Genomic DNA, 72,089 nt, shown 5'->3' on the forward strand with positions numbered 1-72,089 from the left:
AAATGAAAACTGTTCCGCAACGTTCACAAAGCTAAACAGAAGAGTCGCATTCGCAGGAAAGCTACAACTTTGCAAATCACTGGATTAGTTCATTTTGATCAGCCTCTCTATATATTGTTTTATATACACAAAAGCCATGAATATCTTGTAAATTATATCCTTATAAACGGTGACTAGTGATGTCGTCAGTTATAAACGGTGAGTAGTGATGTCATTTTTGTCACGACTCACTAAAACTTGTGTATTATGATAAATAAAGTACCTCTTGTTGGAAAATATGAGGATATTAGAAGTCACTTTGGAGTTCCAAAAAACACTCGGCCTTCAGCCTTGTGCTTTTATATGGTCATGAAACTCTTTGGTAATTTATAATATCCTTATATTTTATAATAGGGGGTACTTTATTCACTATATAAATGGCTGGTGCACTGAACATTATGATAAAAGTAATCTAAATCTGGGCTATGAATTCCCCACCGTATTGTTTGTAGGGTAGGCAATCCTCCAGGCCAGGGGTAGACAACCTGAGGCTCCGGAGCCTCATGCGGCTCTTCATCCTACTTGCTGCGGCTCAGGTCGGCTATACAGCCCTTGCACCTGCTGGCGGCTGCTTGATTGTGTGACCGGGGTAAGCTAACGGTTAGCTAACTGCAGTCGCACACTCAGGAAGCCGCCACCAGGTGCGAGGGCTGTATAGACATCCTAGGAGTGACAGGCAAGACCGAGCCGCAGAAAGATGATTCATCATGGTCCTTACCACGGTCACAAACTCAAGACAAGAGAAGGAAGATCAGCATTGAACTTCAGAAACAGAATTTAAATTAAATAGATGAGAACACTAGCATTTAATAGGGCTATTTAGTGTTTAATTTATTTCAAAGTAGGCCTACACATACACACTGCACTTCTGTTTGTTGTATTCTGTTGTTTTAACAGTTACAATTGAAAAAAGGTTAAAACTTTTAAAAGTCTGTTTTTAAAAATCTGTTTTATGTTTTGCGGCTCTAGACTATTTTTCTTTAGTGGAAGAGGGGGCAAAATGGCTCTTTTGATAGTAAAGGTTGCTGACCCCTGCTCCAGGCAGTTGTAGTACAAAGGTATTTATTGAAGTGCAAGTATGGTTTCCTGCCTTACATGTTTCGCCTTCTCACAACACTTAATCATAGGCTGAATTCACCACTATGTGAAAATACTTACAGATTTGCTGTTTATCAAGCTGGGATAAATATGGATTAGAAAACTAGAAAAATGTACCTAAATGAAATACAGAGCTTTAATTAAATTAAATGTAATTAAAACACCTTATATTAAAAAATATCACTTGATTGCAATCTTACAGATATTAAAAAAAACCCAGTTCTTATTACTTTAAGGGCACAAGTAATATAAAGTTCCTTTAAAGGCCCAAGTAATATAAGGTCCCTTTAAATTTTTAAAGAGACCTTATATTACTTGTGCTCTTAAAAGAATAAGAACTGTTTTTTTAAATATTTGTGATATCTGTAAGATGGCAATAAAGTGATATTTTTTAATATAAGGTGTTTTAGTTTTGTTTAATTTCATTAGAATGCTGTTTTTCATTATAGATATACGGTTCATTGAATATCCCCACACTTTCTTTGTATTGTCTCCAAGTTTTTTAGGCTAGGACCAGGGGTAGCTATCTTGTTTCATTCTAAGCTATATTGTGTCATTTTAAGCTATATTGTTTGATTCAAAGCCAAAATGTGACATAGTGGAGAATGGTAACTGGCATTCTTGCTGAGCAAACATATAACAGGCATAATATCGATATCTTACTTGTCTACTGCTCCTCTTGAAGATTACACACAGGCTATCCCCAGGAACAAGGAAGTATTAATTCACTGTATTACATTTATGCATGGACTGGCACTAATGGGATCATGGATAAAGAATTGTAATACCACATGTTTACCAGTATTTGATTCTTACACAAATGGCATGAAGAAAACAGAGCAGGACCAAAAAGATTTGGAACCCAAGGGAAATGTGGCAATATATGCAAGCCCCACACTCACACCATTATTCACTGTCTGGTAGGATCAGTGCCAGACACAGAGCAACACAGATGAGAAGAGGAGAGACAAGGAGCTATTATTGTTCTTTGAATATTGACAATAAGAATGCTATACACCACAATAAACATCATCTGCATTTGTGCCCCCCCCCTCTTCTTTTCCCAAAATGGTTGCATCCTAGGCAGCTGCCTCACCCTAGTTCTGGTTCAGGGGGAAAAAACGAATTACATGTCTAAAGTCAAAGGCTGTAGTGTATTAAGTAATGTGAAGCAGCATAAAAATGAATGCTACTTCCAAGATGCTGGTACAAACACTTTCTAGAATTAAATATTAGTATGTTTAAACAATTTCTAAAAAATAATACATGATGCAGAAAAAAAAAAGAAATCAACAGTACAACAGCCTAGATATGCAGCACTAAAGAGGGGTGTACCACTTCTTGGGGATCATTTCAGGCAACCGCTACTCCAATGTTTTTCTTCAGGTACGGTATGTGGTTTCTGCTACATCGTTTCAAGAGTCAGAATATGTGGTAATCTCTGTAATGAAAGGTATTTTAAAATGCTCAACGACTGACTTCCTCTTACGTTTGGTTTAACTATAGTTCGTGTTAACTGAACGACATTCCTTTGATGTATGCTATCATGAGGAAATTAGGCAAGAATTCTAGCCACAACTCTTGTGAGATTCTTTAGCTCTCACACGATAGCAAAAATAATTTCTGCAGAATATTGTAAAATAGATCTAGATATATATTAGACAGAGCCATATAGACTATTATATCCATTATTAAGCATTGTAATCGGAGACTGTTTGGGACCCTTTTTTTCAGATGGCTGAGAGAAAATTCAGTAGACTATAGGGGGAAAATCCACCAAAGGGCGAAGTGACTAACGTTAGCAAAACTTCGCCAGTGTGACGTCATTCCGTTCCTTCGCAGATTTACTAACGGACGCAGGCGTAACTTCGCTAGTGAAGGAGATAGACTCTAGCGCTACTTCGCACTCTTACGCCAGGCGAAGTTTCTAGGTGGCGAATGAGTGTTACTTCGCAAATTCACTAAGATGTGCATTTTACCTTTTTCGCCAGACTTGCCTTCGCCACCTCAGACCAGGTGAAGTGCAATTGAATGTATAGGACTTCTTTAATTTTTAGTTGAAAAATTTTCCCAAAAAACTCTGGCATCTTTTACTTTTTTCAGGGTGATAGGCTGCAAAAGTCCCTACATTTTTTTTTGGGTACCCGGGCTCCCCCATACATTTTCCACATGTGTAGGGCATTATAACAACTCTATTTCATTTTATTAAAGTTCCCTGGGCTTGTGTAATGTAATGTATTTGATGCAACATATAAGTGCATTGTACTTTCACTTCCTGCAGTATGCAAATTAGCCAACGCTAGCGCAACTTCGCCAACGTTCGGCACCCTGGACGAAACTTCGGATTTAAGTGAATTAGCGTTGTCCTGGCAAATCTACGCCTGGTGAAGTGTTGCGATGTGGGCGAAGCGGACGCTAGCGCAAATTCGGAGCAAAAATTAATCTGCCCCAATGATACCAAAACACTGAGCCATGAAAGTATCTCTCTACTCATATGACACAGAGCTATTATAAACTGCAAGTACTTGGTTCAAATCCATGCATAATAATACCCTATGAATCCCAGGTGTAATTTACCATTAAAGAAACAATAAAACAAAAAAAAATGAATGGTGTTTTAAAATATCATGTAGTGTTGCCCTGCACTGGTAAAACTGATCTCTTTGCTTCAGAAACACTACTATAGTTCATATAAACTAGCTGGTGGGTAGCAATGGTATAAAAAGGCTATATGGTATAACTTAAATAGTGGATAACAGATAACACCATTATGTTCTACAGAGCTTATCTGCTGTGTAACCTGAGCCCTTTCTCCTTTGAATGGCTGCCCCCGTTGCTACACAGCAGATTATTTATATCAACAATAGTTGTGTTTCTGAAGCAACACAGCAGTTTTACAAGCAGGGCAACACTGCATTATTATACCTCCAAACATTTTGGAAACAAAAAAAGAGGGACAAAAAAGTTGGCACGCATAGCATGGCAATTTTTTTTTGACCATGGGCATTTTTGTGGCCACACCCCCTAATTACCATGTTCATTTTCCAAAATTTGGCAGGTTATGAAAGTTTGGACATATTTCTGTGTTTTTTTTCCAGTTATTACAGTTTTGCTAATGAAGGTGAATTGCCCTTTAAGCAGGGAGTTTAACTTTTCCCAAGGGACCTGTTATCTTATATTGTTACAATTACTTATTTGCTTTTATTGAAATTGTTGCAAACTCTGCCAAAAGTCAATTAAGTTAGAAACTTTGTTTCTTTTTCTGGCTGTTCAGTGCAGAGAAAAATCAGACTTTCAAGTACAAATGAGGGACTGTGGGTTGAGCTGTCAAAAGAGGAACTTGTCCCTCTAAAAACGGGACAGTTGGGAGGTTTTTTGAGGGTTACTGTTCCTTTAAGAGGTAGCATGCAAACCTCTGTATCTTTTTGACCCATGTGACAAGAGTCCACAAATGCAAATCATACTCTGTTTAAAATCTATCTTCAGCTGCCATTACAATGAGAAAGATTCCCTTAAGAAGCACTAAATGGTTCCACTCTAATTATTAACTAAGTTCTAACACATTTCTCGGATTACAAAGAAGGGATGATCCACAAGATGGTGAATATGTGATTCAGCAACACAGCTATTCATTAAACTAAGCACATGCTGAAACTTCCATACAGATAATATACCTGTTTGTAAGAATACATTCTTATTCAACCTCTGTGAAACCTACTGAATTTTGTGTTTAATTATTTTGAATATCACTTCTTCTGTGTACACAAATAGCTATGCCACTGAAGTGGTCGATGTGACATATTCAGCTAAAACATCTACACAGGTGAAAAAGTAGATAATTAATCCTTGAGGAATGAGGTTTCACAATCAGCACAGATTCTTTTATGTCAAGTTGGTAGCAACTGGTTACGTACTGGGCCAATGAGAAAAGCCTCTGATGGGGCCGAAACGTTAGTCGTAATTTGTTCTATCAATATATTTTTGTCAGATTTTTAAGCCCTGCGAGTGCTGATCGTTTTTGGAATTCATGGAGATAAATCGTGGATTGTGCACCCGGGCACACGAACACTGTATTCGAGAGTGATATATAGGTATCTGGCCAATCTGGGCAGCTAAGTGGCATAAATGTAATGTGTTGATAAATGTAAAAAAAAATATCAGAGCCACTTATTCCCTCTAATGGCAAATCAATTATGGAAAAATACCTTGGAGTCCTTGTAGATAATAAACTTGGCTGTAACCCCAGTGAGCAGCTTCAAGGGAAAATAAGGTATTGAGCTGTATTAAAAGGGGCATAGATTCAGGGAGGAGGGGGTTATTCTTCCACTGTATAGAGCACTTGTAAGGCCCCATCTAGAATATGCCGTACAGTTTTGGTCCCCATCACTCAAACAGGACATTATTGTATTAGAGAGGGTACGGAGAAGGGCAACTAAGCTGGTAAAAGGTATGGAAAATCTTATTAAGAAAGACTTGGCAAATTGGGGATGTTCACGCTGGAGAAGAGACGCTTAAAGGATGATATGATAACTATGTATAAATATAAAATGAGATCATATCAAAATCTCCCTAATTAGGGATGGACGAATTTTTTCGCAGTGGAAATGACGGCCATAGACTTGTATGGCATTGTGTGTCAAAAAAAAATGATGCATAGATTTTAATGGGCGTTGGCGGCAAATTTTTGGCGAAGCGAAACTGGTCAAATTCACCCAAGCCTATCCCTAATGCTTTGTTTACCAGTAGGTCTTTCCAGCTGACACAAGGTCACCCAGGTTAAAACTAACAGGCAGGTTAAAATAGAGTTCAAATGTTGAACGTGTGTCTTTTTTTAACCAAACTTACTATGTATGTGACCTGTTATCCAGAATGCTCTGGGCCTGGAGCTTTCCGGATAAGAAGTCTTTCCATAATTTAGATCTTCATACCCTAAGTCTGTTACAAAATCATGTCAACATTAAATAAACCCAATATTCTGATTTTGCTTCCAATAAGGATTAATTATATATTCGTTTGGATCAAGTACAAGCTACTGTTTTTTATCACAGAGGAAATGGAAAAAAAATGAAATTTGGATTATTTGGATAAAATGGAATCTATGGGAGATGGCCTTTCCATAATTCAGAGTTTTCTGGATAAAGAGTTTGCAGATAATGGATCCCATACCTGTACATGCATTAATATTATTTAGATTTTATATTGTTAAACATTTTCTTTTTCATAGATCTAGTTTTCATAACCTTACAAATGTAAATATATAAATATAAATAAGAGAGGGCCCGAATAGAAAGATGAGTAATAAAAATTAGCAATAACGAAAAAATGTGTAGCCTTACAGAGCATTTGTTTGTAAGAAGGGGTCAGCGACGCCCATTTGAAAGCTGCAAAGAGTCAGAAGAAAAAGGCAAATAATTATAAACCTATAAAAAATAACTAATGAAAACCAATTGAAAAGTTGCTTAGAATTGGGCATTCTATAACATACTAAAAGTTACCTTAAAGGTGAACCACACCTTTAAATCTACTAGAAAATCATGTAAACATGAAATAAACCCAATAGGCCCATTTTACTTAGTTGGGATCAAGTACAAGGTACTGTTTTATTATAACACAGAAAATTGGTTTTTAAATTTGGATTATTTTTATAAAATGGGGGTCTATGGGAGATGGCCTTTCGGTAATTCAGAGCTTTCTGTATTAAAGGGTTTCCAGATAACAGGTCCCATACCTGTATTAATTAATATATGTAATTACTGGGATCCCTATGGCTTAATTGCAATTTTTCATTTTAGGATCCCTCCAACTCTGGGATGCGGTGGTTTTAATGTTTATGCATCAATATAATACCTATGATATGGTTTTATTTTTATATGCAAATAGTTGATATTTATATCAGGTTCTACCTGCAGACACAATAGAGTTCACTGTGATTAGGGGGTTCAGGAGGTTCATATTAAAATGCAAATGATTATTTTACAGAGCTGGAGTGACAGTTGCATAGTAATAATTGTCCATCAAGTTCAACCTGTTATGTTAGAGTGAAACCTGACTAACTAGTAGCTGATCCAAAGGAATGCAATAAATCCTGACTCCAGGTTGGCAATGAGACCAATCCATGGATCAATTTAGTAGTAAGAGCAGGGGCGCTCCGCCAATGAGGCGAGCTGAGCCGCTCGCCTCAGGCGGCAGCGCCAGACAGGATTCCAGGGGCGGCAAAAAGAGCCGAATTTCCGGTTTTTAAACCGGAAATTCGGCTGCGATATTGCGAGAGAGCGCAATTGCGCTCTCCGCAATCGTGTTCCTGCCTCCTCTCGCCGACAGGTAAGTCGGTGCGGGGGCGGCAATGCAGGAGCCGCCTCAGGCGGCTCCTTCCCCAGAAACGGCGCTGAGTAAGAGCTAATTCTGTCCCTGAGAAAGGAACTTCCCCCCCCTCTGAGACAAATTGGAGAAGCTTCAGATGAGTTTTACCCTTTATCTGGAATAGGTAGCAGTAATGAAGATGTCACTTAGCCAAAAGGTTGATGAGCATTTTTTTACCTACATCAGTATGTTACTATTGATGAAAAAAAAAACATGTGTAGGCAGATTTCACCAGCAGCATTGTGTGCTCCCCCCCCTTAAATTGTTGGTGCCGTCCCAAGACTTCCATTGTCCTTGGGTTCAGAACTACAATGTAACATTCTGGGAGCAGTTTTTTACAAGCTAGTCTTTGTGTGCTGTTACCATAAAAATACTACCGGTATATAAATTCATTTTTGTCCAGTATTGGGACTCTTAGTTCAGAATCCATGCAGCCTGTGTCAAAAAACATTATCCTCTGGTTCAGTAAAAAATAGTGTATGTAGTGCTTCCCTAGATGACATCCTACTTGTAATAACATTAGATTATGAAGGTTGGGAAACACGTACAGAGGCATAATAAACTGCTGTTAAAGGAATTGTTCAGTGTAAAAATAAAAACTGGGTAAATAGATAGGCTGTGCACAATAAAAAATGTTTCTAATATAGTTAGTTAGCCAAAAATGCAATGTATAAAGGCTGGAGTGATTTGATATATAACAAGTCAGTCAGACCACTACTTCCTGCTTTTCAGCTCTCTTGGTTTACACTGACTGGTTACCCTGGCTACCAGGCAGTAACCAATCAGAGACTTGAGGGGGGGCCACATGGGTCATTTCTGTTGGTTTTGAATCTGAGCTGAATGCTGAGGATCAATTACAAACTCACTGAACAGAAATGTACCATGTGGCCCCCCTTCAAGTCGCTGACTAATTCAGAGTTATAGAGCTGAAAAGCAGGAAGTTGGATTCTGGCTGTTTTATTAGACATCTGTTCACTCCAGCCTTTATATATTACATTATAACTATATTAGAAACATTTTTTATTTTGCACAGCCTATCTATTTACCCAGTTTTTATTTTCACACTGAACTATTCCTTTAAAAGGAGAACTGAAGCGTAACTAAAGAAGATGCCTAAAAATGTTGTACTTTAGCAGGGAAAATCTGTGCCTCTAAAGATGCCCCAGCAGCTCCCCGTCTTCTTTTCTGCTGATTCACTGCACATGCTCTGTGCTGCTGTCACTTACTGAGCTTAGGGACCCACTCACAATATACAGTACATACAGAATATAAATGTCACAATATAAGGCTGATTAGTAATTAATACAGATAATTACTACATGGCAGCACAGAAACCAGTGCAACTAGCATCAGAATTAAAAAATCAGTCTGAAGCATCATCTTATATTAAAGGACAACCTCTTTTTCTGCTGGATAATTTGTGACAACCCCTAAGCTTAGCTTCTCAACAGCTGCTCAGAGCCCACTGAGCATGTGAGTGTCACAGACACTTTCCAAGATGGTGACCCCCTGTGACAAGTTTGAAGTCCTGGATCATTGCTGCTATTGACAAGCTGGTGCAATTAGCCAAGCATATAAAATATGGCATTTTTAGACATTCATTTTTAAGGGTTTTATTGTGAGTCCACACAACATGTTTGGGCATCAAGGGCCCGTTCAAGTATGTACAAATCAGTATAAGTATTTAAAGAGCCACCCAGGAAGTCCCACCCAACAATTAAGTGTGAAGGCCATTAACCCTTACTAGTATAAGGTGTATCCATAGTGTATCCATTAGCGATGCATAAAAGTCTCTTTTGTTACAGTTCATACTCAGTACCAATATGTATAATCCTTATGCTAATCCTGTGGGAAGATCCAAATCGGTGTGTGTAAATAATGTGTCAATCTATCGAATGAACATTTTACACATCTTAAGATCACGAAAAAATAAATAAATATATATATATATGCAAATATAAGAATATATAATTAAAATATATAAATATACATAAATATATATATATATATATATATATATATATAAATTATAGATATAAATACACACAATACAAACAGGAACTGCTCTATTTCTGAGGCTACCTTTAGGACACGTTAGTAATTGTACAGTCCTGTTTGTGTCTCTAACATTTCGGAGGTTATTCATTAAAGTCCGAATGCAAAAAAATGAATTTTTAGTGGAAAAAAAAACAAATTTTTTGAGATTTATTATACCCAGAGGATGGAAAAAGTCTGAATCCAAAAATCCTCCATCTCAGACCTGCCGAAGTTGTAGAATGGTCAGTGGGAGAGGTCCTTTTTCTATTTGGAAGTTTCTGTGGTCGTCACTGAAATTAGCCTGAAAATCCGACTATATTAGCTTGGTTTTAAAGAGTTTTTCCCCGATCTGATTAAATAATAAATAAGGTCAAATCGTGGATTCTAGTTTGCTCGGACTTTTTAAAATAAAATTATCAGAAAAATTTGGATTTTAATAAATAACCCCCTTAGTTATTATTATCCGGGCCCAACAGCCAGTGGTCGGGGGGCCGCACCCCCTCAGGGCCCGTCAGATAACGCACTGCCAATTTCTGGCCGCAGTGGCCGATTTCGGGACAGATAATCTGGTACGGAGGGGGTGGGGGACCTGGCTGCACATCCCGGACCAGGGCCACCCCCCCTCCAGTTACTGCCAACAGCGGTTTTAGTGCAATTACATTGCACAAAGGATTTCAATTAAAGGGGAAGTAGTATTTTCCTCTTTTCCGTTCCTGTATCTCTCACACAGCAGCCTTAACTTACCCCATGTATAATACAAGACAAGTGATAAACATGGAAAGGAAAGCACTGCTATAAGTACACTGGGCACAGCAACATCCATATAAAGTAAGGAGGCCACTGGGAATACTCCAATGTAAGTACAAGTCCAGGGCAGCAGTTAAATAATCTCATTAACTCATTGCAGGTAAAAGCTGCACAACACGTATAACACATAATGAACAATGCGTGCCAAAAGCTCTACAAATGATGACAGTTCCACAGAGGAGAACTACGTTGGCTTGTGGTTTGTGATTTCTCCACACAGAGGAGCAGCAGCTGGTCAGTTACATTATCGCCTCTGAGAAGAATGCGCGGTGAGAGGCATGAGAGAGCGGCAGGAGACAGTACCTGGGAAGGTGTTGTCACAACATGCGTCACGTGACCGGCCGCCGGAGCGAGGGGTGTGTCGCTTGTTTTTGGCAGGTGAAGTTCTGCCTCTGAGGAAAAGGTGCCCCCACCTTCCTGTGTGCCAATACATGTCTGAAGGAGACCATGCAGTCTTGCTTCACTTGGAAGCCGATGCGGGAGGAAGCAGCCAGGCATGTACACCCCATAGACTCGCCCGGGGATTCCAGCGCTTACACAACTACTGGGGGAAGAGGCTCAGGGGTTCCAGCACCAGGCTGAGCTGCGAAGTGTATGTCATGGACGGAGTGGAGAACCCGGGTTTTACCTATACCGGAGAGGTCGGGCTGAAAGACTTCGATAGCACAAGCGAGAAGGAGCCAGAACCCTCTGTATCCCCAGTCCAAGCTGTGGGGGAAGAGTTTAAGGAAGGACCATGCGGCTGGGGCAGCTTCGCCCCGAGCTGGACGCAGTGTTGTAACAACCCCAAGGGCTACTTAGTGATGTACAGCCTCCTGGCCGTCATGCAAGGTAAGCGCATTCCACACATAGCGCTGCGGGGGAGACGCGTCAGCATCACCTGCATTTATAGCCCTGACAGGCGGAGGGGTATCATCCCAGGCATTTCACTCTGTACAGTGTAGTGGGCTAAGCTGCCCCGGGACAAGGACTACTTCTGCTATATACCCTTCACGTTTCAAAGCAATTATAAACTTTCATTTAAACTTTCCTGTGGTTTTTCAAGTTATTTGTAAATGTGAATGATATTGAAATCAATATATTGATTGTTTATTTTTTCTGCGCTTCAGTTTCTGACCTCTCAAACAGTGTAGCAGGAGACAGCGGATTAACAGACCAGAGCACACAAAGGGACTGACCAATACCGCTTTCAGTTGCAAATTACTTCGCAAAAGATTCGGCCGAATACCGAAGCGAATCCAAACCCTAATTTGCAGATGCAAATTAAAGGTGGGAATGGGAAAACATTTTTTACTTCCTTGTTTTGTGACAAAAAGTCACGCAATTTCCTCCCCACCCCTAATTTGCATATGCAAATTCGGATTCAGTTCGGCCGGGCAGAAGGAGTCGGCCGAATCTGAATCCTGCTGAAAAAGGCAGAATCCTGGCCGAATCCCGAACCGAATCCTGGATTCGGTGCATCCCTAGTAGTAGTAATAACCCCAAAATCTCCCTTACAACCAGATTCACAGGATAGTATAGGCTGCACTGTACCAATTCATTTTGCAGGCGGATAATTCAGTATTGTCACTTGGATTACATTAACTAGATTCATTATACGTGTTAGGTAAAATCACCTTTTAGAAGTTCATTTGAGTATAACTTGATTAATGACAGTATTATCAGGAGGAGGCTACCAATAGAACATGGAGAACTTAGCATTATATTTGAATATATCATTTTTGTGAATGTATATAACAAATATGAAGGATGCACCCTATCCACTATTTTCGGCTTCTGCCGGACCTAGGGTTGCCACCTTTTTTGGAAAAAAATACTGGCTTTCCTATATATTTATTTTTTTTCCCTATGATCAACCATCATTTTTACCGGCCAGGTGGCAACCCTAGCCGGATCCGGAGTCCTTCGTAAAAGATTTGGTTGAATACCAAACAGAATCAAAACCCTAATTTACATATGCAAATCAGGGAAAAAGAGAATTGCATACTATGCATGGTTAAAAACTTTTTACTTCCTTGTGTGTGTGTGTTGAAAATTCACATGATTTTAAGGATTTGGTTCGCCCAGGCTCATGGAATCAGCCCAATCTGAATCGTGCTGAAAAAGGCTAAATCCTTTCCAAATACTAGGGATGCACCAAGCCCAGTATTTTGGATTCGGCCGAACCCCTTCGTGAAAAGATTCAGCCGAATACCGAACCAAACCCGAATCCTAATTTGCATATGCATATTAGGAGTAGGAAGGGGAAAATATTTTTTCCCTCTCTGTCTGTAATTTGCATATGCAAATTAGGATTCAGTTCGGCTGGCCAGAAGGATTCGGCCGAATCCGAATCCTGCTGAAAAAGGCCTCAAATATATAGCTAACCCTCCCTGAATGTTTATTTTATCCAGCTATGATTATTATATAGTATAATTAGACGGTTTATTTACATCTGCAAGTGCAGTTGCAGCCCAAGCACTTTTCTTCAGTGATGGGCGAATCAGACCCATTTTGCTAGTTTTGGTTACCCATCACTAGTTATTTTCAATGTTCAGTGGGCAAGTGACCTGTGTGTCCTATTCTTTTTGCGCAACAAACTGCGGCAATTGATACAGAATGCATCAATTGAGGGGAATGGAGGAAACATGCTGGGACTGCAACTGCACTTGCAGATGTAAATAAACCCAAAAATTCACCAAAATGCATTGAAGTCTACAAATTTTTTTAATGCACGAGGCGACGCGTCAATTTTTTTCACTCATTGAAGTCTACTTGACTCATTGGAGACTATGGGTGTCATTGTCGCAGCTAAACTTGGCAAAACTCATCACTAGAAATGACACCAGAAGACTTCAAGAGCTATTGCGGCCTATTTGCAATGGAAACCACACTCAGTTGTGTTCATTTTGGTGAATTTGACACAATTGCGGTAGGCTTAGAACAAGCATCCTAATGACACCAGAATTGTGGGGAAAATAGTGCATTGTGGATTCTGCTTGAAACTGCACTTTGCTCACTGCAATTTACAAACGTAAATAAGCTCTCTTTTGTGGCTAAGGAATGCTAGTGTTTTCAAATTTTATGGTGTTTTGTCATTAAAGGAAAACTATACCCCCCAAACAATGTAGGTCTCTATTAAAAGATACTGAGTAAAACAGCTCATGTGTAAAACCCTGCTTCATGTAAATGAACCATTATCATAATAATATACTTTTTTAGTAGTATGTGCCATTGGGTAATCATAAATAGAAAATTGCCATTTTAAAAAATAAGGGCCGCCCCCTGAGATCGTAAGATTCACTGTGCACACATACAAACCACATGTAAGGTCACATGAGCCAATTAACAGACAGAGTTCTGCCTTTTGCTTCCTCACTTCTTCCTGTTACAGTTAGAGTTGCAGTATTTCTGGTCAGGTGATCTCTGAGGCAGCACAGATAGAGTCACGAAATGGTGGTTCAAGGCAAGAGATGTAAAAGGGCAATATTTATGTAAATATATATTCCAGTTTGGTAAGATTCTTTAATATGTCATTCAATTTGATATAAACTATCTGTTGCTTAAGTATTCATTTTGGGGGTATAGTTTTCCTTTAAAGTGGTTTAACTAGGAGTTCCTGGGCCCTATACAATCATTTCCTGGGCCCTACAAAATCATTTTAGGGCTCATAAAATGACATTTATCATGAATATATACTGAAAGTGCTTATGAGTCAGTGTGACCCATATGGCCCCCAAAACTCCAAGGTCCACTGGTAGTTGCTTCTTTTATAGCAGGGGTGCCCAGACTTTGTTACCCTGGGATCTACTTTCGACATCTGGCCCCATCAGGAGATCTACCTTGATAAAAATAGTGGGCCATCTACCATATGGCACAAGAACAAGTATCCCATGCCCATATAATGGTTATAACACTACATAGTGGCTTTTATAGGTATCCCAGTGCTTTTAGTCTGATAGAGTACTTTATTCTTCCCATGAAAAATCATTAGCACAGACTGCTTTGCCGTACTTACACACCAGCTGAACTTTTCTTGTAAGGCAAATAATCAAAATAATTTTCCCCATGGACTAGCTATATTAATTAAATAAGTTGTCAATTTCAGAATTAGTTATCGGATATAGGTAACTGTAAACTTCTTCTTAGCAGTCACAACCAAACAAAGGAACCTTGGAAAGACATAAGCACCTGGGGTACAAGGGACCTGGGGTATTCCATATAAGGGATCTTTCACCATACCTCCTGTGCTAAATGTACTTTAAACATTAAATAAACCCAATAGGATTGTTTTGCCATCAATATGGATTCTTGCAGCATAGTTAGGGTAACGCATAAGGTCATTTTTATTGTTAAAGAGAGAAAAAGCATATCGTTAAAAAATTATTTGCTTAAAAGGGAGCTTTCTGGATAATGGATTTCTGGATAAGGGGTCCTATACCTGTAGTATTGTGCTATGTTTTGAATATGAAATTTGGTTACTCACCTAACTTTTTAGAATAGATTAAAATATCATTAATCCTGTTTCACCATCACTCAATTGTTTATTTGCCAAACTGAAGTATTTCTATGGCACAAAATGGTTAATATCTGGGATTCATTGCACCTCTCCCCATTCAGAGGCCTTTAATTAAACCCTCAAACAAATGTACTATTAGCAGTGAGTATGTACAACTGGTCAAAGGCCAAAAAAGAACAGGGTAAAGCCCTCAGAACCAGGGGCAAACACAAACTCACATTATCAACGATATCTTGTAACTCATAAAATTCTTCATAAAAATAGAAACATGTATTCAATACATCATATTAAAATACATGCATATAGACCCCATGGTACTCCACCTTACGTGTTTTATACACTTTGCATATAGACCCCATGGTACTCCACCTTACGTGTTTTATACACTTTGGTGCTTATTTATAGGCAGCTAGGCAGCATGATGACAAAAGAGTATTTAATAGACAAAAAGCCCCTCCCATCATTACACAGGACCAATCAAAGCACTTTACATCAACTATCAAATACATATATTTGTATACCATGTATAAACGATAACATGAAATCTCAAATCAGCAAATGAATACGTTAAATTTCAGTTAATTAAAGTCATGTAGTAAAAGGATTTTAAACTCCAAAACAGCAGTAAATAGCAGCAGTCTGCAATTAAATATAAAAGCTGAAACAGTTGGTTCACCTTTACGTTAACTTTTAGTATGTTATAGAATGGCTAATTCTAAGCAACTTTTCAATTGACTTTTAATTTTTTTTATTTTTGTATCGTTTCTGAATTATTTGCCATTCTTCTTCTGACTCTTTCCAGCTTTCAAATGGAGGTCAATGACCCCATCTAAAAACAAATGCTTTGTAAGGCTACATACCATTGTATTGTTATTGCTACTTTTTATTACTCATATTTCTAGTCAGGCCTCTCCTATTTATATTCCAGTCTCTGAATCAGTGCATGGTTGCTAGGATAATTTGGACATTAGCAACCAGATTGCTGAAATTGTCAACTGGAGAGCTCCTGAATAAAAAGCTAAATAACTCAAAACCCACAAACAATAAAAAATGAAAAACAATTGCAAATTGTTTTTCAGAATATCAGTGTCTACATGACAATAAGGGGCCGATTCACTAAGGGTCGAATATCGAGGGTTAATTAACCCTCGATATTCGACTAGGAATTGAAATCCTTCGACTTCGAATATCGAAGTGGAAGGATTTAGTGCAGATAGTTCGATCCAACGATCGAAGGAATATCCTTTGATCAAAAAAAGTTAGCCAAGCCTATGGGGACCTTCCCCATAGGCTAACATTAACTTCGGTAGCTTTTAGATGCCGAACTAGGGGGTCGAAGTTTTTTTTAAAGAGACAGTACTTCGACTATCGAATGGTCGAATAGTCGTACGATGTTTACTTCGAATCCTTCGATTCGAAGTCGTAGTCGAAGGTCTAAGTAGCCCATTCGATGGTCGAAGTAGCCCAAAAAAAACTTCGAAGTCAGGCCTCTCCTATTTATATTCCAGTCTCTGAATCAGTGCATGGTTGCTAGGATAATTTGGACATTAGCAACCAGATTGCTGAAATTGTCAACTGGAATGTTTCAGAATATCAGTGTCTACATGACAATAAGGGGCCGATTCACTAAGGGTCGAATATCGAGGGTTAATTAACTCTCGATATTCGACTAGGAATTGAAAATTTAGCGCAGATAGTTAGATCGAAGGATTATTCCTTCGATCAAACGATTAAATCCTTCGAATCGAACGATTCGAAGGATTTAAATCCAACGATCGAAGGAATATCCTTTGATCAAAAAAAGTTAGCCAAGCCTATGAGGACCTTCCCCATAGGCTAACATTGACTTCGGTAGCTTTTAGATGCCGAACTAGGGGGTCGAAGTTTTTTTTAAAGAGACAGTACTTCGACTATCGAATGGTCGAATAGTCGTACGATGTTTCCTTCGATTCGAAGTCGTAGTCGAAGGTCTAAGTAGCCCATTCGATGGTCGAAGTAGCCCAAAAAAAACTTCGAAATTCGAAGTTTTTTTACTTCGAATCCTTCACTCGAAGTTAGTGAATTGGCCCCTAAAAGTTAATTCAAAGGTGAACAACCCCTTTAATGCCACATAGGCAGTTTTAAAGGTATTCATAAAGCCATATGAACTGGGGGCCCAGAATCTATTAAACTTGTAAGAACCCAATTTCAGATTTGTATAGAATGTTACAGATGTTATCAGATTCATAATTTAAGCCCAATGGTAGACGTCTGTATATGGAAAAACTAAAAGACATCCCTTTTGGTTAAAAGGCTGAGTAGATTGTTGCCTTTCCTTTCTAGCCTCACCTTCTCCGTGCCCTTTATTCAGCTATGCCCTAGAAACTGGACCTTTTCACACATGCTCACGCACCACAGATCCTTTTGACATCACTCTCCTCGCAACCAGGACCCAACCAATTTCTGCCTCCGGATTTTTATGGAAATATATCTGTCTGCATGGGAGAGGGTAATTTTTAATTGAAAAAAAATACATATTTACCATATAGGCATTCAAGGCCCTCGAGTGCCTATATGGCAAATACAGCCCTGCCTGTACTGAAAAAAATGTAGTGTCATTGCCCTGTACAAAATATCTAGTTACATTGCTTTTCCCTATACAATGTGGATTTTTTTATTTGACTCCAGTGTTCTCTAATTCTTTCCTTCAGGGATCTATTTGTGCAACTCACATATTGTTTTAGACACTTCAAGCATGTCAGCAGGTAGATTAGCATAGTAGTATTACAACTGAGATATTCTTGATAAAGCCCAGGCGAAACGCGCTTTGGCAGAACTTCTAGCATTTGGAAATTGGATCTGAATTTAATCCAATTTGTGGATACCGACTAACCTTAGCCTTACCTTACAACATTTAATTCTCTGATTCTCGTTTTACTACATGGCACTGAGGGATTTGTGGTTTTATAGGGAAGATTAGCTCTCCCTCTGAGATAGAAAGATAGCTTTGAGACCACAGTCCCCAGCGTCCGACTTTCTCCCCGTGTGGGGTCCCAGGGCCTAGAGAAATTAATCAGGCAGTAGTTTATTGGGACATCTACACCTCGGTTTTGGTCTCTTTTTTATGAATATAATGAATTCATTTTCTAACACCTAACAGCACTAGCTTTTTTTAACCGATTTGATTAATTTATTAAATCACTGGCAATCTGAGATTGTAATAAGTATTCGCAATTGCACTTAATTGAATTAATTTTAAAGGTGTATTAAGGTTTAGATCACTTTATTTTTAATTAATGAATTAAAACTTAACTTATGTAATTAATTGGCACATAGCACTTTCAAGTATTAAGAATACGCAATTAATTCAGCACAAGCACTTTAGTTAATTAACTCCTTATGTAATGTATTATATTATCAATTAATTACCAATGAATTACATCTATAATCACATATCAACTTTTTAATGATTGCATATAGCACCTTGTCAGTGGGTAGAGACTAATAATTGGTCATGTGGTGGAGAGAGGGGGTTTTACTTATATAGTGATATTCTTTAATATGTCATATGTCATAGTTAAATTCTTTAGATACTCTGATGTATTGACATGTAGTGGGTTGTTTAGCAAAGGTTGAATTTTAGAGTTTTTTATACCTCTAATTAACCTACAACTCGAATGGTTTCTAACTTAATAAAAAAACTGGAATGGAAAAATCTCGAATCCAAAAAAACATCATGAAGGCTATTAACTTCTTTAAATGGTTCAAGGGACTTCTGCCATTGACTCCTACATGACCTTGACAGGTTTTAGATGGTATATTTTCAGATTCAAGCTATTTCCAGGGTTAGGGTATAATAAATCTCAAAAAATTTGCGTTTTCAACCAAAAAAAAATAACCTCGAAAACTCAAATTGGACTGGATTCTTAATAAATTTGCACAGTAATGTACCTTTGGCTATCACATTTTTAATGTTATGTGTGAACGTGCTTGCAGAGAATATGTCTTTGAAGGTATGCGCTCGTCTAGGTTAAGTATTTCTTTATAATGCCAATTTATAGAATTGTCTGCTTCAAAAAGGAATCTTATCTAGCCAGTCTCTTTTCTTCTTTATCGATCTCTCACTGCTTAACAAAATTTTTCTCTCCATGCTTGCTGCTCTTCGAAAAGCTTTAGTAACAGTTTTTTGTCTATAACCTTTCTCCTAAAATCTCCTACTCATATCCCGTGGTTGATTAGGGATTCACTAAATCCACTGTTTCAACATTCAGCCAAATCCTTCATGATACAACCGAATATGAACCTTAATTTGTATGTGCAAAATAGGATGAGCTAGAGAACCATGCGCTGCACTTGTGGTTAAAATATAAAAGTCATGTAATATTTAGAAAATGGATTTGATTCAGCCAGGCCGAATCCTGGATTTGGTGCTTCCCTAACTTGCTTATAAAAGTCACTCTCCGTTGAGCATTTCCTTCTCAAGTGAAGGAACTAGCAGACAATTCTATAAAGTTCTTGACATTATAAGGAAATACTTACATATTCTTATATCAATTTATACATGGTACATGCAGCTTAAAAGACAGAGCCCCATCAAACTTATATATCGCTAAATAATTGTTTGTTGCTGTAAAGCCCTTTGATGTAATGATGGGAACTGCTTTTTGGAATCATACTGTAAATATATTTTATATTTTGAGTTTAAAGCTTATCCTGTAATCGTACATCTACTTAAAGAGGACCTGTCACCCTAAGAAAGAATTCCAAATCCTATGTTATGATGTTAGTCTAGCAAAATAAACTTCACTTACACTACATAGGTCATTTCAATCTTGTCTTGGAAATCACAATCACATCAAGCTGGTAGGCACCATTTATGGACACTGTTATTAAGGCAAGCATTAGATCATGCCAAAATCTTGTTAATTTGCCAGAATTAACAAGATGACCATGCATTGGCTACACATTTAGATGTTGAAGACAGACGGTTGAATTTAAGGACAGTGACATCTAGGAAGTGCAGAATGGAAAATGAAAGTAATTCCCTGCTCTGGCTTTATGCAGTCAATATATGATCGATAGCTGAGAGTTATAAACAAGGTTATAATCAGTATGGATGTTTTAATAAAAAAATATTTGGGCTTCATGTTTAATTTTAAAAGGACTTTTTTATGACTGGGTGACAGGACCCCTTTAACACCCTCATTGTTGTAAAAAAAAAAAAAATCACTTAGTTCTAGTTTAGTTGGCACTGGGGTTGGTGGCCAGCTCTCGGTTAAAGCAAACTTTTTTTGGGCCCATTATTTATAAAAAGGGAATGTCCAACCTGAAGCTCCGGAAGTTTAGTTCACCAACTGGAAGGCCATGGCTTGGCCATTCTTAAATATAAAGTGATACTCCAACATGTTTGTTTAATTTTCATTGTAAACATTCTCATTTAGATATTAGGGAATAGGCTCTTTCCTTCTGAGGCTAGTGTTGCACATGATCATTCGCCTGTAAGTGCACTGTCACGGTTGGCACCCAACACCAGAACAAATGCCAAGCACCCTGGTCTTGGCTCGTGCTTCACCTGTAGTGTGACCGCCTTTGGCCTCGGGAGATGCCCTCAGCTACTTGGATGCTACCAGGACTTAAACAAGTGGTGCAAGGCTAGAGGTTCTGGATAAGCAGAGGGGCATGACTGTTAGCAAAGTCTTTGGGCAGAAGGTCGTGGTACAAGGTGTTAAACTGAGTCGTAGTCGGAACTGGCCGGGTTGAGACAGGCAGAAAGTGAGCGTAAACAAATCAGGCCGGGTCTGGGCAGGCAGCGTTCAAAGCGAGGTCAGGCAGGCAAGGGTCAAAACCGGGAGATCAATCAGAGGGATATAGCAGAAGAGGTAGTCGTAATTCAGGCAATGGATCAGGATACAGAGGTCAGAATGGTCAGGAACAGGCAGGGGTCACAACAGATCAGCTCAGAATCAGAATAGAAAAAAGCTAAAGGCACCAGGAACAAACCTATAACGGGCAATGAGAACCAGTGGGATGGCCCTTTAAGTATTTGAATTTTCACGCCGTTGCATGCTGGCGTCATCACGTCAGCGTGCATGCGCCTATAAAGCAGGAGAGGCATGCCGCGTGCGCCCTTAACGAACCGGCGCAGGAGGAAGAAGACACGGCGGGCGTCCCTGCCGTCCCCCCACTAGACCACCAGGGTAAGCCTTTACATGCACACACTGGGCACCAATATTCCCTCTAAGCTGTTCGCTCGTGCACACACAACATATTGTAGTGTACACAACATTTTCTATTTATTTTAACCCGAGTTTTTAAAAATGCGAATTTGCACACAAATTTTTTTTTGCATACATAGCCAAGAAAGAATTAGAGGGAATATTGTGGGGCAGATTTTGTGAAACTAGGGGTGGCATCTGGCTCTTAATACTGGATTGTATATCTTTTAACTATTAGAAAATGAGCAAATATTGGTCACTGCCTTTAAATTCAATGAATAGTAAAGCCTTATATAACTTCTTATATCATGCTAACTGTAATTTTATGTTTTATTAAGAAGGTTGGACTCCCCCCACTCCACCCCCATGGCACAGAACTCTGATCTACAGGTTTTATGTTTTTAGCTACATGAGTGTTAATCCTGAATATACACATCTCTCAACCTGTTTGTTCTACCCCACTGTCCTAGCCACTGCTCAGTTGCCTTTCCCAAATCTCCACCTACTCTCAAAACAGATATAGTATAAGCAGAGGTACAAAAAAAAAATCAGCTTCTCAAAGTCACCAAGAATGCAAAAGAGAAGTACCAATCCATTCGTAATTTTTTTTTTATTAGAACAGACAGAAATGACCTAAAGCAGAACTAAGGCCTAAAGCCTAATTATGGCTAGAAATGATATATTTACCAAGTTCAGAAACCCTATAATGGCAATGCATTTGAACCCTGCCTTTAAAGTTGTTCAAAGAAGCTTAACATCTTAAGCATCTTGTATTGTTTAAAACATATGTACATATGTTGTATTGTTGTATGTAAACTGTATATTGTGAGTTTGGAAACAATGACAGCTGAGAGCATTTGTCATGAATAAACAGAAAACAAGATGTTTAGCCACTGATGGTACCTTCCAAGGCTTAGATAATCATTGCTAAATGGCTGTGGTGACCTTTGGATGGTACAGAAGCCAGTGTCGGACTGGCCCACCGGGTTACCAGTAAAACTCCCGGTGGGCCAAGGTGTCAGTGGGCCCTCCTGCCTCTAAACATTTGGCCTATTTCATGGCCATTCCCTATTTCTATGAGAACACATAAATAGATGGATGAGAATAAAATAATAAAATAAATAGACGGATTAATAGATTATAATATGTAAAGAAAAGAAAATAGGAGAATAGAGGTTGAGTGAGGAGAGGAAGAATAATAGTACTGAGAGTGGGCCCCTGGTCTAAGGTCTTTCGGTGGGCCCCTGGTGTCCCAGTCCAACACTGACAGAAGCCCGCATGCAAACATAAGGTAAAGCATTTCTAGCAATTCATTGTGTTTTTGTTTTAGTTCACCTTTGATGGGAACATGTAAAGAAAAGGTAATAAAAAGCAATTTAGAGCAGTCGTAATGCTTTGCAATACCTATTCTTACATTAGAATTATATCCCTTGTTCTTGTTTGCAGAGACCTTATTACAGTGTAGTCTAATTAGTAGGTAGCTAGTTACACAAGCAGTGTTTTGACAAAAAGATTGTAAGTCTATTCAGTTCAGCAATTTATTTTACTAAGAATATACTGGTCCAGAAGAAGGATTCAAGTTTCCCTTAATGGTAACCTGTTTATATCTGGGATCCAATTGTACTCTGTAGAGTAACTCTTCACTCTCCCTTCAGGGATTGATTGATTCACAGTTAGGTCTAACTGTTAGGCTCCCTGTTTCTAGAAAATGTATTCCAGCTAACTAACTGTAGCTTATTTCCCCCCCAAAACAGCTATAATAATAGGTAAGGCTTACTTCCCCTTGGCTTTTTTCAAATCTTCAGCTTGAATGTGACTTTCAAAGTACCCCATAGGAGAAAGGCGATGACATCTTGAATTCCACTGTGTACTGAACCAGAACTCAGCTTTTTTCAGCATCTAAGCTAATTCACAGTTGGAAGAGGAAGTTGTTTCCCCTATCCTGGTTTAAATTCTCCTAGCAGTTTAATAACTGGCCATTAGGTGTCATTGTCCTAGTCTTTAAAAAGGGGAAGCCAACATAGGCCTGGCATCTTTTTATCTCTGTAGGAGGTGAATGAAGATCAGAGCCTGGGTAGAGGTAGGTGTAGCTAGTTTGAGAATAGTTCTGTAACAGCTCGCTTCAGGAACAAGAGACAGAATTAAGGAAATGAGCAGCCTGAAGCACCAACAAGGATATTATATGAATTAGGAGTTGTAGCACAAATCTAAGGGAGAAAGTAGTCCACTTATCTTCTACTTGAATGGCCTGTACCAGTGGCGTAACTACCGGGGGAGCAGGGGGTGCGATTGGGCCAGGGCCCCCCGGCAGCTCGCACGCCACTGATTCCGGCCGGTTCCAGGCGTACGGAGGGGGGCGGGGGCCCGGCTGAGCATCCCAAGCCAGGGCCCGTCCCCTCTAGTTACGTTACTGGCCTTTACTTGAGGTTGACAATTCCAAGTAGACTCAATACACAATTTGATCATTGACCCATGATCGATAAGCACTAAAGAATCTTTGTATGTGAGAAACTGTACTGTACTGTGTCATATGTGACAGTTCTTATGGAGGTTGTTCTACATTCCTCTGAATAAAGAGTTATTATGTATTTTAAGAACAATCAGCACCCGATTGCTTTAATCAACCTGAGAGTTGTAGTTCAGCAATACCCTTCCTCCACTAAGGCCCATCCTAGAGAACAAGAGTCACATGTTTATTTGTATGTTTAACTGATAGTTTCTGGAACACATCACTTCCATTTATCGGGTTACAATTAAAAATTTACAATTTAGAAAGCACATTATGTCAGTGAGTGAGATGAAGCTTATATTAAATGTTCATTCAATAGTTCTCCTGTAAGGGGCCCAGCCTTTCTGGGTCTTCCACTGCTGGTTCATCATATCATCTGAGACACTACCAGGGCAAACAGTCTAATGATGCTTACAATGCAACTCCAGCAAGACACATATAGAATAGTTTAAGAAAACAGCCATGAAATGTTTGACTTGAACTGGTGAGGCTCAGCAGATTCCTTAACAGCAAAGCCATGTTCACTGATGTAAGAGCCAACCTGTAGTTGCAACCATGACCAACACTTTCATAAGCTCATTATTTCAGGGAATACTAGCAGTTTACAGATAATGTTATGGCTAAAATGACAGCGGGCCTAAAGGCCAGGAGCAGTTACTTGCTTGAGGAAAAAAAACTAAAATTTGGCCTGTGAGCTGCTGGGTTTTTGTCAGTTGGACATATAGACCTAGAGATGGGCTTCTACAAAGAAGATGGGCTCCAGGCAAGTGAATACAATCAGAATTAAATCAACTTTTTATGTGGGCAAGAGCCCTGGCCACAGGATTCTATAGCGGACCCATGAGAACCCCTCCTTACTAGGATTGTGTTATATTCGTGTCTGCATAGCAGTACCAATCAGGTGATACTGGGAGATCCTTTTTGTTTTCTTGGCTGCACTGAAAATGGTTCCACCACCAAATATTTTCTGAAAGAGTTAAGAATCAAGGTTGTGGGTTTTAGTCTCTCTAGTTCATTTCGACTACATTATGTTTAACTGCCTGACCAGGAAGTACCTCCAGGGTTCCCGTTGTGCCTTGCGTCAATAGATCCAGTGTGCAACTTGTGTCTATTTTGGTGAATCAGATGCAATTGTGGTAGACACAGCGCAGTTGTCCGCAATGTCTCTAGAATTCTGGCAAAAAATGCTGCATTGTGGGGAAAAAACTTGGATATTGTGCTCAGAATTGCATTCTGCACAATGCATCAAGTAATTGAATGCACCCTAATGTTTTGCTTCTGTTACATGTTGCAATCAAATCCATTGAAGGCTTCGTTGTAGTGATAGTATCTGCATCCCTTAAATCTAAATGTGCTGGGCAAAGCCTTGTGAAGTTACCAGATAATTATTATTATTTAATGTGCACATTATTCTACGCTTTGGCATATTGTTTTATGCTAGTTTACAGAACAGCTGGTTCACAGGAGTGCTCTGCCTGTAACTACAGAATATTTATTACTTGGAAAACAAACACAAAAGAAGGAATTGTTAATTAAGTGTCCTGCTCTATCATTGTTCTTTTATATCCATTGGAGTTAGTCCAGAATATTGGATTACATGTTGCCTGGACATCCTGATGACTGTGTAAGAAGAATTATGGTAACAAGGGATGTTTTAAAGCTTTTTAAGATTTGGCAGCAGAGATATTTGGCAAATGTTTGTTGTAGAAATAGCAGCATTAGTTACAGACACTAACCCATTTGTGACAGAACTGGACCTCAAAAAATGCACATTATATTCAATGATATTTTTGTACCTGTATTGATTGTGATGTTTGTTACTCCATATATTCTATATATGTAATTCATGTGATGTAGTTGTATAATCACATTTACTTTACAGTGCTACGCAATATGTTGGCGCTATATAAATACATGTTAATAATAATAATAATATTCCTTGACCATGCCCAGTTATGCCCCAAAACCACCCATAGGTTAATGTTATGGGCCTATTCAATATAAATTGGGGCTTTGATTTAGAGACTACAGATTTGCAGCCCTAAAGTATATGCAGTTCATGTGTGTGTATCGATATGGAGGCTCAGACACATATCTTTGTATTAAGAACATAAACTTAAAGCATGTTCAGCCAAAGAAGAACATACCAGCTTTATTATATTAATGCCCATAATTAGTGCCCAAGTGGTATACGCTTTATTCATTTGTGCATAAATGAGAAAAATTATAATGTTCACCCAGCTGTCTGAAGCATACCTGAGGCATAATATGATTGGTGGTTCCAAAGTATGGGGTTTGCCTACTAGAGTATGTTTTTATTTTCACTCATATATAAAGGGTCCAGGGCAAATTTTGGACCACAAAAGGGTGAGGGTAGAACTCAAAAAGTAAAAATCCTGTTCAGAAATGATCCCTACTATGACCATTATTAGTATGCAGCACTGCATAAATGTAATTGTACCAGAATACATACGAGACTATTGCTTACTAATTAACGGAAAACTAAAGAAATATGGTACAAAAGATGGACCAGCCCACAGCAAACACAGCCCTTTGACAGGGAAAATCTGTGCCTCTGAAGATACCCCTCATCTTCTTTTCTGCTGATTCACTACATATGTTCTGGGCTGCTGTCAGTTATCTGGGCTTAGACAATGACTCTATACATATATATTTACAATATATATATATTTATTGTATATAAATGTGATGATACAGAGCTCACACGGCAGCTCCAAAACCAGTACAATTAGCTTTAGAATGTAATAATTAGCCCTGAAGCATTGGCTTCTATGACAGGTGAACCTCATTTTTTACATGATGGTTCTATGACCCTAAACTTCTCCCCAGCTGCCCAGAGCATGCTGATCATGTGCAGTGTCACTGACTAACCAAGATGAGGAGCTCCTGTGACAACTTTGAAGGCCTGGATCATTATTGTAATAGAAATGCTGAACCTTTAGGCAGTTAAGTATTTTCTGGCTGTATTCTTTTTAGGGTTTAGTTCTCCTTTAATTTCTGTCAGACATTGTGAATGTAAACCTTGGCACTCAATCTCATGTCATTTTTTTTTTCAGGCACTGCAGTAAATGGGTTGATAAATGTCGTTATTACCACAATAGAGAAGCGCTTTGACTTAAACAGTTCCCTGACTGGATTAATCGCCGCCAGCTATGACATTGCCTTTTGCCTTCTTTCACTTTTTGTGTCATTTTATGGACAGAGAGGACATAAGCCTAGATGGCTTGCATTTTCAGCTTTTATGATTGGACTGGGTTCATTCGTTTTTTCTATACCAAACTTTTTTTCTGGTGTATATGAGTATGGAAGCAAATTCAGTGGTAAGTTAAACTATTTATTTTCTACCATTCACAAATGTCAGCAAACTGTACCAAGAATATGGGCATAAAATGTGGTGTGAGATTAGTGTTTATTCAATGGGTTTCCAACCATAGGGTTTCCTAAACTGCCTGCTGCAGTTTTCCATCCTAGAATGTGGCATGTTATTTGATATACAGATTCCTACATTTACTTACGGTGAAATTGGTCCATTAACTACTATATTAGGGTTTCCAAAAACATAAATGTACTAGATTTACCAGCAACTGGTGCACAGGTTTGTTTGGAATCTTCAGTCTGTGTTGAGGCAGGGATACATTCACAAGGATAGTGGAAATAGTTAGGAAAGGAAGGAAGGCAGTCAAATTAAAAAAATGGAAGGAAGAAGAAAGACAAAAGTAAAAAAAAGCGAGAAAATTAAAAGAGACAAAGGAAGAAATGTAGGAGAGATTGAAAAATTTAAAGGGTGTTCTGAAAACTGAATGTTAAACTAACGGTGGCTTTGTTTTATAGACGTCTGTGAAGTATCAGGAAACTCCAGCAGTTTACAGAATTGCTCCGAAGGAACTTCCCAGTCCTATTTTTTGTATGTCTTTGTTCTGGGAGGGCTTCTTATGGGAGTTGGTGGAACTCCACTATACACGCTTGGAACTGCCTATTTTGATGACAGCCTTCCACCACATAAATCATCCCTTTACATAGGTAAATAACTCACGCTACGAATTATTTCCTAACATTATTAGGAAGATAAGAAAACTGTTTGGTTCCAGGTACTTTTTAAACGCATTGCTGAAATAAGAGCTCAGGTGTTACAAATGGTATCTAGTGATGGGCGAATAAATTCGCAAGGCATGAATTTGCTGCGAATTTCCACGACTTTAATGCACTTGGACAAAATAGTCATTTGCGTCAAAATTGTCACACTTCAAAATGATTTTGACGCCCATTGACTTCAAAGCACTTTGTGAATTTTTTGCCGTTTTGCTAATTTTCGGGTAAGCGAAACGGGAAAGAGTTGCCCATCACTAATGGTATCCCAAACCCAGAACAAACCCCAAGGTCCTGGCCTCAGCTCGTGCTTCCACCTATAATATCAGGCTTGCTTGTACATAATTTAACATCAGAAAGAAAACACTCACTCGTTTTGTTTTTGCCAGTATTAATGTACAAGCATCATCATTTTTCATATTTATCTGCTATAAAAATAATGTCAAATGTTATTTTTGGTATTGTCAACAGAAATAGAAAGACAAAATAGTAAATTACGCCATTTAAATGAAAGTGGATTGAACTTGATTTTGTAAATATGGACTCTTTCTAGTACAGGTATGGGATACATTATCCAGAAAGCTCTGTATTATGTAAAGGCCATCTCCCATAGACTCTATATTATCCAAATAACCAAAAATGATTTCCTTTTTCTCTGTAATAATAAAACAGTACCTTGTACTTGATCCAAAGTAAGATATAATTAAGTCTTATTGGAAGCAAAACCAGCCTATTGGGTTTATTTAATGTTTAAATTATTTTCTAGTAGACTTAAGGTATGAAGATCCAAATTATAGAAAGATCCCTTATCTGGAAAACGCCAGGTCCTGAGCATTCTGGTTAACATGTCCCATACCTGTATAATGATTAGATGTTACACAATTCTATTACTAATGTATGTATAATCTTATATTGTTAATATAAAAACAAAACATTTTCTGAACATGTTGGCTGCTATATAAAGGGTAATACTAAGGGTAATACTAACATTGGGTATTTTCCAGGTATAGCCTATGGCATGTCTGTAGTGGGCCCTGCTGTTGGATATTTAGTCGGAGGACAGCTCTTAAACATATACATAGATTTTGATAAAGGTCAAAGGTAAGTTGTAACATATTTGACTTTTTTCACATTTTCTTATTAAAGGAACACTATTATCATCATAAGAAATGCTTTGAATTTATTGCTTAAAAGATTTGTATTATCCAGGCAGAATGTAGCTACTGAGTTTTGTATTTTTTGGAGAACAAATGCAGGATTGTGGAAAAAAATTGTGATCACTTAAGAAAAGATTGTAATTGCAACATAAATCTGCCACCTATGACAAACCATCATAACATATTTCATAAAATAATCTCACTGGCCTCCAATCCACTAGCTGTTAGTGGTGGAGATTAACAGTGATGACTTGTCAATCCCAGGGCTTGAAGATTGCTAAAAAAGATAATTAGAATACAGTGGTTGTATCGACTGTAAAATGCTCAGGCTGCTTTTTTAAGCACTTTTGCAATTTGCATTATTTATTTAGCTATTTAAGTTTTTGGGTGGTTCGCCTTTAAGTTAACTTTTAGTAAGTTACAGAATGGCTAATTCTAGGCAACTTTTCAATTGGTCTTCATTTTTTCTTTTTTAGTAGTTTTTGAATTTGTTGCCTTCTTTTTCTGACTTTGCAGCTTTCAAATGGGGGTCACTGACCTTATCTAAAAAACAAATGTTCGGTAAGGCTAATATTGTTATTGCTACTTTTTATTACTCATGTTTCTATTCAGGCCCTCTACTGTTTATACTCCAGTCCTTTATTCAAATCAATGCATGGCTGCTAGCAGTGGAGTAGCTTGGTAGAATCCGACCCCCCCCTGCCAAAAAATACACTGAGGGGGCCTGGCGCAAACAGTCCTCTTCTCCTGGTCCCCCTCCCAATACACATGCTCAGGGTCCCCTATAAGTTAAAAAAACATTGGTGCCAGGGACCCCCATAAAAGTTTTTTTAAAAATCATTGGTGGTCTGGGCCCCCCCATAAGTTAAAAAAAAATGCTGGCAACAGGGCCCCTCTTACAAGTTAAAAATAAATTGGGGCCCCAGAGAAAAACATTGGTGGCAGGGGCCTGTAGAGTATTAAAATAATACATTGGTGGCTAGGGCTTTTCAAAAAAAAAAACACATTTTGGGGGTTATTTATCAAGGTCCGAATTTATCTCAATATCGGCTGCTACAAACTGCGATCTAACCCGCTCTGGTTTTTAACGCTTATTTATTATTACATTTTCCCGAAAATTTGCTTTGCAGGAAAAGCTCTGATTTTCACGATTTTTTCATGAATTTTCCCCGAAATCTCAGAATTTTTTGGATTTTTCACCCGAAAGCTCCGAAAACATTGTGAAATTGCCTGAAACCCCGGACACAACCAAAATTCAATGGGACTGTTCCCATTGAAATTATGCAACCTCGACAGGTTTGAGATGCCGCATTTTTATATTCAGGCTTTTTAGCCCTCGGGGTTTAATAAATTCCAAAAATTTGTGATTTTTTTTTAAAAGTCCGATTTTATAAAAAAAATCACAAATTTTTCGGATTTCGGGGAATTTCAGGTATTAGGAGCTTAGTAAATAACCACCTTGGTGTTTGGCTCTTTTCGTGACTTTGGGTCTTTTTTCGTGGCTTCAGGACTTCAAGTGCGCCTCTTTCTGTGACTTCGGGTCTTTTCGCAGCTTCTGAACTTCGGCAGTTCAGGACTTCGGTTTTTCGGGGGTTCAAGACTTTCAAAAAGGCGGCACGTTTTCGTCGCTGCCAAGGGGGGCAGCACAGCCGGGCCCCCCTTTACCGGTACACTTGTACCCCCTGTGCTCCCCTGAAGGCGGCCCTATATATAACATAATATAATTAAAATAATGAAATTTGTAACAACACCGCCATCTGCTGGTCAGTTCATGTAACTGTACAATCAAAGACAATCAATATATACTGTATTATATCAGCAGTTAATAAAAACTTAAATAGCTCTAAAACTGAAAAAAAAGTCATGTCTTCTCTTGCACTGATCTCTCTGGCCACAAAATTTAACATCGTCCCTTCCATCCATGACTGGAAGATCAGTGCAAGGATTCCATTACTTTGCTGCAAATACCAAGTATGACTCGGGTAGAGTGACTGTGCCTTTCAAGTCTGTCCAAGTAGGGGCACTTTAGATTGGCATGCAGGGATGCTGGAGGGGCAGTGAAGATGTGCAGGACAAAGGCAGGTCTGTTCTGAGCATTTGGTGAATGGAGAGTGAGCAGAAAATTACATAGTCCCATAGAGCTATGCAAGTGAAATGAGTCACTTTTCCGGGTATGAACTATGTGTAGTAAAGCGGACATAAACTTTATGGACAGGGTCAAGTAAATATGCTTAAAGTGCTCATTTTATCACCATTGTAAACCATTTACAAATGACCCCTCTCTTCTATAACAATAAACAAAGAATAATATATAACATTTAGCATTAAGCAGTTGGTCTTATAAGTAAAATGTTCAGTGATAACAGATAGATACTTAAATACTTAGGAATTTGTCAAGCATTGATGAAAATAAACCTGTAATGTTTAAACTTCTTGGAGAAAATACCCCTTTCCTTTACCCAACAGTCAGCTGTTTGAGTAGAATGTAAACATTTTAAATAACATATATGGGACGTTAATATGTACTGAGTATAAAATGTATAAAATATATTAAATGCTTAAAATGTAATACAGGTATGGGACCTGTTAGCCAAAATGCTCAGGACCTGGGGTTTCCTGGATAACGAATCTTTCCTTAATTTGGATCTTGGGTCCTTCCGTAATTTGGAGCTTTCTGGAAAATGGGTTTCCAGATAATGGATCCAATATTTGTACTGACAATAAAGGTTTTTGGAAATTAGTCAAATTTGTCAAACTTACTCAATGAATCTTGTTTTATTTTCAGTGTAAATCTTACTCCAACTGACCCTCGTTGGCTTGGAGCATGGTGGATTGGATTTTTAGTTTGTGGGCTGGTGACTTGGACACTGATTGCACCTTTCTCTTGTTTCCCAAAACATTTGCCTGGTATGTATTTGATCATTTTTAGTCAATACAATAACGTACTTAAAATTTTATTAAAACTTCAATAACAGCCATATGAGTGTAGCGTAAATATGTGATTGTACCAAATATGATTCCCTCATTCATAGAATAGTAAGAATGTATCCAGGAATAACTGTTGACAATGCACAGTTCATTGTTTCACACAAGCTTTTGTGCCATGTTTATCATTAACTCGTTAACAACTTCCCTGCTTTTGAAATTCAGATGTTAAAGAGATACTGACACCAGAAATTAAAATCTTTTTTACATCTATCATAATATTGCATTTGAAAGCAACTTATAACTTTGCCATAAAGTTTTTGCACAAAGCTATTACATTACCTGTCTGATGCCCCATGTTCCTGTACGAGGGGGTTGCCATATTTGTGCACCTCCAGGGTGGCAGTAATTCCAAGCTCCTTGACGTCACTAGACACAATTAACCACTGTTCATCAGAGCAGGCTGGGTGTGTGCATTGGTGCTCAGCACAACCATGTGGTGCAAAGGGTATGTTTGGGCGCAATTAGAGTCAATACATACACAGTCAACAGAGTAAATTTTAGTGTGGCGCTAAAATCAGCAGCCATGAGAATGCTGATACGGAGAATGGCCTCCAAGAATATAAGCAAATTAATTAAAACTACACTACTCATTGACCTGATCACACTACTACTAGTTGTAATTGTAAAAGTGTATGCCTGATCTGTCTAAATCTGCCCATTGCTAAGATGCTAAGGGGGTTATTCCGAATGCCAAAAACCAAGAAAATTATGTTTTTACTGTAACATTTTTAGTGGAACAAAAATAAACTAGATTTTTTCGGGATTTATTATACCCCGAGGATGGAAAAAGTCTGAATTTGAAAATCCGGCATCTCAGAACTGCTGAAGTTGCATATAAGTCAATGGGAGAAGTCCTAAAGATATCTTGATCTGCGATGGGTTTCGTGCAATAATCAAAATATAATTCGAAGATAATCCGAAGATTTCACAGTTTTCGTGCAGAAAATCCTAAAAATGTTTTGCAAAGTTTTTCGGGAAAATGTATTGATAAATAAGTGGGAAAAACCCCATGCGGATTTGGTCGGAGTCGTTTTTAGAAAATAATGAGATAAGTTCGGACTTTGATAAATGGGCCACCCCGTGTCAAGACTTGACAGCTCGTAATGGTGTTAAGGTCATGATTCAAGGAGGAAGAGAGGAAGAAAGAGCACAAACTGGCAGGAACAGTCCATTACATGGTACACAGTGGGTTGAATAAGCATAGTCAAAGCAGAAGAGTCAGGAATCAAGAATCCATCAGAAAGATAAATTAGGCACTCCCAAGAATTCACAGGAGAAGAACCTATATTCAAACATTGAACTCATGACCTTGGAATCCTTTTATTTAAAATCTGGCACCTAACCGTGCCGCTACCCACGTGGAAACCATAGGCGCCTCCATTTCAGTTGTGCCGACGAAGCCTCCTAACACTAAGTTGATATTTTGATTCATGCTGTTATGTTGCATAAAGACACATTTTAGTTCCATATTGTAGAAGGCAGTTTATTTTGATCAGCTGAAATTAATTTTGTACTGTCACCCTTTATCTTTTTCCATTAATGGTATATTACAATTCTCTATAGCAATATTGAATCCACAGTCTATTATTGGCTTAATCCTACAGCTTTTTTGTCCTTGCCATGTAAAGTTTCAGAATGAACAGTGGTCCATGGTACAATTTCTCGTTAGTATATTCATTGAACTGCTTTAGTTTAGTAAATTGTTGAGTAGGGTTTTTGCCAAAAGAAAAAAAAATCAAAGATGTAAGATATTTTATTCTTTTTATCAAGGTAATGCCTTTTTGTTTTTGAAAAAAAAGTTACTTTTTGCACTTATAGATATTAACTGCTGTATTGTACATCAGAGCCTTACAGACTTTGGGGCATATCTATCAATAAAATGTCTCAGTTTTTATATTTATAAACCAATCAATATTTCAACAGCTCCCGGGTCAAATGATTAGTGCTATAGATATTATTTCTATACTCTACAGGTACAGAAAAAATACAGTCGGAAAGAATTTCCCAAGCTCATAACAATGGAAGTGAAAGCATTGTGGAAAGCAAGAATCTTGGTAAAAGCTTTAAAGATTTCCCTTTGGCACTTCTGGTAAGCCTGCAACAAATAATGTAGTATAATCAAGGGATGTCCTACTGGGGTGGGGTCGTTCAAATGTATTTTTTAAGCTCCCCATCTGTAACAGGGTCTAGGGTTCCATAGATTTGTTAGTATTAGCTCATGCTAAAATGTATCTTAGTACTATTCAACGGGTTGCAGAGAGAAGTATTTTTCTACAGTGCATAAACCATGCTGAGTAGAATTCATGGGTATAACAATGAGGTAGATGGCTCAGTATGACTGATGAGCAACTTCAATATGTTTGTGAACAGTCCTTACAGAATGCCATCACATAACAGCTTTTAAATCCTTTATGCTTCAGGGATCTTAGACTCACCAACACTATAATCTGCAGTGCCAATGATCCAGCCCTGTAGATTCTAAATGTATTAGGACTCCGGTTTCTCATGTTCCTACGGGGGGCTTTTTCAGAATGAGGGTGGTACGTGAGACTGTCCCGCATGGTTACCCAAAACTCAAAATAGGAGCCAAGATTCCAGTCACAGTTCGTGTTTCTGCCTATAACAGCCGCCTTTTGTTCCGGAAAGAGCCCTTCGCTACTCAGATACCACCAGGTCTTAAAGTGAGAGAACCAAGACTCAGATTCTGGGCAGGCAACGGAACCAGAGCATAAACCAGATGAACAGGGATCAAGCAGTGCGTAGTCAGGGAACAGGCTAGGGTCAATACTATGAGAGCAGGGCAGTACCAAATCAAAATTCTAAATCATAGTCAAGTTCAGGCAACAGGGTCAGGGCAGGCAGCAAATATCAGAGTCAGGCAACTGAGTCTAAGATCCCTGGAGCATAAATCATACCCAGGAATTAATAGTAAACAGAACCTACTGGGCAGGTGAAAATAGGTAATGGCGCCTTTTATATCACGCCTTGTGCAATTGCGTCATTGTGCAACGCAAACTTGCCCAAAAGATCTAGTGAGTGTCAGTAATGCATTTGTGTTTTACCATTAAAGTAACTAGGACTGGCAATCATTCTCTCCACTCTTGGAAAATTAAGTCTTAGCAGTGGATTTTCTAAACAATAAAGAAGTGGATATTTCTTGGTTCATGGTTTGCCACTAGAAAACAAGCTTCACTTAGGGTATAGCCCTTAAGTTGTTCAGTACTATCCAACACTGCTTTTTGAGTTTTTTAGTCTTTAGGCACATGGGGCTCTGAGTGAAAACAGGGAGTTCACTGACATTCCGGTAGGCTCTCTGTGGTTGGTAAATTGCTTACACAGAAGAACAACCAATGTCTACATAAGGCATTGTGACTTGTTCATAGACCACACACCAGATTGCACTTTCAGGGTCTTAAAGTCAGAAGGCTGGCTGAACTTTGTGTAATTTTCCTTAGCATGTGCAAAGGGATGTTACTTTGTTGATGATGGCATAGAGGAGCATATCGCTTATAAACCTTGGTGAAGCTGTGTTCTCCTGCTTATACATAATCATGCGCATACTAAAAAGGGTCATGGATGAATGAAATTTACAGTTTAGGCAATACAGGATGGTCTGTCCCAATTGCCTCCTGAAGGTGCCAGTCAGTTGGTTAGTATGGTCAATATTAGTGCCCCACCCAATCTGTCAGCTGTAAACTCTACAGGACAGGGTCTTATTGTTCATAAAATGTTCTGCTTTTTATATGCATGTAATTAGTACAAATATATATATATATATATATATATATATATATATATATATATATAGATATATATATATATATATATATAAATATATATATATATATATATATATATATATATATAGATATATATATATATATATTTATAAAGATAATAATTAATTATTTTTACTAGCTCCTGGTGAAAAATCCAGTTCTTATCACCTTAACATTTTCAAGCTGCTTTGATGCATTTATCACCACCGGCTTTGCAGCATTCCTTCCTAAATTCATTGAAAACCAGTTTTCATTGACCTCCAGCTTTGCAGCTATTTTAGGAGGTAAGTGGCATTTTTTGTCTGTTATTTATATAGAATTAATAGAGAACAGGTATTCAAGAGCAAATCAGGTGTTGTGTTATTGTCTTTCCACATCTGTCTTCAGCTGAATGGTTTTGTAATTCATAACACACACAAGCACTAAAAATGATGTTGTCATGATAAAGTATTAGTAAGTACAAGTAAAATAAAAATATTTGACTAGATTAAGCATTGACTCCAAAAGTAAATTATCAAAAAAGTTAGTTCAGTATGCTCAATTCTGGTCATACACATATAGTTCTGCTTGTTTGGCAAGGCACCAAATGAGCTAGCTAGATGGTGAACCAAACCTTGCTGATCATAATAGTGTAGCCCTGTCAGTAGATGATCACATCATTTGATATGGCCATTATTTATAAACCTGCCTGTTGGTATTGGCCAGATATTGGTTGGGCAGGAAATCATTTGTCCCATCTATGAGCCAGTAAGCTACCAATTCAATTTAGGCTAGAGAATCCGTAAATAGTGAATATATATCAGCCTGAACAATACAATTATTATGTGGTATAAATTCAATTCTAGTGGTCTGTTAAAACAGAGATCCTCAACCTCATGGACTCTAGCTATTGTTGAACTATCTTCCCTATTATACAGATGTGTTGTCCATCATCAGCTAGAGAACTGTAGAATGAAGATTTAAAAACTTGCCATTTGACACCCTATGTTAATAAATAGCAGTGCAGAGAATTTTCAGAGTTTGATCGAATCACATTTGTTCCTGTATTTTCAGGTGGTGTCCTAATACCAGCAGCGGCAATTGGACAAGTGTTAGGAGGCTTAATTGTCTCCAAATTTAAATTTGAATGCAAAAATATAATTAGGTTCTCAATTATAATATCCTTCATCTCAGTGGCGCTGACAACCATTTTTATTTTTGCAAGATGTGGTAACGATCCATTCGCAGGTGTATCTGTGCAATATAATGGGTAAGAGATTAAACTGATATTCTACAGGAACAAACATATACATGCGACCACTTCTTTAATGAAAAAAATGCATGGCTCCGGGCTAATTATCTTCTGTGCAACCTTTCAAACAGCTCCTGTTTCTTATTATATGGAAGGGCCGGTCATGTTCAAGAACTATGTATTTACAGGGTCTAATAATCAAACTGGGCACCTCTTAAAATATAAAAACTAGGGATGCACCAAATACAGGATTCGGTTCGGGCTTCGGCCAGGATTAGGCCTTTTTTCAGCAGGATTCAGATTCGGCCAAATCCTTCTTCCCGTATGAACCAAATCTGAATCCAAATTTCCATATGCAAATTAGGGACAGGGAGGGAAATTGTTTTCCCCTTCCCACCCCTAATTTGCATATGCAAATTAGGCGCTGGGTTCGCTATTTTGCCAAATCTTTCGCAAAGGATTCGGGGGTTCGGCCGAATCCAAAATAGTGGATTCGGTGCATCCCTAAATTAAAAACTGCATGGCTGTTTAGTAATAAGACCAACTACAATTGTTGTCTACAGTGTATATGTATCTGAAATTATTGCTGTATCTGTATTTCATAGGTGTACAGTTTTCAAACCATGATCTGACATCCATTCTATTCTCACAGGCTTTTCAAATTTATTAAGTTGCAGGCAATAGATAAACAAGAGGCCCATTTATCAATGTCTGAATTTATCTCATTATTTTCTGGAAACTAGTCCGTCCAAATCCGCATGTGTTTTTTCCCCTTATTTATCAATACATTTTCCCTAAAAATCGTGAAAATCATCTGAAAATTCAAATTGTACGAATTTTTTCAAAATTTTTGTTCGAAAACTACGAAATCTTCGGATTTTTGCACAAAACCCAGCGCAGATCAGGTTATCTTTGACACTTCTCCCATTGACTTATATACAATCTCGGCAGGTCTGAGATGCCGGATTTTAGATTCTGACTTTTTCCATCCTCGGGGTATAATAAATACTGAAAAATCCTGTGGTTTTTTTTCCACGAAAAATTCAGATTTTATACTATAGTAAAAACAACAGAAATTCTTCGTTTTTGCCATTTGGACCTTAATAAATAACCCCCTTAGTGTCTGCAGATGATTTGGGTAGTTTGACATGTAGAAATATTGAATAGCACTAGTAAATAATGTAGTGCGTTCTTCTTCTTTGGTCAGGCTGTGTTGAGAGCTGTAATTCAGCATAAACTGGAAGATTACAGGCTGGGCATTTTATATTTACTATGTAATTAGGGACAGCGTATAAGGTCTCTACCATTTAATCTTTGGGCTATGTTATAGCTGCTGTTAATGGAAAAAAAGTGTTTAACGCAAAACATGTTTTCTTTGCATTCTATATAGATAATGCAAACCTTTAGCTCCTCATCTGCAGGTGGTGGTAAGGTGATTTGTAGTTTACACTGGGCAGAGTGTATTTAATTTTAATTTAATAGAGGCCACCTTTAGGAAGATCTAAAAAATGCACCATGCCTTTTTAAAAGTCGCACTAGAGGTATTGGATGCTTTATCCAGAATTCCATTACACAGAAAGCTCAGAATTAAGGGAAGGTCATGTCACATTTGAAGCTACTCCATCTTAAGCAAATAATTCTAATTTTTTACATTATTTCTAATTTAATTCTACTTTTTAATTATTTCCTTTTCTCTGTAATAATAAAACACTTGATGGTAACTAAGCAGCACAAATCTATAATGGTGGCAAAACAATCCCATTTGGTTTATTTAGGTGCACATTTACTATTGGTCGAATATCGAGGGTTAATTAACCCTCGATATTCGACTATCGAAGTTAAATCCTTTGACTATCTAAATCGAAGGATTTACCGCTATTTGTTCGATCGAACAATCGAAGGAATAATCGATCGAACAATCGAAGGAACGATCAGAAATTTGCTAGAAAGCCTATGGGGACCTTCCCCATAGGCTAACATTAATGCTCGGTAGGTTTTAAATGGCGAAGTAGGAGGTCGAAGTTTTTTTTAAAGAGACAGTACATCGACTATCGAATGGTCGAATAGTCGAACGATTTTTAGTTTGAATCGTTTGAATTGAGGTCGTAGTCGAAGGTCGAAGTAGCCCATTCGATGGTCGAAGTAGCCCAAAAAAAACTTCTAAATTCAAAGTTTTTTTTATTCTAATCATTCACTCGAGCTTAGTAAATGTGCCCCTTAATGTTGAAATGATTTTATTAGACTTAAATTATGGTGATTAAAATTTCAGAAATACCCCTTTCTAGAAAAACCTAAGCATTCCAGATAATAGATCAAATACCTGTATACAAACTATCTAAGACTATTGCATTGCAAAATACAACTTTTTTTTGACATTTTTTTCCATTAAGACTTTTGTTACATCTCCGTTCGCTTTATTTATAAAAAATGTATTTCTTTAATATTTGACGTTCTAAAAATGCAAACATTTCTGTAATAGATAATGTTTAAACCAATAGTTTCACATTTTTTTTTGTTAAGACTGGCTTAAAGAAACAGTAACACCAAAAAATGGTTTTAAAATAATGAAAATATCATGTAATGTTGCCCTGCACTAATAAAACTGATTGTTTGCTTCAGAAACACTACTATAGTTCATATAAACAAGCTGCTGTGTAGCAATTGTGGAAATTGAAAAAAGGCTATATGGCACAGGTTAAATAGTGGATAACAGCTTATCTGCTATCTGCTGAGTAGCCTGAGCCTTTTCTCCTTTGAATGGCTGCCCCCATTGCTACACAGCAGTTTATTATATAAACAATAGTAGTGTTTCTGAAGCAAACACAACAGTTTTATTACCAGTGCAGGGCAACACTGCATTATATTTTTATTACTTTAAAACACTTACATTTTTTGATGTTACTGTTCCTTAAAATGATGCCATTGCATATTTAAACTTTCTGAAAGACTTTAGATAACAGGTATGTATTCGGTCATATTGTTCTCCCTTTTCTGTTGCTTGTAGAACTGGACAGATTGGTCAGTTAGATGCCCCATGTAACAGCAACTGCAGTTGTGCTCGCTTTTTCTATGACCCAGTTTGCGGATCGGATGGAGTGCAGTATTTCTCTAGCTGCTATGCTGGGTGTTTGTCTGCGGAATATGAGGATGAAGGAAAGGTAATATTTAAATACAATAAAACAAAATTCACCAGTATTTTCACCTAAACCTAACAATATAGCCAGGGCCACCACCAATCATGTGTCACCTATACTACTAATTTAGCACAACTCCCCCTCCCAGGTAGCCAAATTTAGTAGCTTACTGGTCACATGAGCGGTTAGCAGTGGTCCAATTTAGCAGGGCACCCTAGACAACCTGACTGGCCACCTCACCCCCCACCCCTATTTGTGCTTGTAATGGGTGGTGGCGACAGAGATGGATTGCACAGTTTCAAGTGGCATTAGAAGCAAGAGAATTTGGAATAGGGGTAGAAGAGGTATCTGCCATGCGTCCACCCATTGTTGAGCCCTAGGCAGGTGCCTCTTCTGCCTACCACTAGTTCCAGCACTGGGAGAAGTGGACCCTTCCAACAAGTAGAAAGCTCCATGAAAAAAAATACATCTCCCCATTATGCTAAAACCTCACCCATAGTCTGCACAATCTCTTAAAGCCTAAAGTCTAAGGGCTTCAAATTGTTTTGGCGTGCAACATTCTTTTTTCTCCCATTGAGGTCTATGGGCGTCCTTTCCACTTTGAAACCAAAGACTTTGGTATTTTTCAGAGCTAAAAGTTAGGGGCTCAGTTTATTCACATATTCACTATGTAAGGTGTGTTTTAAAGATATAGAAATAGACCTGTTATCCAGAATGCTCGGGACCTGGGGTTTTCCATATAAGGTGTATTTGCATAATTTGGATCTCCATTCCTTAAGTCTACTAAAAATCATTTAGAGGAGAAGGAAAGTCCTTTTTACTTGTGGGTAAAAAAAAAGTTAGGCACCCCGAAGTGATTGCATTACTAACCTGACACTCCAGGCCAGTGCTCCTATCAGGAGAAAACTGCACTGGCCCGGGATTCTTCCAGTGAGCACCATTGAGTGTTCCTTTTCCTGCTTCTTCTGTCTTCAAATTTTCCAGGGCAGATGCATGTGCAGTAGAATGAAATAGCCGGCTTTTTCATTAAAGTTCGGCTTTTCACTCTACTGTGTATGCACAGCATAGACAGAAGAATGAAGAAGCAGGAAGACGATCTCACTGGAAGAATACCAGGTTGGTGCAGTTTTCTCCTGATAGGTGAAAATTTTAAAATTGTGAATTATTGGATTAAAATGGAGTCTATAGGAGGTGGCCTTTCCATAATTCAGAACTTTCTGGATAACGGGTTTCCGGATAACTGATCCCATATTTTCAAGATTGTTAAACAAAACACTTTATACAAACATTTAGAGATTTTAAAGCATGAATTGTTGGAATAGTCTCATAATTGCAAGGTTGTGGGGACATAGAAATAACAATTCAAGTGCCTGGGGAATTTTTTATTCAGGTTCTTTAAATATATGGAGACATAGATTTTTTAATACATTTGAGATGTATATTTGTCAGTCCTATGTATGGATGCATGAGAAATAAACTAATTCAGTAAGATATTGCAAATATTTTTCTTTTTTCACAGATATATAGTAATTGTTCATGCATTGGAGGCCACATAGGAGAATCTGGAATGAATGTTTCATCACAAGCTGAGCAAGGAAAATGTAAAACAAGTTGTAATAACCTGATAATATTTATGGTGTTTTTCTTTCTTGTGGTTGTCACCACGTTTATGACAGCAACTCCAATCACTATGGCAATTTTAAGGTAAGAAAAGCTTTTTTTTTACTCTTGGGATGTTTACATTGATTCATTTAATTTATATTGCAAACACCCAATATACAATACTATATAATGATAAACACCAAGGAAATAGACCTCTTTTTTCCCTCTTTCTTTTAGGTGTGTGCCAGACAAACAAAGATCCTTTGCCCTTGGTGTGCAGTGGTCATTCATTCGACTATTAGGTAACTATTTACTATTTAATAATATAATAAATAATAATAAGCTTAATAATAATTAATAATTTAAGATACTGATTTGAGTCCTTTAGACCGCGTCATCAACTCATCTGGCCATGTATGGGGCCCTCTGATGACGCTACCTGACCGATATCTGGCTAAAAATCAGCCAGATGTTGAGTGGGCAGGTTTGTTTTCATGTTGGATCGAGGACCACATCTGCTCATTGATGCAGACCTCACCTGAACAGCCCTTATTGCGGACATTGTAATACGATTGTTTGGCAGAGCAAATATGAGCATAATGGCCAACTTTATGGACCTCTATCTAAAGGTGGCCATACATTACAAGGTCCGCTCTTTTAGCAAGGTTGCCAAACGAGTGGCTCCCCCCCCCCCCAAAACGGAACCAAATATTACACTGTCTGCAATAGGGGCTGTCGGATGACGAGCCTATGAATTCCTCCATCCAACATGTTCCATAAATCTAGCCATCGTGCTCATATTTGCTCTGGCTAATTTCTGAACATACTGCCTAGTAAATTTTTAACACATTTTAATGTTCTGTAAAACATGTAAAAATTAAAAACAGTTTGTTTTTTATATGTATTGGCAAATGTTAAAAGACTTTAAAGACTTGATAATTCAAGTCTTTGAATAATTCAATAGTCTCCCACAACTGTTTTGTATAATGAAAGAAAATGTAATTCTAAGCAACACTCCAATATAAATGTGATGAGACTTTTTTTGTAATAGTTTTCTTAGTGATTGCTATTGGAACAGTGTAACAGAAGCCAGCTCACTAAGTGACCTGCAGGAAAACTGACTTCTTATACATCTCTTTAAAGGAGAAGGAAACCCCCAGGGCGCTAAACCCCTCCCCCCCTCCCCTGTGCTGCCCCCCCCTCCCTCCTCCCCCCTGGCCTACCTGTCCCCCTGGGCAAATGCCCCTAACTTTTTACTCACCCCTCTGCGCAGGTCCTGTCCACTGAGTACGCAGTCGCCATCTTCTCCCACGCGCGTCTTCTTCCTGCTCTGATCGGCGTTTTCTGGCGCATGCGCAGTAGGAACAGGTACCGGTACGGCTCTACTGCGCATGCGCCGAATGTCACGAAGTGAAATCGGAAAACTTCGTGACATTCGGCGCATGCGCAGTAGAGCCGTACCGGTACCTGTTCCTACTGCGCATGCGCCAGAAAACGCCGATCAGAGCAGGAAGAAGACGCGCGTGGGAGAAGACCCACGTTTTCTGGCACATGCGCAGTAGGAACAGGTACCGGTACGGCTCTACTGCGCATGCGCCGAATGTCACGAAGTGAAATCGGAAAACTTCGTGACATTCGGCGCATGCGCAGTAGAGCCGTACCGGTACCTGTTCCTACTGCGCATGCGCCAGAAAACGCCGATCAGAGCAGGAAGAAGACACGCGTGGGAGAAGATGGCGACTGCGTACTCCGTGGACAGGACCTGCGCAGAGGGGTGAGTAAAAAGTTAGGGGCATTTGCCCAGGGGGACAGGTAGGCCAGGGGGAGGAGGGAGGGGGGGCAGCACAGGGGAGGGGTTTAGCGCCCTGGGGGTTTCCTTCTCCTTTAAATAAAAAAGAACAGATATGTTTTATGAAACAAAAAAACAAGGTTTGCTACAGATCTAGCAACCAGTTATTAGAATTAACTGGTCACCATCATCTCTACTGATTGCTATGGGTTACTGCACCTTTGTTATTACTTATGGGGGTAGCATTTTAATGCCTAAATATTCATTATTGTTCGGAAATAAATTTGCAATTGACACAATTATTAATACTTATATAAAACACTTGTGTGTCACCATAGGAACAAAGATGATTTCCTAATCTTCCGCTCACAAATTCTTACATTTGTATTTTTTAGGTTCTATTCCTGGACCGATTTTGTTTGGAGTTATAATAGACAGTACTTGTATTTTATGGAATATAAACGAGTGTGGAGTAAAAGGTGCATGCTGGACTTACAATAACTCACAAATGTCATTCAATCTAATATCCATCAGTAAGTAAATATTTTCTTTAAATATCAAAATGTCTTAGACCAAAACCAAGATCAAGTCACTGATACATTCATTATCCATCCACCCCTTCCCCACCCATGCCTTGTGCTTTGTGTGATAATGCTCTTGTCGTCCTAAAAGTTGGATCTACACTTTGAAGGTGATTTGTTTTATTTGTTTTCTCAAGATTTTCAAGTTTTTTCTTTGTCGAGGTGCTCCTCCCTATACCAAGTGATAAAAAGAAGGCCTCTAAATTACTGCTTCTCTAATGCTGTTTTATTGGTGCTATTTAGCAATAGAACAATCAACTGCTTTAGTTTGCCCATATCCTGGATGCAGCTATACCATAAATAGTAAATCCATTTTAGCAGGAAAGTTACATGCAGTCTATGGCAGGTCTTTTTGCACAATGCTTTGCACTTTGTGTCCCTGAGCTAGAGAATACATAGGATATTAGGTTTACTTGATCACATACTAAACAATTCTAAATATTGCTTTTTAGGGCCTGAGGATATGAGAGCTACCCTGCTTTGCAGTTGGCTAAATTTCTAGGTACATAAATGGATAGATGAGCTTAGAGTAATGAAATAAAAAGAAAAGTTACTTTTTTTATCCATTTAGACCTTTAGAGGTTTTTTTTGCTAGTAATTTAGCCATTCAGACTTTTAGAGGTTTTTGGATATTTTTGCTAATAATTGTCCAAACATTTTTAGAGGTTTTAGAGATATTAGTATTTTTTTCGGATCGTTCAGCATTTTTTTTTTTTTTATGGTCCGTGCTTTTTATATTCAGATATTTTAATAATTTACATGATATTTGTGATTTTAGAGAACATTTGTTTATTCGTGGTTTCAAAAAATGGGAATGTTGATCATGATAAGTGCATCCTTTGGCTGAGTTGTTGCATTTAAGACGTGCTATAGTAGTAGGTTGGGGAAGAATGATTACATTTGCCTTTGGGCCAAACTTTGTATTTTTTTAATAGAAAAGTGCAGAGAAACTGATTGTGTTCCTTCTCACATTCTAGGTGCAGCTAGCAAAGTGTTGACTATTGCATTTCTTTTTGTTGCATTCTGCATTTACAAACCTCCATCAACGAGTACAGAAACTTTGCAAGATTCACTTGAGAAACATTGTGAACTGTAAATCAAACTGCAAGCCAGAAGTCAAGAGATTCTGAATATAACAAGTAAAAAACAGTTAGTAGGACATACCAGGAAAAAAAAAAAACAAGGTCAAGATAAAGGATGAATTAAATAATTGTACATTTTTGTAACAGATAAATGTAGCACAACACTTTTATTCTATATTAAAGATGGTAGGGTTTTTTTTTATTTTAGTTTTACATTGGAAAAATACCTGAAAAATACCTGAAAATCTGATTCCAAAAAGTTCTAGTGCAAATGCTATTTTTTAATGCTATTATAGTAATCCTTACATTTATGTAATTTTACCTCTATGAACTGATGTTGTCCTTAGCCAACCAAATTCCCCAATCAGCCTCTTTAATATCTGGATGATCATATATAGATTGGGAAGTTGACCATTCTGTCCCCATACATGCTAAGTGAATGCTTATTAAGTGGGCTTTCATACGGATGGATCTGGGGCTGTTGGGTCAAACCAGAAAGATACAATGGACCAAACTACTTGGGTAAATATAGGGACCTGGTTTAGTAGTGAGGATAGCAGAAAGAGAGAATTCCACAACTACACAGCTCTTTATCAGATATCTATGATCTACTGAGCATGGCATTGCACCCTATCTTCCACTCTCCTCCTTGTGACTAGTTTAAAATCTTCTCCAACCTTCTAGTCATCCTGCACAATTGAGGTGCAGCCCATTCCTGCAAAAGATCTTTAGCCAACAGAAGAATTAGTTTAGAGGTTAAAGGGATCCTGTCATCAGAAAACATGTTTAATTCAAAACGCATCAGTTAATAGTGCTACTCCAGTAGAATTCTGCACTGAAATCCATTTCTCAAAAGAGCAAACAGATTTTTTTATATTCAATTTTGAAATCTGACATGGGGCTAGACATTTTGTCAATTTCCCAGCTGCCCCTGGTCATGTGACTTGTGCCTGCACTTTAGGAGAGAAATGCTTTCTGGCAGGCTGCTGTTTTTCCTCCTCAATGTAACTGAATGTGTCTCAGTGGGACATGGGTTTTTACTATTGAGTGCTGTTCTTAGATCTATCAGGCAGCTGTTATCTTGTGTTAGGGAGCTGTTATCTGGTTACCTTCCTATTGTTCTTTTGTTTGGCTGCTGGGGGGGGGGAAAAGGGAGGGGGTGAGATCACTCCAACTTGCAGTACAGCAGTAAAGAGTGATTGAAGTTTATCAGAGCACAAGTCACATGACTTGGGGCAGCTGGGAAATTGACAATATGTCTAGCCCCTTGTCAGATTTCAAAACTGAATATAAAAAAATCTGTTTGCTCTTTTGAGAAATAGATTTCAGTGCATAATTCTGCCGGAGCAGCACTATTAACAGATTCATTTTGAAAAAAAAAATGTTTTCCCATGACAGTATCCCTTTAAGTACCATGTGGTAAGAGACACAGTAGGAAGGAAGGAGGTCCCTGCCTCACAGAGCTTACAGTGAAGCGTATTCTTGTAGCGCTTTATAAATACAGTTATACATACATACAATCTAAGTGGGTGGATAACATACAGGCACAATAGGAACACGCACAGGCACAAAAAAAGTGCACAAAGGTTGCCAAGACTGAGTTTATTGTTTACTAACAATCAAATTTTGATTTTTTTTCCACAAATCTCTAGAAAATTGTAGTTTCCCACTTTTTTTAAAAAAAAAAAGCTGTAAAAATTTAGATTTATTAAGTGTAAAAACCACGAAAACCAATAATTAAAATTTCGACAGGTAAAAGTTGTTGAGGTCCTATAGAAGTCAGTGGGAGCTGCACTGATCCTATTGGACCGTTGTAAACCAATTCGGACTTTTAGAGGATTTCTGGTGGTTGTTTTCGTTAGGAAATGTCTGGAAAACGTGAATATTTAGAGGTATTCATACTTTTTTTTTTTGGGATTGTTCAGCATTATTTCCCCTTCATACTTTTTTTATTCTGAACTTAATAAACGTAATGACATTCGTGGGTTTTAGAGTTAGTGAGTTTAGTCGTGGTTCCAAAAACCTCGAAAACCCCTAAAATCCGACCTTTCATAAATAGGCCTCTATGAGAGTGTTTCCTACAGAGGAATTCATTGAATCAACTCCAGAGGTAAGGAGCTTCAAGATAGAACGGTTTAAGATCACTGCCGGGTGATGTTGTGATGGCTGATTCAGTTAATGCCTTTAAGAATGGCTTGGATGATTTTTTGGACAGACATAATATCAAAGGCTATTGTGATACTAAGCTCTATAGTTAGTATAGATATGGGTATATAGAATTTAATTAAAAGTAGGGAGGGGTGTGTGTATGGATGCTGGGTTTTCATTTGGAGGGGTTGAACTTGATGGACTTTGTCTTTTTTCAACCCAATTTAACTATGTAACTATGTAACTATGTAACTATGTAAGATGAGAGGTGACAGTGGATGCGGTTGCTGGAGTGGAAGTATGAGTATATCCAGGAAGTCTTTGCCTTTAATGTTGCTGCTTTCTGAAATCCATCTTGAAGACTCCATCCTTTTTTATAACTTTGTTATTGGTACCATTGTGTACCCTTACCTGTGGGTCTTCTGAGACAAAATGTAAAACTGTGAGAAGAAACTAGTATAGACAGACCAGGATCACAACCAGGAAATCAATACAAGGGAACAGGGCAGGGGTAGGGCAGGCATCAGGAACTAAAATATAGCACACCCAGGAACAATATGAGCAGTGAGTGAGCTCAGAGCTAGGAGTCATATGGGAAAGCTTATGGTAAACCTAACTATCTGCTCAAATAAGGCCAATGGTTTGCAAGATGCATAGTAAACTGCACATCACTGGTTCAACTCCAGACTGAATGCTACACCAGTGCAGAGCTGTACTTCTTTTGTCTATTTCCCTGGCCTTCGTTCATTTCTAGGTCTTTAACTAACTGTTCAGGAAGTTGCTGATTTCAAAAGTAGCTACAACAGTGCAATCACCAATAGTGAATTTATTTTTGTGACTTGCAGCACACTGCTGAAACTAGTTGCTTATTGGTTGCTTCTGGCAACTGCATTGATTTCAATGGACTACAAACGTGAGTTTTACATGTGCTGTATCATTTGGAGCATAAAAGCTGATCCACAATTTCAAAACCTTGTTTTTCTCTTTCATAATATAGTATGAAAAGCTTTTGTAAAAAGGCTAAGATTGTTATTTGAATTTGGATATATTTACTTTCAACCCAAAAGCCCTTCAAAGTTGCAAGTAAAGCAGCTGTAAAGCAGAATATTGACGTCAGTGTATATCTCCTACAGCATTTTGCAACTTGATCTGATCCACAGCCCAATTGAATAACCTTGGACAGAAACCTAAATTTGTTTCTACTGATGTAAATATTGTATATTAAGATGTAAAAAAATTATTTTATAATAAAGTGGTATTTAATTATGCTTTTTATGAGATGGTGTTTTTTTTCTATGACTATTTTTTCTATTCCATTTATTCAAAACCATATTCTGATATAACACCCACAGTAGCAGCAAAGTCTTTGCAGTGTTCCCTTTCAACATTACCAGGAACAGATCAATAAAAAGCAATAAAAATGTAGCAATTAATGCTCCTTTTGGGGGGGGGGGTGCTTCTTTATGCTACACACCATTAAAACTTGGATGACACTGCTAAGAGTTAGACTTGTTTACAAAATAAAAAGTTTCCCCCCTAATGTTCTTTCCATTCTCTTCCGCTAGATGTCACTGCTGTATTTTTTCATGAGCATGCTGTATAAAAAACAGTCACAGCTTGGGTTTCTCTTGAATAATTTGTTTTCCAGATCACCATATTTTCAAATCACCACTTTTTTATCTAATGTATTAAACAAGCTCTTTTATGTACTTAAACTGAATAGAAGTAGTCATTTTCACTGATTGCAATTAAGAGGTTATGTATCTGCCATTTCTACTATGGCCACTGCCAGTAAAGCAAATATAAATCATCTGTGTTTATGATAAACCCCCTTGTATATTGTCTCCTCAATATATCCATTGTTATATTTAATCAGTCTACTGCTACAACAGTAAAACAATATTTTTTTCAGAACTTCCCTCTCACCCATGATTGAAGAGCAGAAAATCAGTTTTCATGTATGTCACCAACTGGATTGTCTGAGTTACTTGCACTTCTGTTACTTGACCAAAAATAGCAAAACTAAAGAGTCACCTCTCCCAAAATCTATGGCTGATGGTTAGTTAGTTAGGTCTTGGAGCAGTCCATACTGGGAATAGGAGACAGCTTGTACTTTATCTATGGCAATGTATCCTCGTGAGTACAATATGCTAATAGTTGCATGTGCAGGCTGGGACATTTCACAGAGTACATATTGCAATCAGGGAAGCACTGAACGGCAAACTTATTGAAAATAACAAACTGCATTTCATCATGTAGTTCCTTGTGGTGAAGCATATTAAAGATTACGCACAATGAATCACACGAAGAAGTGCTCAAGTATATAATATAAACTTATATGAAGTGAAGGCAAACAGGCTACCTTGTATTCACATAGCACATAAAGGGAATCATTTATATACAGTAGCACTTTTCTTCAGTGGAGTTCTTCACAGCAAGCAAGGCAGCCATTATAGCCACACTAATTAGCCAGGACACCAGAAGATTAAGTGACCTGTCCAGGGTCGCAAGGAGATGCCACAGGGATTCGAAGCAATAACATGAGATCCCACATCTGTCAAGGATTAGGTAGGGGGCGCTGTGGAGGCAGAGGAGGAAGTCCTTTAGGCAGGGACTGGCTGTGCCCACGGAACAAGTAAAGGGAATTGCAGGAACAGGGTGCAGAGGGCGACAAATCAGACTTGAATGGGTGAAGAGGATGATGAGTCAGAATGGGTAGGGAAACAAGGGCGAGGAGTCAGAAGAGGAATGTAGAAACAATGTAGCAGAAGTCAGCTCCTCTTCAGCCAAGATCCCATTTCCTACAATGCCCTGCATGCTAAGTCACAGGTTTGTTAATCAACTGACTTCGGCTACAGTTTAAGTAGACACGACCTGCAGTACAGACAATAGTATGAGAAAGATACAAGTATAGGATCCGTTATCAGGAAGCCCAAAAGTCAGAAAGCTCCGAATGATGGGAAGCCCGTCTCCCGACTCCATTTTAATTCACATTTTTAAAAATGATTACCTTTTTCTCTCGAATTATAAAACACTACCTTGAACTTGATCCCAACTAAGTTATAAATTGGTCATTAAAGGAGAAACAAACCCCTTAATGCAGCCATCTTCCGGGTCTCTTGTCTGCTTCCGGCAGTTTGGCAATTTCCATCAATTTCGACGCATAGTTGGCGCGAACCATTTGCTCCACTGCGCATGCACCGATTCGCCCGTCTCATTCTCGATTACCGAAGAAGAAGAAGATGGATGCCGTGGACTCTGATCCCTGAATCTGCACCGAGGAGTAAGTAAAAAGTTAGGGGCACTTGCCTGGGGTAGCAGTTAGGCTGGGGGAGGGGGAGGGAGGGGAGTTTATGTGGGGTAGGAAGGTAGGGTTTTTAACAAGGGGTTTGTTTCTCCTTTAATGGATGCATAATTCATAATTATAGCAAGCAGGCAGCAGCCATTTTGTGCACACTGTTATTAAGACAAGCCTTGGATCATCTCAGAATCTTGTTTGTGCACCAGAATGGGGGACCCGATGTCCATCCCCAAGCTCTGGCTACAGAATTAAATGGTTAAGAGAACAGGGGAATGTGTGGAGAGCAGTGACATCTAGGATGTGCTGAATGGAAAGTGAAAGTAATTGTCTGCCCCACCTCTATGCCCATGGCATAGAGGAGTGGCAGACAATATTTGATTGACAGCTGAGATTTTTAAAAAGCGTTTACAACAGCTATGAATGCTTTAATAAAAAATAGAAATTGGATTTCATGTTTAATTTGAAAAGGGCTTTTATTATACAGATTTTTATATCTGGGTGACAAGTCCACTTTAATAAGGAATGTATATTGCAAAGTTGCTTATGTTATTTTTCTGTCATTAGAAGTTAAACAGAAAAAAAGATAAAAAGCAGTAACAGAAGTAGCAGAACTCATAACAAAGGAATGCTTTACAGTATTAGCTACTTTAGTTGTAGCATGAGTCTGGGATGTCATATAACTGGTGGGTAGGAAAATGTTATGTCATAAAACAGCCTAAAATAATTCTCAACTGGGTGATATAAATGAAATTATCAATAGAAATTCATTGGGTTGATAAATCATAATCTAGGGATGAATGCAACATAATTTTTCCAGATTTCCCCTCAGTGCTGGCAGCAATTTAGCATTTAATTGCACAGTGCAGAACACTACATAGATAAGTAAAACCATTTACTAGAATATATTACAATTATTTTAGGTTATCTCAGATATATATCAATACCTATGTAACAGCTAAGGATATATATTCCTCCCTTTTCCTGTTCCTGGCATCAGAAATATTTAAATGTAGCAATATATCAGGCCATTGGGCTTGCACTCGTCGCTACTTCTTTGCTGCTATCTCACTAATGTTGAGTTTGATGTTTCCAGTCAGTGATTTGTAGCAGGTCAATGTGGTAAAAAGGGGGTAATAGGAATTTAGAGCAGTTGCAGCCCAAGGAATAGGTGCCCATGAATCAATCAGTAAATGTGAATAACCGGGTTGATTTGGGTACTCAGAGACAGCATTTGTGTGAAAGCAGTTTTGCATAGTTTTTTTTATTAATGTACTGCATGAGAAAATGTTTCTCTTTCCAGCATGTTGGAAAATTACCTTGCTTCAAGTGCACATTGGAACTCCCTTGGCAGTCGCAGCAATAACTGTTATGTCTATGCTTTAGATTTCACCTGCAGAATAGTGTGAATAAGCTTGCTGCTGCATAACCAACTGATCTGCTGTGGAGGTTGCAGAAAGCCATCCTTCAACACATAAACATTTGGTGTTTGAGTAGCTATTAGCAACATTTGTGTTGGCAAAAGAGAATATCATAACATAACTCTAAAGCTGGCCATAGACACAAAGATCCGATCGTACGAATCGTGGATTCGTACGATTTTCGGACCATGTGTGGAGAGTCCCGACATTTTTCGTCCGTCAGAGATCGGTCGTTTGGTCGATCGGACAGGTTAGAAAATTTCTGTCGCCTGCCGATAATATCTCTTCGTGTATTGCCGATCGTACGATTTTCAGAGGGAGACTGTCACTAGTGTTGTCAGACATAAGTATCGTACGATTGCTGTTAGGGGCAGAACATTGTGTGATCTGTTCTTATTTGATCGGAATGGTAAAGACTTTGATATGAATGGTTAGTGGAGGGTCAGGAGATGGGAAAGTCCGATCGTACGTTGATTCGTACGATCGGATCTTTGCGTCTATGGCCAGCTTAAGGGGCATATTTATCAAAGAGGCAGGGCTTTTACACACAAGTGTTTCGGCATGTATATATATATATATATATATATATATCAGCCTGCATAATAATTGACTCCACTTTCAACAAAAAAAAAAACAGTGGTATGTCTTTCATTTCCCAGGAACATCTAAGTACTGGGGTATTTTCTGAGCAAAGATTTTAAGTGAAGCAGTTTTTACTTGTATGAAATTAAATCAAATGTGAAAAACTGACTCTGCAAAAATGTGGTTGCCCTTGTAATTTTGATAATTTGAATGCATGTAACTGCTCAATACTGATTACTAGCAACACCAAATGTGTTGGATTAGCTCATTAAGCCTTGAACTTCATACGCAGGTGTATCCAGTCATGAGAAAATGTATTTAAGGTGGCCAATTGCAAGTTGTGCTTCTGTTTGACTCTCCTCTGAAGAGTGACAGTATGGGATCCTCAAAGCAACTCTCAAAAGATCTGAAAACAAAGATTGTTCAGTATCATGGTTTAGGGGAAGGCTACAAAAAGCAATCTCAGAGGTTTAAACTGTCAGTTTCAACTGTAAGGAATGTAATCAGGAAATGGAAGGCCACAGGCACAGTTGCTGTAAAACCCAGGTCTGGCAGGCCAAGAAAAATAAGGGAGCGACATATGTGGAGGATTGTGAGAATGGTTACAGACAACCCAAAGATCACCTCCAAAGACCTGCAAGAACATCTTGCTGCAGATGGTGTATCTGTACTTCGTTCTACAATTGAGCGCAATTTTCACGAAGAACATCTGTATGGCAGGATGATGAGAAAGAAGCCCTTTCTGCACTCACACTTGTTGTATTGAAAAGCTTATTTAGACAAGCCACAGTCAAAGTGGAACAAAGTGCTTTGGACCTATGAGACAAAAATTAAGTTATTTGGTCATAAAAAAAGTGCTTTGCATGGCGGAAGAAGAACACCGCATTCCAAGAAAAACACCCAACAAGACAATGACCCTAACACACCTCGAAATCTGCAAAGGCATTTATACAGAGGGAGAAGTACAATATTCTGGAATGGCCCGTCACAGTCCCCCCAACTTGAATACATATAAATATACACATTTACTGTAAAGACCCGCACTCCAATTTACTGTTTCTTCAAAAAAGATTTTATTTAGTACTAAATAAAATCTTTTTTGATGAAACAGTAAACTGGAGTGCGAGCCTTTACAGTAAATCTATATGTGGAATATTTGACCCTGCACCTGCAAATATTGAGTCCAGTTTTCAGAGTACGGCTGCTTACTACAGACTATATATATATATATATATATATATATATATATATATATATATATATATATATATATATATATATATATATATATATATATATATATATATATCTCTTAATAAAAGAATTTGGTTTAGACTAAAATTTTGATCCTATAATAAAGTAATTTCCTAAAGGCATAGAGGCGGGGCAGGCAATTACTTTCACTTTCCATTCTGCACTTCCTAGATGTAACTGCTCTCTCTACATTCCCCTTCCATCTTTAACATCTATTTGTGTAGCCAGTGCATGGGCATGGTTATCAGGTCTCCCATTCTAACACATAAACAAGATTTTGGCATAATCTAAAGCTTGCCTTAATAACAGTGTCCACAAAATGGGTGCTGCCTGCTTGATGTGATTGTAATTTCCAAGACTAAAAGAAATGAGATTGAAATAATTTAGTGTAACTGAAGTTTATTTTACTTGGCTAACATCATGAAATAGGATCTGGAATTGTTTAATAAGGTGACAGGTCCCCTTTAAATGTTTTTTTCTGTGAGAAAGAAATTAAACATAGTCAAAAATCACACTAACATAAAATTGTGATATATTTTTAATTCTTTATCAGTGGAAAATATGTTATCTGCAATGTCCATAGTTTTCTTGAACCTCCTTGTCAACCACTTTCTTATATTTAAAGTGAACCAATAAGGGGTATACGCACCCTATTGCTTCATTATTTCACTATTTACATATTCAAGAATAATTTGGGATTTATTTTTTACTATTTAATGAATTGCCCTTTTCATTTTCAACTTTTGCTTGCCTCATTGCTTTTTTTAGAATGCTTGATTGGCCTCCTTGCACTTAATACGTTTTCAGCTGACCCAGCTAACTTGATTGCCTACCATCTTCACGGCTAACCTTTCTGCTAAACCATAAAAGTTTTGCTTTGCTTCATCTTTCTATGTTTCTTACAGAGCTAAGTATCCTTTTAACTATAATTTTAAATTTATTTCATTTACCTCCTGTGTTTTTATCCGAGTGTCCAAGTCTAATGCTACAGTTTGCACGTCTGTGATTTTAGTCACTCCATCTTACTGTTGAGGTAAAAGGTTGATTGGAAAACAGACAGGAAAAATGTCAAGCCAGAAGTCTGATGAGTCAAGACCCACAAGTCACTGTAGTTAACTGTGCATCCAGAACTACTGGTTTAAAAGCACATATACAGCCTGAGAGAGAGAGGCTTAATTTGCTCTTGCTCAATCCAGTGCCAGATTTACACAGTGGACACCCCTAGGCCCACCTCTGCTCAGTGCCCCGTCCCTTCCTTTGTCAGGTCTGTAGCACTGGGGATTGGCATGTGGGAAATTTAAAAAACTATGAAATCTCATGTGCATCCCCAGTGCTTTGAATGCTTTTTGATCATTTATATAGCATTGCAAGTGCAGACATATAATACCTGGAATAAGGTATTATTTATGATTGGAATGTTTTAATCTAATCTTTAACTGCTGACGATAACTCACCTTTTGCTACATAAGACATAGCTACACTTACACAAGTCTCTTTTTAGTGCAAGATACTGTAGCTAAGTAGACAACGACTTTTATGCCAATTAAATGTTAACATACATGCTTCAGTGATTACATTGCATTCTGATAACTGGCATGCCGATGTCCCTATAAAATGAGGAACATCCTTCCCTGGCACTCAGAGTCATATTTTTAAATCACTAACTGTCATTTAGCATGGGGTTTTTCTTTGCAATATGCTTTTAATGTTAACTTTATAAATCTAAATTACATTTTTTTCAGTGAGAAAGTGAAAAATCACACTAACCATAAAATTGTAAAATATTTTTAATTTTAAATCAGTGGAAAATATATTATCTGCAATGTCCGTATCATGAGAAACACACTGCTCTGTAGTTTCGTAAAAAATTATTGAGTTTGCCGTCTTAATTCCTTCCAGTATATAGCTATAAGATTTATGGGAGCTGTTCTACAGCCTGATGTTCCATTTCCCTATTTTAAATTAGGTAGGGACAACTCATGTTTTAATATGCTCTAGTTTAGAATAGAGTTATTGTGTGGAGGTATTGCACAGCTTTATTGTACTGCATTTACATTTTATAAGTCCTTACATATTCTGTTCATAAGTAAACTATATGTAGCCCAAGCTATTGAATGTGTGGGGATGTGTTGCTGTGCATTTTGCAATTTAAATACACCAAATTAAAACATTTTGTAAATTAATTTAGGATTAAATACTTGCCATCCTCTCAACAATGAGGCTGTCTTCTAGAATCGTTAAGATGTAAGTGGCACAGGCTCTTTAATTAGCATTTCAATTTGGAGTTGTCCCTTGGCATCTTTGACTAAAAAGGCAACATAGGTAAAGAAGAAGAAAGAAGAAATGTGGAAACTTAATTTCAAATAACCCAAGACCCAGTTTAATTTCAAATTACATTGAGGCTTGCTTATTTTAATCCTCTAGTCTGACATTCAGACATCTCCATTGTTGCTAGTTGTTAACAACAAACTGAAGAGCACTGTGTACAAATGCAAATTATTTTAAAAGAAAAAAATTAAAGCAAACAGTCTTACAATACCCCTTTCATGCTAGCAGATAATTGTATTACAAATTTCACAATTTAGCGCATGCTTTCAACTCGTTATTGAGTTGCTGTACATTCCTACCTGTATAAAAAGGAGCATATTCAATAAAATATGTTAAGAACAATCTATGTTCTACATTATTTAAAAACTATGCACAGTTGGAGCACTTGTTCTGGTATTCTATTTCATTTTGGAAAGAGAAGGATAGATTACAGAGAGTGGTGGTAAATGGAACAATTTCTAATTGGACCGGAAATGATAGTGGAGTGCCGCAGGGGTCTGTCATTGGGGTCCCTTGCTTTTCAACTTGTTTATTAATGACCTGGAAGTGGGCATTGAAAGTACTGTTTCTATATTTGCTGATAATACCAAATTGTGCAGAACTATAGGTTCCATGCTGCCACTTTGCAGAGTGATTTGACTAGATTAGAAAACTGGGCAACAATCTGGAAAATGAGGTTCAGTGTTGATTAAATGCAAGGTTATGCACTTTGACAGAAATAATCTAAATGCAAGTTATACACTAAGGGGGTTATTTATCGAAGGTTGAACTTGAGCTTTGTGAGTTTTTTTTATACCTCAAATAAACTCACAACTTTAATGGTTTCTGATTTAAGAAAAACTTGGTAGCTTTTAGGTGGCGAACTAGGGGGTCGAAGTTTATACTTAAAGAGACAGTACTTCGACTATCGAATGGTCGAATAGTCAAACGATTTATAGTTCGAATCGTTCGTATTCTGACTCCAATTGCTGTAATAATGGCTGAATCCCAGTGAGACCTCCCTGCTGGGCCTGTATGGAACTGTAACAACCACTGAGGACAATCTTTGCCAGATAGCTGAACTCACCAGACACTTGTAGTCCACAAGCTGCTTTATTTGAGGTGGATAAACAATGTAGCAGTGGATGAATAAGTGCTGCAGGTCAAAAAGAATATTTCCTTCCTAACCTCTGAGCTGTAGCTCCTCACTCATGGAAGGCAGGAACACAAGAGGATGATGGGAGGAACTGAAGTCACACATAAGGAAGGAATAGGAGGAGGGTTTACAAACAAGGAAATACAGAGCTTGCAATACAGCCTTGGTCAGCAGGTGGCAGCATAACAATGGGTATGCATATAAACACAAGCAATTAAACATATATATATTCTAACCCTGATAACCTTAACTGCTGGGGCAGCACAGTTCGATTCGAAGTCGAAGGTCGAAGTAGCCCATTCGATGGTCGAAGTAGCCAAAAAAACCATTCGAAATTCGAAGTTTTTTTTTATTCATTCCTTCACTCGAGCTACAGTAAGTAAATGGGCCCCCTAGAGTATAATGGTGAATCCGATATCCAGTATTTTGTAGTCAACACTTTGCAGTAATCGATTTACTGAATTTATCCTTGATGTTGTCCAGCCTTTGTATTTTTGTCTTTATTGTTCAGGATACAATATTAGAAAAGAAACATCTTGAATGATTGCCTTGCTTTTTGTTGTTGGGCAGCAACGTGTGGCAACGGATGGCCTCAGGTGGCAGCCCAGGATTGCTCCTAGGTGTTAAAAGGGACCTGCCATCCTAAGAAATAATTCCAAATTCTTTTTTATTGTGTTTGTTAAAGGAGAACTAAACCCCCCTCCTAAAGAGAGTTTCCATCTACTAGCCCCATTTGGCCGCCTCCCCGCTTTCTCCCTGCATAGCCCACTACTTAAAGGGTCACAGAAAGTCGCACAGACCTCTCCATGCGGAGTAGCACAGCAGAGCTCATGGGCGCCAGTTTACTGTTCAGGTCTACTGCGCATGTGCCAGAAAGCTCTGTAGATAGCCAAAGAGAAGGATCCAAAAATACCAAAGATGGCAGGTAGTAGTTCCTTGAAAGTCCCAAAAAGGAAATACAACTCCTTCTCTTTTCCTCTAAAACTCTGGTGTCAAATAACTAACCTATTTAATTAATGTAGGGATGTGTAAAATAGCCATCCTTAGTATTATTTAGCAGGCAGTCCCTTAGTGTTATAAACACATAACTGGGTCCTAAAATAGGGTGGGGTAACTGTTTCCTATTCCTGCTTTAAGCTATGCCCGTTGCTGTTTCTCACAGTGACCAGTAGATGGCATTGTGCTAAAGTATAAAAGCCTCTGAAGCCATGCTTTCAGTGTCCATTTTGTGCTGGCTCTTGCCTGAGCAAACAGGCTGAGTTTTTGTGGAACCTGATTAAGGTAGGATTAGCAAGTATAGGCTATTCACCTTCACAGGTCACTCTAGGAGTGACAGACAGTCAGGATATTTAGCTGAGCATCTTGAGGCTCCTCCAAGGATTGTGAGTGGGATTAAGATCCCGGATACTAATTGCCCAGAAGTAGGGACTAAGTGTATAGACCTAGGGTAGAGTTTCCCCTCAGGTTCCACTTAGGGAAAAGGCTGAAAGCTGGGTGTACCTCCTCCAAGCTGCAAACATTGTTCTAGTTCCAGTAGGAACTTGTATTAACCAAAGGTGCTGTGAGTATTGCCTATCAAATGTTATTGTATGATCCTGCATGTTCTCTTTATGGTACACTCAAAGGATGATTGTATATGTCCAATAAATCTGTTCAATGGTTAAGTTATAAGAACCACTGGCACCCAATTATTATACCCTGTATACAGTTGCATTATACCCTGCCTCCACAACGCTGCGAGGGCTTACTACCTAAGATTATAGGTCTCATCCGGAGCACAATATTGGGAGTGGAGCTCAATAGTAGTGTAACACACCACACAATTTACTATAGTGCTACATTAATATTTAATATCAATATTTGGTAGGTCAGACCTAATGGTTACATGTATAGTCAGCATCCATTCAATGAATAGATCATACATTTCTCCTCCAAACCAGGTGGTGAGGGAGCAACTTCTTACAATATCAGAGTATTGAAGGTCAGTACCCAAAATTAAAATTCAAGTTGAAGAGCTTCTTCTGGTTTTAGCTAGAGGACAACTAGTATCATAGGCTTTTATTGTTAAATTAGGATCATAAACACCAATAGGTAGATGTAATAGAGTCTTCTCAACACTCACCAGGGGTCCAGGTGCACCGTCCTGAACCTTCATCTTAGGGAGCGGATAACCGTTTGTAGAAATTGAGCAGGCACTTTTAGGAACCAGTCTTCCAGACAGACTTTTCAATTAAAAGTATATTTTTATTGGAGAACACTAGGACACAGCCTTTTATTGTTAAACAGCAATAACTAGAGCAGGTGCAGTGCCTAAAAGTTTGGGAATGGCTGTGTGATATCTGGGAGGATTATCATGAGCACCTCTGATTTATTTTTTTTAAATCAAATCTATTGTGGCGCAAGTATTGTGGCAAGAGATACTGACTAGGGATGCATCAAATCCACTTTTTTGGATTCGGCCGAACCCCCGAATCCTTTGTGAAAGATTTGGCCGAATACCGAACCAAATCCGAACCCTAATTTGCATATGCAAATTAGGGGTGGGGAGGGGGAAAACTGTTTTACTTCCTTGTTTTCTGACAAAAAGTCCCGCAATTTCCCTTCCCTGCCCCTAATTTGCATATGCAAATTCGGATTCGGTTCGGCGGGGAAGAAGGATTCGACCGAATCCTACTGAAAAAGGCTGAATCGTGGCCGAATCCCGAACCGAATCCTGGATTCGGTGCATCCCTAATATTGACATCAGAAAATAACCTTTTTTATTATCTATCATAACATTATCTTTGAATGCTATTTATAATTTTACCATAAAAGTATTTGCCTGATGCTTTTTAATTTACCTTTCTTACCCCCATGTTCCTCTACGAGGGGGCTGCCATATTTGTGCAGCAGTAGTCAGTTAGCATTAGAAACTTTAACTGATGGGCTGAGAAGGGAGCAGTCAGGTTGGCAAAACAGTCAGGTTTAGGAACTTCAAGCAACAATTACAAAAGCAGAACTATCAGCGAAAAACGATCAATGTGACCTATAGGTAACTTTTAGGGGCCGATTCATCAAGGGTCGAATATCGAGGGTTAATTAACCCTCGATATTCGACTAGGAACTAAAATCCTTCGACTTCGAATATCGAAGTCGAAGGATTTAGCGCAAATGCTACGATCGAACGATCGAAGGATTATTCCTTCGATCGAAGGATTTAATCGTTCGAATCGAACGATTCGAAGAATTTAAATCCAACGATCGAAGGAATATCCTTCGATCAAAAAAACTTAGGCAAGCCTATGGGGACCTTCCCCATAGGCTAACATTGACTTCGGTAGCTTTTAGCTGCCGAAGTAGGGGGTCGAAGTTTTTTTTAAAGAGGCAGTACTTCGACTATCGAATGGTCGAATAGTCGAACGATTTTTAGTTCGAATCCTTCGATTCGAAGTCGTAGTCGAAGGTCGAAGTAGCCCATTCGATGGTCGAAGTAGCCCAAAAAATACTTCGAAATTCGAAGTTTTTTTACTTCGAATCCTTCACTCGAGCTTGATGAATCGGCCCCTTAATGTAGATTAATATTTTGAAAAGAAAATTTTTAGTGTCAGTATCACTTTAAGCAGCACCCACTTTTGTCTCCTGTTCATAGTCTCACTAATTCCTACCTCAGGTCCTACGGAGTGTACAGTATGTGCAGTAACATCTTAAACCTTTTTTCTTTTCAAAATTATTCTAGCTCATGTTGATTTACTTTAGTCACAGCCTCTGAGAAATTCTAAACATCAAGCAGTAGAAAGATTTAACGTGTATCTATAGATGCTTCCACTTCACACAATCAACATTTTTAAAGAATTTGCTGCCTTTTAAAAATGATCCTTGTGAAAAAAAGATTGCAAAAGACAGTATTTCAGCAAACAACGCATGTCTCCGGCAGAAGTCATCATTTTCTAGCTCAGCTTTGTTATCTAAATGGAGACTACCGCAGAATGAAGAAAACCATTAGCTTACAATAACGTTAGGAAAAAAAAGTCATCATATTTAGCTGTGTATACACTTTAGGCATATTTGATAAATAATTTCTATGAGCCAGAAGGTACTTCTGGAACACATCAACAGAAAATATGCAGTGGAGCTGGTATCCAGCTCAGAGAATAATGTATTACTTTACTGTTTGTTTAATATTTCATCTATGCTGTGCATAACTATATTTTGATATACAGTCATATATAGTACTTATTTTCCCTGTATAAATAGGAATATAGTCCTGCTGAAACACATAATATTTCAATATCCGCGGGTACTTAAAACCAGACAGGCAGTTTCCCTGCAAGAAAACTGAGTAATATTTTGGAAATTAGAACTTTGTTTTTGGCCATAATTATAATGCAACAATTACAGATATTAAAAATATATATCAAATACTGAAAATGAGATAAACATGTGGCATTAAAATATTTTGATAACTTAATTGTCTTCTTAATACTCATATGAGAAGTTTTAAGATATTGCTTCTTGGAATTTGCTTGGAAAATAACAAAGATACGGCATGCTTTATATGTCCTCAGGGGCAATATATCATCAGCCAATGGGCAAACTGTACATTGGAGAAATGTTCTAAAAATGAGTTTTTTTATAATCCCCCTTCTGCATAATATAACTGCAGAATGCACTCACAACAGTCAATAATTTTATTCTTTCTGGTTGTAAATGGTATATATTGTGTTACTCGGAAACTCATTTACAGAAGCAGCACATGATTCTAAGTGCAGTTTTTGAAGTTTTTTTCCTTCCAATGCAGAATGCCAACATCAGTGAACCTGAGTACAGGTATTGTATCTGTTATCCAGAAACCCGTTATCCAGAAAGCTATGAATTATGGGAAGCCATCTCCCATAGACTCCCATTTTATCCCAATAATTACAATTTTTAAAAATGATTTCCTTTTTCTCTATAATAATAAAACATTACCTTGTACTTGATCCAAACTAAGATATAATTAATCTTTATTGGAGGTAAAACAAACCTGTTGGGTATATTTAATGTTTGAATGATTATTTATTAGACTTAAGGTATGAAGATCAGAATGACAGAAAGAGTCCTTATCCAGAGAACCCCAGGCCCCAAGCATTCTGGTTAACAGGTTCCATACCTGTATTTAGTTGTGTCTGCCAAAATTGAGCACTATTTATTATTTACTAGTCCCTGGGTGCAATTGCAAGAGCACTCCGGTGGTCTGTGCAAAGAGCAGTCCCAGGAGGCACATTTCAGCCATACCTTAGAGGTAAGGGAGGACCCCAATATAGGTGGCTCCTCCTCCCTCCCCCCGAGTACCTTGCATGTCTACATGTTTTCCTTCACCCGCTTTTCTTGAATGGAGTGCTTCCTAACACAGGTAGCATTCCATTTAAAGGGCTTTCTGCAGGCCTGCAAATATTTGCACAATGCCCCATGCAGTGGGCAAAGTACAGAAAAATGGGTGATTGCAGTGTTTTTTTGCACACTGTGTGGGCCAATGTAAATAATCTTAATCATGTGCTAATTAACTTGTGCTAGTGGATGGTGGCACTTCATGCATGCCAATGCACACATTAACACAATTAGGGGCAGATTTATCAAAGGTCAAAGTGAAGGTTCGAAGTTAAAAACTTCGAATTTCGAAGTAATTTTTTTTTTGACCATCGAATAGTCCAACTTCGATTCGACGTTGAAAAAAAATGAGAAAAATTAGAAATTCGAAGGTATAATTGTTTTGAAGTACTGTCTCTTTAAAATTTCGACTTTGACCATTCACCACCTAAAAGCTGCCGAAGTGCTGTTTTAGCCTATGGGGGACCTCCTAGAACCTGTATGTAGGCAATTGGGGGAGTTTGGGAGATCAAAGGTCGAAGTTAAAAAAACTTAGAATCGCAGTAGATCGAAGTATCGCTACTTCGAATCGTACAATTCGAAGTAGGCCCACTTCGACTCCAAAAAACTTTGACCACCATTAAGTTGGTCTTTTTGAATTTGAAGTTCGACGTTTTTTTAACTTCGACTTTTGATAAATAAGCCCCTTAGTGTGCGATTCTCTTGTCACACGTCAGTAGCACCTTTTGATGAATTTACCTTGGATTTTATCGGGCCAGCCAAGAAATGGAATGCATATCTGAGGACGCTGGCCCAAACTCCTTATGCTCTTATTTTATGACTGATTGTGAGTTAATGAAAGCAAACTGAGCTCCTGGTTTTTTATTTCCTCTTTAAATGACACCAATTGCTGGTCTGAACTTTTCTATAGAACACAAACATACAGATGTGAAATTTGGCAGTGAATTGGCCAGACTGGCTGACATTATCTGCCCATGTAAGCTAGGCTTTAGACTATTATTATACTTATATAGTTCCAACAGCACTTTACTCATTGCAAGGCAAGAATAGTAGCATGTGAAATACCCTATTAGCTGAAAAATCTAAACACTCTCACTGGTGAAACTATATGCCGTTCAAAAGCAGACAAATAAAATAAGATAGTGCACCTATTCTTTCTTTTACACCATACACTTTTTCTTTTCTATCAGCTAGATCAAATAACTGCCACCAATCACTGAGAAAGACTGTCACAAGGTTGCACAGAGAGTCTACTGGACTGTAGAAGGAAAATCTGTTTGAATGCCTATACCTTTTGAAATACAGGTAATAATTTCTAATAATAGAAATGAAAAGGCATAGCATTGTCCGTGTCTGAATTAAAAATCTTATCTTAATTAATCTTATGTGTGATGGCAGTGTAATTACTATAAGCTGCTAGTAAAAAGTAATAGTGATTGTATATTTTTACAGTTCCTTTCTAATTTAGCATAAACCAGTTCTATACCACTATTTCCACAGATTGACTGAAAATCCCATTTAATCAATGAGCTGTTGTGAAAGTTCTTTATAATAATTCAAATTCAAATAAGTTCTTGGAACCCCTGTACAGCCCTGAGACTTGGTTGGGGGGAATACACATATCACAATTTGTCACCAAGCCTCCAGAGCCACATTAACCAAAAAAAAAACAAACATGGTGATACCTGACCAAAAGCCTCTGGAACTGACAAACTATTATTGTCCTTGCTCTGAAAGTAAAGTCATCAATGAAAATAGATTTTTTTGTAAAATGCTATGCATTACTGATTAGTTTTCATATGGTTCTTATTATAAAAGAATGAGATGGCAGCTTTAACAGTGCTGAGAAAATCATATTTTCCACCGTGCACTGTTCTGTTGTTCTGCTTTCGACATCAAACAGAATCACATACATATTGCCAGTAGCAAAAATGGCACTATTAGTTGATTAGCATTTCTTTGATTTTATCCACTGTTATTTCTGCTATTTTAGATTGGGAGAGAGAAATAGAATGGAGGTGTATAACAGGACTGGTTATTATTTACTTAAACCCACTCATTTACTTATGCCCAATATTCAACGTGATTGGTCTAGTTAATTTATGATGCATATGCCCACACATAATTGAAACCCATCGATTGAAATGCAAATGCAACGTTCTCTTTCAGTGTGCGTTCGCCATACATATGTATGCAACCTGCACCAACTGATGCTCCCTAACTTGTTAGTCTGAATGGTGCACAAGTTAGGGAAAGGCAGGGGATACTTACACGCCACTCGTCCAGCTAAACACATTGCTGATGAATGCAGACAGTCATATAGGTTCCTGGGGAGAATGTAGGTCTGTGCTGTAATTCTGCTATTTGCTGGGCTTGTTGTACAAAGACTTGGTGGATTATGATTAATTTTTGTACTCTGCTTAAAGCACTATGAGTAGCAGAATTACAGCACAGACCTACATTTGTTGTAGTTGCTCCCTGCCTTGTAGGGATTATATGACATGTAAAGTCCATAGCTACCAGATTGAACAGCTGCGTGTAGTGGATGTTTAGGTGCTCTGTCTTCAGGTCCATTCTTCATGGTATATCTCTTCTAATGGTGGCCTATACAAGTTATTTAGTCGTAGTACAGCAGAGTTGAACTGTGTACGAAACTGGACATAGAGTACAGTCCCTACCCTAAAGAGATCCTTCTGGGTTCCTTTTTGAGTGTCACAAACTGCAACTGGGGCAGGGGAACACTAATTTTAAGCCATTGAGTTGTTAGGCCAACACAGACACCACCCCTGTCTTTAATTATCCAGTGTTTTACTACCAATCTACTACCAATTTACTACCAACCTATCAACAAAGGCTCAGAGCACAGGGATTTTTAAAGCCAGGTGTCTGAAAGGATCATAGCTCATATTCTAGAAGGGTTCCATATGATTATTCCTACCAGAAGGCAGGTTCTTTCTTCTGAGGGTAGCACAATTCCCAAAAAAACTTGCTACTCAGCTGATGCAATCTATATAGGCCTGTCAAAAAAGGGGCCAAAAAATGCTGGAATATAGCCCCCAACTCCAAAGGGCACCCAAATCAAAAATTCAAAAATATATTCCCAGTCAATACTCTCAAAGTTAAAAAGTCACTCTTTATTTATCATAAATATTAAAAAGTAGGCATACAGACCAATTGATGCTACGCCTTACGCGTTTCGCACCCACAGGCACTTATTCATAGGCATTTTTAACTTTGAGAGTATTGACTAGCACAATTCCCAGGCAGCATATCTCAGCCAGGGGAAAATTGGCAGGAGTAGTACAATATCAACTGTTGAGATTCAGGAGCATTTGTTCCAAGTTTACTCCACACACCTTTGCTGCCCTTACATTACTCTTTTTGCTATTTTCAGCTATTTCTATACTTAATGCCAGCTATTAGGCTCCATATTTCTCCCCAATAACAGGCATCCAGCCAGTTCAGTCCCAAGTCCTTTATGCGAACTTGTGCAACATGGTACAAATTTCTCTGCTAAATCCACTATGGGCATGAAAGTTCCATCAAATTTTGACATACAGACAAAGATCATTATGACTACAAGTGGCAGGACTGGTAGTACATACTCTGTCTGCCAGTCTCCATTATGTGCCACCAGATGGGGGTTCACTCCTGCCAAGAATGTCAAAATAAGATGTGACCAGTTAAAGCAAGGAAGCCATCCACTCATCTATGTAGCAACCAAACTTGATAAGAATCAACCACTGTAAAAAAAAATGTCCCTGTTTTTCTTCTAGGCAATAATGGCCTGCACTCCCTAAAGATGCAACCCAGCTACCATGAGATGCTGCCACAACTGAATTCAACTGCTAACAAATAACCATAATAATAATAATGGCAATAACAATAACATCAATCACAAAGAAGCCCACACAATGTCAACCTTCCCCTGACATGTCTAAAGCATTTCAAATGTTAAGGCTTTACGATCTAAATCATTTTGTTGTATTGCATTAACATTTTCAAGGCCCATGTTTCAGAACTTAAACGACCAAAAGGTTATAGGCACAACTTCACATTTATGACAGTAAAGTATCTTTAATGTTGCATAAAATAAAGGCCCTAGAGCAATGAGTGTCAATAATGATAATGAACATTTTTATGTTTCTGAATTCTCATTTGCTATTCTAAAGCTGAATGAAACACAGATGCACTGAGTACTTTGAGTACTAAGCACTTTGTTTTTTAAAGAGTAAAAGAAATATAGTTACATGGCTAAAGTGCATTTTCCATTTTCAATCAAGCTTTGACCAGTATACTGCAAGTTAAAAAAATATAGGTTTCTATGGGCAGCCAAGTTAAAAAAAATATTGGTTTCTATGTGCACATTAGTAACATTTTAAAAAAATACATGGGTATATAAGATGTTAACGCAACAGTAATTATCTTTGTATGATTGATACAAGTGAGAGGTGGTGATGAGTCATTTAAGGAGGGGGGAACAACATGATTTTTTAAATTTAGTTCTTTAACTAAGAGGGTTTGAAGGGCAAGCCACCCCATAATACAATTTTGCCCAATAAAAAGAAACGTAATGCCAAATAACTTTCCAATATATGTTTATTAAAAATTATCATTGCTTTAAGTTATTTGTAAAAACCATTGCTATTGAAACCAGCATTTGCTTAACTACTGCCTGTTACTTTTTAAACCATAGACAATTTGCAATGAATGTATATTGCAAAATTGCTTCAATTATGTTTTTTATTAGGCAAATCATTATTTTTTGGATTGACATTCCCTTTAATCATAAAGGTGCTGATTTTGGAGCATAGATGCTAAATTGGCTGCCCATAGATACCAACATTTTTTTAATTTGTAGTATACTAGTCAAAGCTTGATTGATAACGGAAAATGTACTTTAGCAATTTAACACCTATTTTAGTGAATACGTCTACAACACTGAGTTAGGAACAATTTTAACTGGATAATAGTGTTTTAAAATGTATCTTGATACAGTATATCAGTATCAGTATATCAGTATAGGAGGTTAAGACGTAACAGTAGAATATGTTACTCAAAGTAATGCTATTTGCTTGCCACACTTGCTCCCCAATAAAGCTATATGTTCACCAAACACTAATACTGGCATGTTCCCTGCCCTTTATAATGTTATTTTGAGACGTGTCTGTTCCATAAGCCAGATCAATTTATTATAAACATTTAGGGTTTTATGTTGGACCCCAGATTCATATGTAAATATATGAGCGTAGAAGCCAAGTATTTCTTGCTTTGCCCTAATCTAATCTTAGCCAGGAGTTCCACAGGCCAAACTGTTATATTCACATTGAATTGTAAGCTGTAAAGTGCAGGACCCTCCACCTCCTCTATCTGTCAGTAATTGTATGGAATCTATTGTACAGCATTGTAAAATATGTTAGTAAGTTATAGATGCTAACAATACAATAATAATAATAACTATAATTCTTTACTTAAGCATACTCCAGATTTGTAATGAACTAGAGCAAGAACGACAAAAACCCTTTGAAATCAATAACAACATTGTGCCGGAGCATATAACCAAGTCATAGAAGCCTGTTGTGAGACCAGACATTACAACAGATATAATAGAATAATATAATACTGCAGCATAAACCCAACCAGTTAATCAAATTTCAGTATCGCCAGCTAAAGACTAAGGACATAGTATATATATATATATATATATATATATATATATATATATATATATATATATATATATATATATATATATATATATATATATACACATGTACATATTTCACAAAAAAGACCAGCAACACTGAGATATCTTGTTCATCAAAGTTAGATTACACTTCTAACTTTGATGCACAAGATTGTCTTGATAAAGGTCCAAGCAGGGGACCGAAACGTTGACCTGTTTTCTTTTAATATTATGACTTAATAAAAAGTGAATATTTTACTAAAATCCCAGTGTGCATTCCTATTTGTGAGTACTTGTATACTAACAGCAAGGACTAGCACCTGGGTTGATAGATACTACTGCGTGGGAGTGCTTAAACCGTTGGAGTTTGTGTATATATATATATATATATATATATATATATATATATATATATATATATAGTCAACTACAAGAGGTCCTCTGCACTCAACCCATTATCAATATATTTAAGACGCGACATTTTGTGCATACTGCTACTAAAAAATCCCTTAACCTTTAAACAACACAGGGATTGTTTGTCCATATATTACAATATTGTCAGGATCAGCCCGGGACTTGAACTCTGGTGGTGCTGTTCTGCTCATTGTAGCACTTACCTCATGAGCCACTGGGGGCTCTCGGGACTGGTACTGAACTATTGTGTCTATTGTTTCTGGTAATCTGCCTGTTTTCCACCCACCTCGTTTACCCTCATGTGTTTCCCATTTCCTAATCACCTTCCCTTTATAAACCCCGCACTGAGCTTTGATTGTATTCTGTTTGTTCCTGACCTGCTAATCTGAATCTGAATCTGAACCTGAACCTGAATCTTGAAAACCTTGTTTCCTGAGTGAGTACCTTTGTTCCTGTGTTCCCCATTTTTCCCTCACCATCTGGATACCTCGATTAGCCTTTTGCCTGTTCCTGCCTTTTGTGTTTCTGTGTTCCGACTGCAATAAACCTACTATTGCTTCATCATCATCATGTCTTTGCCTACAATTACCTATGGCTACACCCCTGGGCTCCCACCATATCCACTCCCCTTGGAGTGGCTATCCTCGGTTACAGCGGTTCCTCGCTGTGAACGTTACAGAATGACTCAGCCCAACTGCAGGAAGCCTTTGGGAAAGCCCTCCATGCCTTCTGACTCCGTTGTTAAACTGCAACTCCCTTGGGATGGAGAGGATAAGGCAGAAGACGCCATCCATTTCACTGATGATGTCTGGCAGGATTTTGTCTCTGATGATGACTGGGAGGATTCAGTCTTCGATGAGGACTGGGAGGATCTAGACACGGATGAGGATGAATTACAAACTGCTATCTGGCCTGTGTCAGATCGGCCACTTCCAGTTTTTGGGCCCTTGTCTCCTCCACAACCTTCTGCTCCTGTGGCAGCTGCCAAACCCAGGTCACCCTCTTTTTCTCTCAGACCTGAACCCCAGTTTATTAGTTTTTCTACGGTTTCCCAGCACCCTCTCCAGTCTCCAGCTCGTGTGCCGGCTCTTCAGTCACCTGCTCCTGTGCCGGCTCTTCAGTCACCTGCTCCTGTGCCGGCTCTTCAGTCACCTGCTCTTGTGCCGGCTCTTCAGTCACCTGCTCTTGTGCCGGCTCTTCAGTCACCTGCTCTTGTGCCGGCTCTTCAGCCACCTGCTTTGGTGCCGGCTCTCCAGTCTCCATCTTTGGTGCCGGCTCTCCAGTCTCCATCTTTGGTGCCGGCTCTCCAGTCTCCATCTTTGGTGCCGGCTCTCCAGTCTCCATCTTTGGTGCCGGCTCTCCAGTCTCCATCTTTGGTGCCGGCTCTCCAGTCTCCATCTTTGGTGCCGGCTCTCCAGTCTCCAGCTTTGGTGCCGGCTCTCCAGTCTCCAGCTTTGGTGCCGGCTCTCCAGTCTCCAGCTTTGGTGCCGGCTTCCCAGCCAGTCCTCGCTCCTGTGCCGGCTTCCCAGCCAGTCCTCGCTCCTGTGCCGGCTTCCCAGCCAGTCCTCGCTCCTGTGCCGGCTTCCCAGCCAGTCCTCGCTCCTGTGCCGGCTTCCCAGCCAGTCCTCGCTCCTGTGCCGGCTTCCCAGCCAGTCCTCGCTCTTGTGCCGGCTTCCCAGCCAGTCCTCGCTCCTGTGCCGGCTTCCCAGCCAGTCCTCGCTCCTGTGCCGGCTTCCCAGCCAGTCCTCGCTCCTGTGCCGGCTTCCCAGCCAGTCCTCGCTCCTGTGCCGGCTTCCCAGCCAGTCCTCGCTCCTGTGCCGGCTTCCCAGCCAGTCCTCGCTCCTGTGCCGGCTCCCCAGCCAGTCCTCGCTCCTGTGCCGGCTCCCCAGCCAGTCCTCGCTCCTGTGCCGGCTCCCCAGCCAGTCCTCGCTCCTGTGCCGGCTCCCCGAAATCTGCCTGTGCCGGCTCCCCGAAAGCTGCCTGTGCCGGCTCCCCGAAAGCTGCTTGTGCCGGCTCCCCGAAAGCTGCTTGTGCCGGCTCCCCGAAAGCTGCCTGTGCCGGCTCCCCGAAAGCTGCCTGTGCCGGCTCACCGAAAGCTGCCTGTGCCGGCTCCCTGAAAGCTGCCTGTGCCCGTTACCATGCCAAGGCAACTGGATCCAGCCTCTGTATCTGCAGCCCAGCCGGTTCCAGCCACTGTATCTGCAGCCCAGCCGGTTCCAGCCTCCGCGCCTGCAGCCCAGCCGGTTCCAGCCTCCGCGCCTGCAGGCCAGCCGGTTCCAGCCTCCGCGCCTGCAGGCCAGACGGTTCCAGTCTCCGCGCCTGCAGCCCAGACGGTTCCAGTCTCCGCGCCTGCAGCCCAGACGGTTCCAGTCTCCGCGCCTGCAGCCCAGACGGTTCCAGTCTCCGCGCCTGCAGCCCAGACGGTTCCAGTCTCCGCGCCTGCAGCCCAGACGGTTCCAGTCTCCGCGCCTGCAGCCCAGACGGTTCCAGTCTCCGCGCCTGCAGCCCAGACGGTTCCAGTCTCCGCGCCTGCAGCCCAGACGGTTCCAGTCTCCGCGCCTGCAGCCCAGACGGTTCCAGTCTCCGCGCCTGCAGCCCAGCCGGTTCCAGTCTCCGCGCCTGCAGCCCAGCCGGTTCCAGTCTCCGCGCCTGCAGCCCAGCCGGTTCCAGTCTCCGCGCCTGCAGCCCAGCCGGTTCCAGTCTCCGCGCCTGCAGCCCAGCCGGTTCCAGTCTCCGCGCCTGCAGCCCAGCCGGTTCCAGTCTCCGCGCCTGCAGCCCAGCCGGTTCCAGTCTCCGCGCCTGCAGCCCAGCCGGTTCCAGTCTCCGCGCCTGCAGCCCAGCCGGTTCCAGTCTCCGCGCCTGCAGCCCAGCCGGTTCCAGTCTCCGCGCCTGCAGCCCAGCCAGACTCCGTTCCCGTGCCAGCTCCCAGACGACTGCTTCTTCCTGAGCCAGTTTCTGTACTGTTTGCCCTGGCCTCCGGGCCTGAGGACCTGCCTGCCCTGGATAGTTCCACTTTCCCTGCTACTGGACCTGGTAGGGCGGTTAATCCTGTCTCTATCAGGTCTATTGCTGTAAGTGGTGGTATTGCTGTCCTGGCTTGCCTCTTCCTGTTTCTAACGGGTGCCTGTGCTCCTGGTCCGCCACCTGTGATGGGTGCCTGTGCTCCTGGTCCGCCACCTGTGATGGGTGCCTGTGCTCCTGGTCCGCCACCTGTGATGGGTGCCTGTGCTCCTGGTCCGCCACCTGTGATGGGTGCCTGTGCTCCTGGTCCGCCACCTGTGATGGGTGCCTGTGCTCCTGGTCCGCCACCTGTGATGGGTGCCTGTGCTCCTGGTCCGCCACCTGTGATGGGTGCCTGTGCTCCTGGTCCGCCACCTGTGATGGGTGCCTGTGCTCCTGGTCCGCCACCTGTGATGGGTGCTCCTGGTCCGCCACCTGTGATGGGTGCCCGTGCTCTTGGTCCGCCACCTGTGATGGGTGCCCGT

At 39.1% G+C, this 72,089-nt stretch overlaps 1 protein-coding gene across 1 annotated transcript; it reads left to right on the forward strand.

Moving 5' to 3' along the window:
- Nucleotides 1–10,574: 10,574 nt before the first annotated feature.
- On the forward strand, nt 10,575–45,136 carry slco4c1.L (solute carrier organic anion transporter family member 4C1 L homeolog). Its single transcript, XM_018264457.2, has 13 exons — nt 10,575–11,172; nt 26,620–26,883; nt 27,395–27,583; nt 28,654–28,750; nt 31,592–31,713; nt 33,768–33,883; nt 35,713–35,857; nt 36,627–36,822; nt 39,809–39,962; nt 41,458–41,642; nt 41,778–41,842; nt 43,725–43,862; nt 44,888–45,136. Exons 1-13 carry the CDS (start codon nt 10,620–10,622, stop codon nt 45,004–45,006), a joined length of 2,343 nt encoding a protein of 780 aa, XP_018119946.1. The 5' UTR covers nt 10,575–10,619; the 3' UTR covers nt 45,007–45,136.
- Nucleotides 45,137–72,089: the final 26,953 nt, after the last annotated feature.

Source organism: Xenopus laevis, chromosome 1L (assembly GCF_017654675.1).
Source record: "Xenopus laevis strain J_2021 chromosome 1L, Xenopus_laevis_v10.1, whole genome shotgun sequence".
Lineage (NCBI taxonomy): Eukaryota > Metazoa > Chordata > Amphibia > Anura > Pipidae > Xenopus > Xenopus laevis.

Bases quoted from the DNA above. Each gene is read 5' to 3' on its own strand.
- slco4c1.L (XM_018264457.2), top strand. From the start codon at position 10,620: ATGAGAGAGCGGCAGGAGACAGTACCTGGGAAGGTGTTGTCACAACAT. The intron at 39,963-41,457 runs GTAATATTTAAA...CTTTTTTCACAG, and splicing joins AATATGAGGATGAAGGAAAG to ATATATAGTAATTGTTCATG. The intron at 43,863-44,887 runs GTAAGTAAATAT...CTCACATTCTAG, and splicing joins ATTCAATCTAATATCCATCA to GTGCAGCTAGCAAAGTGTTG.